General features: G+C 41.4%; 2 protein-coding genes across 2 annotated transcripts in view; one reads left to right on the top strand and one right to left on the bottom strand.

Moving 5' to 3' along the window:
* Positions 1 to 15,438: 15,438 nt before the first annotated feature.
* fbxo41 (F-box protein 41) lies at positions 15,439 to 44,984 on the top strand. Its single transcript, XM_076091948.1, has 13 exons — positions 15,439 to 15,987; positions 17,539 to 17,768; positions 32,413 to 32,620; positions 36,622 to 36,695; positions 38,709 to 39,091; positions 41,101 to 41,336; positions 41,466 to 41,581; positions 42,113 to 42,265; positions 42,418 to 42,513; positions 42,624 to 42,742; positions 43,105 to 43,263; positions 43,532 to 43,647; positions 44,922 to 44,984. The coding sequence occupies exons 1-13, from the start codon at positions 15,439 to 15,441 to the stop codon at positions 44,982 to 44,984; spliced, it is 2,502 nt and encodes an 833-aa protein (XP_075948063.1).
* Positions 44,985 to 65,456: 20,472 nt separating this feature from the next.
* smox (spermine oxidase) overlaps positions 65,457 to 72,089 on the bottom strand; it is a 14,697-nt gene continuing 8,064 nt past the window's right edge. The window contains exons 4-7 of the mRNA XM_076091298.1: positions 70,940 to 71,113; positions 68,889 to 69,633; positions 67,571 to 67,731; positions 65,457 to 65,986 (exon numbers count right to left, since the gene is read on the bottom strand). Coding sequence (XP_075947413.1) covers positions 65,834 to 65,986; positions 67,571 to 67,731; positions 68,889 to 69,633; positions 70,940 to 71,113 — 1,233 coding nt within the window. The 3' untranslated portion in view covers positions 65,457 to 65,833. The remainder of the gene's footprint in view (positions 65,987 to 67,570; positions 67,732 to 68,888; positions 69,634 to 70,939; positions 71,114 to 72,089) is intronic.

The raw sequence follows: 72,089 nt of genomic DNA, 5'->3' as shown, positions 1-72,089 counted from the left end.
CTTTCAGTTACTGTTCTAATGTTTAATCCTTGCAATTTACTGGTGCCCCCTGCTGTTCAAATCTTTAACTGCTTTCTCTCTGTTTTTTTGTTAATATATTGTTGTTGCTATATCATATACAGCTGTAGGTTATTTGAAGGGTGGGTTAGTCCAACACAACCTATTGAGTTGCATTGATTTTTAGATGAGACAGACATTTCTTTTGAGAATATAATAATCACTACTTATTAAGTAGGAAGGGATAAGTAGTGTCCCAAAATTGTTAAATTGAAGGTGGTCCTTTAAAATGGTTTTGTGTGATCATGTGAGGTTGCTTCTACAGGTTTGTACCCTCCATTGATTTCACATCTGATGTTGGCATCACTTAACAACACAAGTGTTAAATGACTAATGTTGAGAGTCACACACAATAATGAGAAAATAATGTTCCTGTGTCCTTTAAGTCTTCTTCTCCTTTTCACCCTTTCAAAAAAACATTGCAGCCGAAATAAAATAAACTCTGTGCAAAACCTTTTCTTTGTAAAAAAAAAAATCAAAAAAAAATCAGACATGTGTTGTGGTTGCTAAGCAAACAGTGACTAATAATATCTAGATGGAAGAGGTTTGCATTAGTGCAGCAAGCCAAAGCACAGCGTGTCTCAGTCTCTACCAATCTAAAACAATGAAGGTTCACCACACTGTAATTACCAGACAATGAGTTTGTCAGTCACTTCTCATAAATATGAATGAGGAGGGATGGATAAAGGTGTTTGGTCTAAATTTGCCACGGTTTTTGACGTGAGAACGAAAAAACGGCCTAGCATCATATTCATCCTATCAAATTCTCCTGAGGGAGAGAGTTTTTAAGCTTTTGTGTGTCAGTCTTTCCCTGTCATGACTGGATGAAAGCGGCATGTAGAGGGCGTAGAGGGGTAGAGATTGATGTAACAGGTTTGGATTTTTACTTTTTTTTTAAATTATGAAAGGGGTTATATATTTTTTTTTTTTTTAGAAACAGCTGTTAACTGAGATATGCAGGAACATCTCAAGGGTAAAGCAGGCAGTATGGCTATGAAACAGAAAGATACACCAGTGATTGGTTGTCGTCAAGTTGATTTGAATATTAATGGCAAATATGAAAAGCACCACTTATACTGCTGCATATTCGTCACTTAGCATATATGGAGAGTACTCTTAATGTCAAAGTAGGCTTGATCATAACCAGTATTCTATATTTACATTTCTAATTAACTATATAAAAGGTTATTTTGTCATCAAGAACTATAATCCTCAATTAATACTTATTTAATCACGGAGATAGATTGTGTGTATCTACCTCCTTGTTGTAAAGGATACATGGCTTTTGAACAGCTTATAGAGACAATGTTAGGCCCGACATAAGGTGGAATAAATCCCCATTGGCTGCTCAAAAATGACTATAAAGCACAGCTGAATGGGTCCATGCATTATCTGATATCGTTTTGATAACACCAGTGTAGTAAAAAGAGAGCTGTCTAACAATCCTTGCATCCTTAATCATGAATAATGAAGTTCTATTAAAAGTATTATTATTATGTGCAGGATTGACCTTGCATATTAGCTAAATAAAGATTATTAAGCTATTCAACAAGCCCCCTAAGCTGACATTAGTTAAGAAGATCATAAATGACAAGACTCACAAATGCTTTGGTTATTCACACGAATAAATAAATAATATTTTCTGCATCATACATATATTTTACTGAGGATTTTCAAAATGCCAAAGTTTTAATTCTACCGCAACAACAAAATAACAGATTTGCCTCTGTGTGTTTCCCGTGCATACACTTTGATATTTAAAAATAATCATTTTAGAGCAGCGTGCTGCCAACCGCACAAGTATAGTACTGTATTTATCACAGTAAGAAAAGCTTTAAAATATAATACTCTTTGGCCATAAAGAACACGCTGTATCTTTGATCTCCTGCAAGTTTTACTGAGAAAATTAGTGAGGAAAATGTTGACATTTGGCATGAATAATTTGTCAGGTGCAGGAGTAAGAATTACGGACCATTAATGACCTTAATGTTCTGTGTACTGAAGACAAAAAAGGTTTGGACTTTTTAATTGCTATTTCAAAATGAAACCAGGGTTTATACACGTCTATACATCACTGTGGAATAAGGAGGAAAAAGTATTTTATCATTTGGCATCCTGATGTAGACGCCATACCAAAATGGGTTGTTGTCTGTTGTACTTCATTGTATTTTTGTCACTTTATGTTGAGAACTGTCATGCTGAAATGTGTTGCAATGATAATGATGATTTATGGTGATTTTTACAATGATTTTTTTAGCTTTGGGTTTGTTCTGTATCATGATTTGTTGGTCACTTACAGCTAAATGTATGCCTGTTAACATACTGAATCTAAAAAAAGTGATTGCTAACAAACTGTTGTGTGTTTTAAAAGCCAGTACTTCATTCAAAATAAATCAGATTTTCCTCATTAGAGGGACGTGTGTGTTGCAAAGTAAACTTGATCACAATTTTCACTTGATACCATTTCAATTTATCACGTGTACCAAGCCGCGTTTATATATTTCAGTTGTTATATTCTGATGTGTACAATCACAGTATTGTCAAATGGCAGTCAGTACATGGTGTACTTCTTGTCTTTGACCAGTAAGGGGTGCTTGAGCTCCTAAATGGGATTTCTGGGGATACTGCAACTCTCACTGTCTGAATTATTTTTTTAAACGACAGTAAAATCAAACCTGACACTGTGCGTTCACTCTGAGGTATTCAGCATCATCTCGTTAAAGCTGAGAATTTTTACCAATGAAAAGGAGGATTTTGCATCTCCCGTTAATGTACATTAACTCAGACATTAACACATCATACAGAATCCAACAGTTGAGGTATAATTGCTTTCTTCATCCAATCACAACCTTTAGTAAGCTATTATCAGAAAGTGCTGCAAATGTTCACTCTCATGCCCCTGATTTGCTTCTCAAATAAGATATGCTTATCCAAATACTTTAAGAAACACATGTGTGACGGTTTGTTTAATAACAGGAACCCAATAGAACAAAATAGTCTCAGATTACATGAGATTTTGGATTTCACAATTTAAAAAAAATCTTGTTGGTTGATTCACATCAATTTAAATAATTGAAATGACCATCCAATTCTTCTGCATTCACCATATATTCAGGTTTTACATACAGCAACTTTTTTTAATCACTAGTACAGAAAACATCCAAAACATCAGCTGGAGAATAAAGCACTGGGAGCAGATTTGTAGTTTTGTGAACTTGTTTTTTATTTTATTCTCTTTTCTGTCACCACATAATAAGTTGGTGTCTGATGAGTTGCAAGAGTTATAACCCTCACATTAACACCTTGCAAAGCCCAGAGTGTTTTCAAGGACCCACAAAGAAATAAACAGCACGCAGCTGACACCATATCTGTGTGTTTTGCAGTTCTAATGAGCACAATGTTAGTTGGAAAAGTGACTGGAAAATAGATTTAATTTACGATAAAAGTTATTTATCTACAGCCGGTGACTGAAACATCTGTTAAATTATGTTGAATAAATAAAATAATACTTTTACATTTTAAATTGATGTACTCAATTCTTCTAGCATTTGTCTTCGTTTGGATGATTGACAGGATGATAAACAGGAAAAGCCATGACACATGGATGATGTTTCACAATCCCTCCCCCCTTTACTTGATGTCTATTGATCACAAAGCATCAGCTGGCAGGAACAGCTTGCAATTCTGAGCTAGATGCTGTTTGCCTGTCTGTCCCCTGTCTCAACAACCTCACAGGTACAGTACAGTATCCTCTCCTTAATCAGAAGATGGGAGGGATGTTTTCTTTTTTTTCTACGATTCATCTGTTCATGCATTCTCTCTCTCTCTCTCTCTCTCTCTCTCTCTCTCTCTCTCTCTCTCTCTCTCTCTCTCTCTCTCTCCCTCCTCCTCCCTCTGCCTCTCCTCCCTGGTCGTCCTCTGCGGGCCTGCTGCTCTCTGCTGCAGAGAGGGGCTGCGTGACGTCAGTCAAGGCTCGAGCGGTTCCTTGGTCGAAGTGGAAAGAAAAAATGGGGAGAAGATTGCGAGGTGAGTGAGACGCACATTTCTGTCATTTTCGTAACCCCCCTCTTCCGATCGCAATTTCGTCGGCGTGTGTTTTGTGTGTATGTTTTCAATTATCGCTTCATTGACTCCGCTGCTCCTGTGCAACACATTTACGCAACGAGTGCAGCTCCAGCGATTGAGCCAGTGCTGCTGAGAAAACAGGAGGTCGGGTACATGCCAGGCTGTCGCCCCTTTCCCCCGAGAGAGCACCGCTGTTGCCGTTAGCCAGACTCCAGGCCTGTTTGTGCGTTTAAGTCACTACGGTGGCGTTCATTGCTGCATGATGACAACCGGTGATGCCGCTCGTCCACACCCACATTGCTGCTTGTGATTGATCCATGTGCAGTGCAGATATGGATCAATGTGTTTTTTGTGTGTGTTTTTTTTTTAGCGCTGAATGAGCCAGTGTTTACTGTCACGTCGTTTAAAGCAGGTGTCAATCGGGAGCCTGAACCGACTGGGGACTTTGACCGGCCTGTTTGGCCTGGATGTGTGGGGTTTGTACCAGCCGTTGCTGTATTTAGAAATATTACAATGAGCTCTATTACAAGTTAAATATGTCTGCTTATGCAGTGCGCACACAGCTCTAACCTGTTCTTTTTTTAGTGTATGGATGCGGAATTATTTCCATAAACAATGTTGGCATAAAACACACGAATATATGATCTTCTTCATGTTCATGCAAATTTGAGGTGTTTAATTAATATTCATCAGCACACTTGGATTCAAGAGTCGAATGAAATCATGACTCAGCCATATTCAGACTCCAATAGTAATATTCCCACGGGGTGCCTCAAACTCTGGTGAGCAGCACACATGCTTGAAGTGACTGCTGGAGTTAGGGAAACTGTCATGTGACTACAGTGCACGAGAAACCTCGCTCAGAGTCAGTGGGCCGTGGCCTATATGCTGCTGTGTTTGTAGCAATAAGATGTGACGGAAAGTTGGAGTAGTCGAGGGTAAAAGCAGACAAAAAAACAAACATGTTTGGTGAGATTTTGTGTAGAGTGAGTAGGATTGACCTGTCTAAAGCTGTGTTGTGTATCTGCACTGCAGCAGTATACAACATGCACACAGTGATGTACCCCATGGCTTCTTTATTCACTTGTCCAAGACAGGTTCTGTGACAGCATACCTGCAGTTTCGAGCAGCCATGTAAATGTCACTGCAGACAGATGGTGTCCTAATGATCACATTTGAAGCAGACTGTGGAATGTTTTACCATTTATTGTGCAGTACTTAGCATTGAATATTCATAGTGGTGTGTGTGTGTGTGTTTGTGAGGTTATGTTACTTTGTGTATATGTGTTTTCGTTCAGTATGCATATGTGCACAGCTCACTACCCACGATTCCACAGCAGGAAGAAATCCTCAGTTGTTAGAAAACTTACAAACTTGTTAACGATAATGTGTTTGTGCTGTCTTTAGGACAGCGAACAAATGGTTAGTTTCATTTAATAAAAAATACATATATTTGAATATGAAACAGAGAAAAGCAGCAAATTCTCATAGTAGAGAACCAGATATGGTGAGTTTTTCCTTGAAATTGTAGTCTTTCTGTTGATCCATTTATAGTTTCAGCTCTAAAGAAAAATATAGAATATCACCACCTTATCCTTCAAAACAAAAGCAATCTCTCCTCTGACAAATGAAGACTTGTTCTCAGTTTTATGTCTAGTTTTAAACTTGTTATTTCATTTATATCCAATTTCATGCCCTAAGTGTCCATTCTCTTGTGATCAGACAGTTCTTCCCTTGAGCTAATCATTCAATTTAAGACTCACAGTATTCACTATAATATTATAACAAGAGTAACAATGTGTTTGTGCCCATGCACAGCTGGCTCAGGCATCTTCCGGGCCGCTCTGTTATTGTTGCAGCTGCCTGTAAAATGCTGTTCATCCAACCATCACTTAGAGATCAAGGATCAGGCTCATGATTCTGGCCTTGGGGCATTGGAACTTTTCTGACAGCTTGTGACGGCCGAAGACTGATTGCGGGAAAAATACTGACACAAATGTGTAAATTGCCCTCGTGCAATATTTACTAACTCTCCTTTATTGTAACACCTTTCAATAGTTACATATTCTTTATGATTGACACGCTATCAAATAGCATTAAATGCTCTCTCATTTGAAATGTCTCGTCCTTGTGAGACAGATGTAGGCCCAGTTGAAATAGGAAATGTTTAATCTGCACTGACTCTCTCACTCCTCTACCAGCAACTTGAATATCATGCCAACACAGGCTCAGGATTAATGAGTACGAGGGGATCTAATAGACGGACCAAATGCAGCCACAAATCACGGAGGCCATTTTCTGCATATTTTTCCACACATGTCCTCTACAGAAGCTACGTCCCCAGTCTTGTTTTGGCTAGCACAGGGGGCTTACCGTTCATACAGAAGAGGCTTGCTTGTGTTCTTTTAAGAGGATATGAGATACTGAGTATCTTATCCAGCTCTCAATAAGAAGTATCCTATCCAGCTCTGACTGGATACGATTTTGTAGCACTCCTCGATGGAGGTGACTAATGTGGAAGCATATGTGTGAGAGGGCTACCTGCATAGCCAGCAGTGGCTGTGATTAATGCCACTAAACGCTTGGTAAATACTCTGTATGACTTATTAATGGATCGTATTACCTGTTGACAAAACTGCAAGATCAATTCTGTTTTTAATATCCCTTCATTAACATCTAATCTCAATCCTTGTCTGTGGAAATAAGCAAGCTGAATACAAACAGAGCTACCTGAACCGCATACTGTAACTGTTCATGCTTGCTGGCATACATAGTGATCACAGAATAAACCAGTGCTGTTAGTGGGTTTAACAACATCCTGCTGGCATGCATTGTTGATGTATGTATACTGGAGGATAATTGTTTCTGCCTGGATCGATAGCAGACAGCGGTGAGCCGGGGAATGAGTCTGTCCATCTCTGTCCGAGCCTCGTGCTGATCTGAGCTCCCATAACGATGCTCATTCGGTGTCACTGCGGTGAGACGGCTGTGCAGCTTCAGCTTTGCTTTTGTGTTCAGTCTCATGTGGCAACTGAATGTTTATACTGCTTCAAATCTTCCAGTATCTCTTGCGTATCGATGAAGTAATGGCTAAATGACAGAAAGCTGCTAAACATTAGTCATCAATAACTTTCATTAACAGTTACGTTGTTTTCTTCTGGGAACCACATTGGAAATAGAGTGTGTGTGTGTGTGTGTGTGTGTGTGTGTGTGTGTGTGTGTGTGTGTGTGTGTGTGTGTGTGTGTGTGTGTGTGTGTGTGTGTGTGTGTGTGTGTGTGTGTGTGTGTGTGTGTGTGTGTGTGTGTGTGTGTGGGGTTATACTGTGGGAGGTCAGACAATTAATAATCATAAAATTAGTTTTACACTTTGAATAGAGGGAGTACTGGCTCCTGTTACAGAGCGAGCCTGTTACTTTAACACCCCCCCCCCCCCCCCCCCCCAAAAAAAAAAACAGTGAAGCTGTGGGCCAAACAGCTAAACAATATGTAGGAACTAGATATAAAGCTCCGTAAAGCAGAGGGGTTCTGCAGATTCAGTTGATCATTTTCTGTAGGTTCATCACTACGAGCGACCCCTTTCACATTGTCACATTGTCTTCATACCATCATTTGATATGTTTATTATTATGAAAATTGTCAATGCTGCTTTAGGTTACTTTGCTTTTCATTGGCTTCAAAGGGTTTAGGTCTGGCATTGCAGGTTACCATGTAGACACAAACTCCTTAATGTTGCTATAGGCTAGCGAGTTTCAACCTTTCTCAACTCGTCTTTCTACATTGAGTTTGTCCCCTAATTATGCTAAGCTAAGTTACACTGCTGCCAAATTGCCAGTAACGTTATGCGACTAAAAAACATAATGAAAGAATGCCAAACATAAGTGAAATATCTGGATTCTTTAGTACAATATGTTTTGCCATTGCAGTAGAAAATACATGAGGACAAACTGATTAGTGGCAAATGTATCACGATAAACTGCTTCAACTCCAACTAAAAGCAGGATTGATCTGCCTGTCTTCAAGGTATTTTCTTTTTTGAAATGTCCAAAAGCAGATGTTGCAAAAGAAGGGGAATGTCATGGTACTACTGTCACACGAGACGAAATGTTTTGGTCTGGGTGGCTCTCTGTTTAAAAAAAACAATGTGTGCTGAGTCCTTTTCAACATTAGGTTTGTGCTTTGCTGTCAGGTGAGGAGCCCCAGGTTGTGAGATTGTCCTGTCATGGGAGTCCCATGGCTTTTTGCCAGACTAACACACTATGACATGCGCATGTAGGAGCCTAGAAGGCATCTGGAGCTTTCACTAAACCTCTCATTCGGCGTCTAAAGGAGTCTATATATTGCAATGCAGCCTATTCCAGGGAACATGCCAAAGCTTTGGACGGTTCTCCTCCATGTCGGCTGTTGTCGCAACGCTTGCAGTCTTTGGTGCACATTATACATTGATGCTATCATACTGTATGCTGTGCAGAGGGCTGTATGTACTTGTATATTCCATTTTTATCATGGCTTTGACTGTGAAAATAATAATGTGGGAGTGGGAGGAGCACATTATAGACATGACAAATACCAGTTCCATTGTTGAAGTGTAGGCTGATGCTCGTGTCACACCTCTCATACAGTCTTGGCACCTACAGTGTTGTGTACAGTATAGCTTACTGCTAGTTTGAGTTCAGGGCCGCAGCATCTCTGGGTGAAGCTTTGCAGAGGAGTGGCATGACTGCTATGATACACCTTGACTCACTCAGCTCTCCACACCTCCAAGCAAAACAAATCTTTATCATAAAGCACTGGCACACAGGAGAGAGAGAGAGAGAGATGGAGCTCCAGAGCCTCCTGGCCTCAGAAGCTGGGCGCCATTTGATTTTAACTGGTGACTTTCATTATTTATGAATGAATTCAAACCAAGTTGTTCAGTTGGTGTTCATCCTTTTTCGAGCTGAACTTTTAACAGTCACGTCATTGGTGTAGCCTGAGGGCCGGCTGATGTTTTATGCACATGGTGCAGAGTTTAAGAATTCAGTTGCAATGACTGCAGCGTTAGGCCGCAGTGTCTTCACACAGTTAATGCAAGGAGTTTGAATTAAATCATATATTATTGGTACATTATTGTGCATCTATGCCGCTGGTCATGTCAGTTTATCGTGGTGTTGTTAACGCTTTAAAAAAAAAAATGTAACCACACAGTCAGACACCCACATTTATAGAGAATGCTTACACACTGAGATTTGGCAGAAAAAGCTCTGCTGTTTGAAGGAGCGCTCAAAGAATCCGAGCAGCTGCGAGGATTCTGCTGGGAGAACTGATTCCTTCTTAATAAACACACAAATGGACATTTAATCTATAGTTTAGTCAACAATACTAAAAATCTAGCACATAAGGAGGAGGTTGGGTCAGCTAATTCAGGCGTGACTTTAGTGCTGTGCCTGAACTACAGAAACTACAGAAACACGATGCCTCCTTTTAGAGTCATGTCATTAGTTCCTCTGGTCTCTTACATAAGTGACAGTGATGGGCTAGATCAGGTAATGCTAAAATAATCTTGAATATTTCCAGTATCTCCTTCCCTACAATAACTAGTGGTCTGTGAAAATTAGGCAAAACCATCTGTATTTACAATTATTTGCGAAACAAACAGACGCACAACACAAACCAAAGAGAAGCATTTAAAGTGAAATTTCAAGGTTGTTCGACCTACATATCCATTTTTTTAGCTTGTTTGTAGTGAGAAAAGCATTGGCATCAAAGTTAATTTGCCCACCCAGATTGAAAAGCCTGCTTAGATCTCATAAATCAAGCCTGCATCACAAAATGTCAAATGATAAAATACAGTATTCAAGAGCATATCACACAGGGAGATAGCCTGTAGATTACCTGTTTGACCAGAGGTGTTTTTTTTTTTGATAAGACAGATGCACGAGTAAAAAAGGCTTAAAAAAAGAGAGACCTTGGGTACCAGAGTCAGAGAGGGATCACCCACTGAGATGGTGGAACCTTTAGTGAATATTGGGGTGAAATAATAGAAAAATCTAGGAGCATGGGTCTGCAAAGCTTCTAGGATCAAACTTTGTTAGCCTCTGCTCTAAAGGAGGCCTAGATGAAATGCTGCCATGCTGGACAGAGTAGCAAAAGCAGGTATAATCTGGGTGTTTGAATGCAGAAGAGTCTTATTCCTCCCAATTAAAACAGCTTAAATACTGCTACTGTTAGCCAGTGGCCACATACCTGTAGTGATTAAAATTAAAAGAGGCTTTCATATAGGGAGTGAAATGAGTATAAATGTGTATCTGTAAAATATCTGATAAAAAAACATCCGATTCCGCTTGAGAGTAAATACCTCGACATTATTGTTTCCAGCTGTGTCACACCACTCTGACTCTGAAGGCTGATGCAGGACCTAAATATAAAAATCATATGAAGTACATTTGTAATACTATTAAGTATACGGAAGCCATATCAATCTATCATGTTTCAAAGCTATGATTGTGGGCTTATTTGTTTTTGATTAGGGCTGAGTGATGGATGCAATCAAATGGTAAATGGACTGCATTTATTGAGTGATTTTTGTACTACAGTGTTTAAAATGTGCCTCTCATTCACCCACGCACAACTACCATGCAAGCTGCTGGCCGAGCCCTCAGCAGCAATCAGGGATCAGTGTTTCTCTCATCTCCAGTATCAATATATACAACAATATAGAAAAAAACAACGAAAAATCACATACAAAAAAAATCTAAATTGGTACACTGATTGACCTCATTTTGTTACTTTCAATTTGCTTGGAATGTTTATTGAGGCAACATGATCTTTCTTTTTTTAAGTCATAGCATCACAATACGATTCCACAGTTAAAGGTACCTCATGGAGTTGTTTTCTTTTGTTTACAAAGTTTTACTCACTGAAATGCAGAATGTCTCCTTTAGGCCAAAGAAACAACAAACATTAGCAGAGATGATATTTGGTAATAACTTAATTCTTCTTTTCAACCTCAAAATGTTTACTTCCTAGCAGTCTTCTTCCTCCCGCCACGCTTCTTGGCATGTTCCTGCCTTCAACTGAGGGTCAGCGGAAAAGCATGATACTGTGCATGCACATATGCATCCTCGTGGACATGCATAAGATACTAACAAAACAGGCACCCAATCATAAAACACATTGCTCCGCACTGCTTCTAGTGGTGGAAAACTCCACAGAGCGCCTTTCATAAACATTAACATTGTATAATTACCCTACTCTTAAACAGCAAACATCTGTCAAACACTGTCTCCTGTTGGGAAGCTCACGTAATTTAAAATGTGCTCTCAGCCATTCATTTCTTCTTTACAATTTGTAAAGCTCTTGCAGCATCTACATACACCTCCCCATCACTATGAAACACTTTTGTTGTCTCTGTCTGTCTCAGTCTTGCAGATTTCTCTCACCCACACCTCTGCTCCTCTCTTGCTCTTTGTCATCACCTTTCTTGATTGTCTATTTGAGAATATCCAGCTGTGACTCCCTCTTGACTTTACACTCAGAAACCTGTATCTGTGCGATAGAAATGGATGTAAACAGCACGAAGAGCCTTTTAGTCCTGATACCATCCCAGTCACTCATGACCCTGTTGTAAGAAACCATGGTCAAATTGAAGCCCGTGTTCCGTTTCATGTAGGTCTATGTATGCGTTGACTCAGATGGCTTGTTTACCGTCTGAAGGCTACAGGATTGAGAGACAACGAAGATGAGATCGTTACTGTTTTCCAGCAAAGAGCCTTTAAAAAGTAGCTTTCCATTAAAAGCCTGTGCATTAGGGATGCCCAAGACTCAAGAAGTAAAACAAGCAATTAGGGTGATATCTTTGATGGCCTGTCATGTCAGTCAAGAATGTGGTCGGTAGCATTTGGATCTTTTCGAATGACTGTGTATTCCCATCAGCCCTTGACTTACAGTACATAAGTCAGAGACAACTAGACACAGTAGATGCACATTCAAAGTGCGTACAAGTGTTGTATTCAAGAACCACCTAAACTGACACCAAGTCAAACCCAAGACCAGACCAGTGCGAGTCCCACACTGCATGACACACATATGATAAAATGTGGAAAATGCAAAACATAGGCTCTCCTCAAATTGATCTAGAGGTTCCACATTCCATAAAAACAACATTTGTCTTTACCTTTGTTTTTTCGGAGCAAACAAATTCAAACAACCACGAGGGAGGAGCTGAGATCGACTCAACACTCTTTATTCAACTGTCATTTGACATGTTTTACCGTCCAACTAGCACGATACAATTTAGAACAGAATAAAGTTATTGGTTGCATTTGAAGCAGGATGTTTTTTTGGTCTTGAAATAGAATCAGAGTCCTCTTTGTCTGAGACCTAGACAAGGCCGAGTAAATATACGTTCGCTTCCATGATGAGACATAGTCTCGAGACCAAGACCAATCTTGAGCACCACAACAGTACATACGAGTTAAAAAGAAGAAAGATAAACCTAATAGTTTGCATCAATAGTAATAGTTGTTTTTTTATGCTCAAAACACTGTGCTACATAAAGTAGTACTATGCCACTCTGTGTGATATTTTGCAATAGCACCAGGTGGCTGCTCTGTAGAATCGTTATTACAGAGCCGTTCTGTGCATGTTTGTATCCCAAAATAGTGGCAGGACACAAAATGTGGCCTTAGGATTGTGGCAGATGCGCTTCTGATCAGTGCATGAGTGACAAAGAAGTACTGAGAGCTTCCTGTTTCCAACCCTACTGCGTTTACTTAAAGGACCTCTTGTATATCTGGTCGCACAGCTTGTCAGTTGGCAGTTAGAAGAACAGACCTCTCTATTTTGGATATATATGGGACAGCTGGTTTGGTAAGACAGATGGTGTTTGGTTGTCACGGATTCTTACAGAAAAATAGTAGATTGGTTGTGATGCTGTGCTTTGCCTCCCCTTTTGTTTGGTTGTTAAAAACCTGTTACTTAGGGCCGTCCTTCAATCAGATAATCGGCGGTTCGATCCCCGGCTCCGCTAGTCGCATGTCGATGTGTCCTTGAGTAAGACACTTAATGCCAAAAATGTCTCCCGTAGCTGTGCCTACGGCCTAATGTGATAGAATCTGAATTGTAAGTCGCTGTGGATAAAAGCGTCTGCTAAATGACTGTAATGTAAAGACATCACTTTTGACTAATCCCAGGCTATCTCCTCGAGTTCCCACGCATCAAAGAAGTGTTGTGTGAACACAGTTCACTGCAGTTTACCGGGTCCTCTGATGGTGAGGATCACTCAGAATGTGAACAGGAAGTATAGATTAAAAACACAAAATATCTGCTGCTGATGATCCTTCAACGTAAAACCACAGTAACCACTCATTTCATTGCAAATGGCTTTTTTTTTGTAATGTGGATTTTTTAGTTTTGATTAAAAGATGCTGTGCCTTCTTAGTCTTTGAGCTTTCCGAGTGCTTGTACACGACTAACGTGAAATCTCCTGGCTTTCTTTGGTGCGGGTGGAAATGAGGGAAGCCAAAGAGCGTCTACTATTAACTTATCATAATAAAACATTACAGGCAGACTTTTGGGATGTCTCAACTAAGCTCTATTGGCAGGGTGTGACATGTGGCTTCCAAACAGCTTCATATCCTTCCGTTTCCTGCCCGGTTAAATACCTCAGTTTGTAATTTTAAGCAGATGGGAATTCCTGCTATCTGCAGTGTAGTGACTGGGTCTGTAAAATCCTCCTCCGTTAATAATTGGGCACGGCTTGCCAGTACAACCCCCCCCCCCGTCCCAGCCTCACCAGACTTCTAATAACAGTCTTGGTGACTTCTGGGGATTTCCAGTGTTCAAGCCCTCTGTGAAGAACCGTCGATGCATCTGTGATTTGTGATTAGACCGCCAATGTCTGTGCCTGCTGCTTCTCTCATTAATAGCTGCAGTAGAACGTTGTAAGAGAGAGTCTGATCTGGTTCTTGATTGGTGTACAACACCTCGGTGGTGGTTCATGTTGAAAGATCTGCGCCCACTCTACGACATCGGCTGTACTTGATATGCAGACCATGCTGGCGGAAACCAGATCCGATCAGGATCTTTGTTTCATTGAGTTCGGCAGAGCTTTAAGTTTTCTCTTTTTGTTGTGCACTTAATTCACTCATCCTTTCTTCACTTTTTACTGGGGTATTATTCAAATATAAGGCAGCATTTAAGTCTTACAAGGAACTGCAAAGGCAATGGATAAAGAGGACACAACACAGATAACAGATCCCCTTGTAGAGAACTTAAAGCTGACCTCGTAGACTTCAGACTAGAAGATGATGTTGCCGCTAACAAGCACTCTCACTAATGTAGCCATTTCCTTTCCCCCACTCTTCTCCCAGTCTTCCTCCGAGTATTTCAGGTTCCAAAGTGCAGGGGTTTGCTTTTTAACCCTTCGTGAAATGCAGGTTTCATGTTTCTCAACCACTAAACGTAAAGATGAATGTTCCTAGATAGTTCAGACACAGCAGACTGTTACAGTGAAGAGCTCTCTAATCTTATTCCATTCCAATCAATCCAAATAAACAGTTAATCATTTATGGATGTACAATCGTACAAATAATCACATTTTACGACGTTACAAAGATGCGTCAGAATGCTAATATCATGCTCTTAACATTATGAAAGATTTCTCTTCACTGGTGGAATGGCAGTTGCATACAAATGACTAATGCTTCACTATGTATACATTTTGCACTTCCTCTGTTAAATAAAAGAAGAAAAGCTAAATATTGTCATCAACAGTTGTAGGATAAAAAAAAGTTATAGTAACAGAATTAACTGGGCTTTGTTGCTGGAGAATTCTGGATATATTTGTTGAAAAAGGATCTGGAGTTCACACGTTTCCCTGAGTATATTGTTTTGAAGAAAAGATAAGATGGAACTTTATTTATCCCGAGGAGAATTGTTGGCTAAGATTAGCTTTTGTGATCAACTTTCTGTCAGATATTTATTCAACCTGATTAAGTTATATTTGTTCAAATGATTTGTTATACCCAAATTCACAGTATAAAACACTTAAACTCACGTGTATTTTCTCCCTCTGTTTCTAGGACCACAGACAGGGGAACCATGACAGATGAAGTGAAAAGACCAGTTGAATCTTGCCACTATGTGTGGTCATGTGACTGAGCTGGGCTCCTCCATAGCACATGGGAAACACTTCCTCCTGCTGACTTGCCGATGCCGCCTTGCTGCCCTGTTTTCACCATGAGAGGATCTGTCAGGTGCTTGACCTCTGTGCCCTCATACTGGCGCTGCTGTTGTGCCGCGTGAGCGCCCCCTCTCCTCCGGCAGTTACTGCACGGAATGGCCTCTCTGGACCTGCCATACCGCTGTCCTCGCTGCGGGGAGCACAAGCGCTTCCGAAGCCTGTCGTCCTTACGTGCCCACCTGGAGTACAACCACACGTACGAGACCCTCTACGTCCTCTCCAAATCCAACAGTGTGTGTGACGCTGCTGCTCTGCTGCCGCTTGTGGCTGAGGGAGCTCTCCTCGCACCTACCAACAACAACGACCCATTTGAGCCACTGCGGCCTTCAGCTTTAAAGGAGCGGCGCTTCCCTTGTCGTGAGCTTCCTTGTGCGGATGACTTGAGTCTGACCCCGGCTAACTCCAACACTGCAGCCCGGTATATTCCCAATGTGGAATTTCCCCTGGGGGAGATTTTTATGAAGAAAGCCATGACATCCGCAGACCCAGGTCCTCATGGCAACGCCAGCACAGCTGTAGCAGTGGCAGCTAATGTAGCGGCTAGTGCAGTGGAGGCGGCCTACGAGGAGGGCCTGGCCAGGCTGAAGGCTCGGGCGTTTGAACGGCTGGAGCTGGATGAAAGGCTCGAGAAGCTGTCTGAAGAGGTCAATACGATCATTGTGGTTGTCAAGCTCTCAATATAAAAGAAAGAACAAATTTACATGATACATATATATACAGACATACCGCTCAACAGAAATAACAAGCCAAACAAACCAGCAAACAAAAACACGTGGCTAGTATGTTAGAGCTGGACACAAACTATTCATATAGTTATTGGTCAGTTACTATGTTCAAAATTCATTTTATTGGAGAAAGCTTAACATTGTTGTGTGGAATTAGATCATTTCTTACTTTAGCACCCCCTAGTGGTTGCATCAAACAACACATGCCAATTCATGACCCAAGGATCCAGCCATGGGACATTGAGAATAGTTTAAAATAAACACACATTTTCACAATTTTCTACATTAATTCTTTGATTTGAAAGATGTTGCACGATGAAACTAAAAATCTACACAATGTTGCTAAAAAACTAAATCTTTCTTGCACATGAGGGATTGGAGTGTTGTTGAGTAGCAGTGGGTTTAGTCTTCAGACTAATGTCTGGAAGTTGTATTGCCACAAAATAAAGTGTAGAGGGAAAGCCTATGTGTTGTGAACGATGGACATTACCTGCAATTCCTCAGATTTTATTTGTTTGTGTTTTCAACTCTCTTCCACTGAGGAACTTGAAATGGGTGGGTTGCTTAAACAGCACTCCAAGATCGTAACACTGTGTAACTTGCTCCGGGTTGCCATTTCGATGTCTGCAGGTGGGTTATTGCAAAGTCAAGAGCCCCTCCCTCTGTATTTAGGTTAGACATTAAACTAGTATCTCTCTATTCTCAGTCTGTTTTGAGAACCTTGAGCTCAGTAACAGAGAGAAAATGAAAGATCTTGTCACAGGCATGCACTGAGTCTGATCAGTTAAACTTAAAAATCGGTCACATTTATATTAGCAGCCAATGGGAAAAAACTAAAACGGGAATAACATGTTCTCTCACTAGCTGCATTGAAACAAGGAAGATTTTAACTGACGAAAAAGAGTATATAATGAATAGCATCAATCAAGGAAGGAAGAAGTTAAGCCTTTAATAACAGAGTCCAAGTTTTTAGCCAAAAGAAAAGCTCATTCTTCTCAGTGTCTCTAGGTTAGAAGAGGCTGCACCACAGTTTTGTCACGCTTACTCACACTCAAAACTTATCAAAGAAGATTTTCATACCCAGAAGTCACATTTTTGGATTTAAAAACAAGCTTTTTTTTATTATAATTCGAGCACATCTAGTACAGGTCAAGGCCAGTATAACAATTTATGATGGAGCTGAATTGGCTTGCAGATGTTTTTCAGTCAATAATGTCGAAATGTCGTAATAGTCATATTGCTGTTTATCTTCCAGTGACTGGTAGTAGACAATCTAGAGAACCCAATATATTCACTTAAGTTTTCTTTTTGATGATTTCATTGGGGCTTTGAGTAGTATTCTATCATCTTATTAAAGAAAAAAACCTAATTATTTAGTTAATGGCCTAACTTGCATAACTAGTTATGTCTCATACGGCGTTGTGATTATGGCGGGACACAAAGGCAGCTCAAGTGCCTCTTGTCTTGTAGGTGGAGCAGAAAATAGCGGCCCGCGTAGGTCGTCTTCAGTCAGAGCTGGAGAGGAAGAGCTCCGAGCTGGAGCGGGCCAAGCTGGAGAGCGAGCAGCTGAGCCAGGAGAAGCAAGACCTGGAGGACAAGGCCTCCGAGCTCTCTCGACAGGTGGACGTCTCTGTGGAAATGCTGGCCAACCTCAAACAGGACCTGGTGAACAAGGAGCAGGAGCTCAACCACAAACAACAGTATGTGATATATGTCTTCAGACTCATAGACACAGAAATACATTTCCCTTTGAGATGAAATGAATTGTTTAAGACATTTACTTCACTGGTTGCAGCTTTTAAAATGAATGAATATTTGCTGGTTTTGTCAGCTATGTTAGTAAATGGAATACCTTTGAGTTTTGGACCGTTGGTCGGATATAACAGACAATTTGAAGACGTAGCCTTAACTGTTGATGAAAATAATCCTTAGTTACAGCCCTAATTTTCATTGTGTGTAGAATAACATGCTGCTGTTTTGATGGAGGTGATGTCCGTTTGTTGGTCGATTGGTCTGTCCATCTCTCTTGTTGATACAAAGATCATAGTCCACTTGGCTTCTGGTGAAGTAGAAAGAAGTAAAACATGAACACCCTCGGCTACCACCTTCTTCACCCTTGACACCGATGGCTCCTAACATTCCCTTGCTCTTCCTTTCATTGAACACATTGTCATGCATGCAAACACTCACACACACACACTCCCTTCCTCTCCTTCACCTCTACCCATTTGTTGATGGTATAATTCTCAGTCGCATCCACCCAACCAGATGTGGTCGGCATCTGTCCTGCTGCTGTCTCCATACACCTGTGCCCTCCACACAAACGCAAGCTCTTTGCCTATATTTGCATCTATTTTCTTTGTTTCAGTGATCAACAGTTGTTCAGGTATCATTCAAGGCTCATATTCAAGCCATCTGGTATCTCTACTGTTTCTTTATCCGACAGGACAGCCAGCCTCGTCTTTCTATCTTCTTTCGGGTTTTTATCACCTCTTCGGTTTCTTTATCAGGCCTGAATGTCAACAGTAGGTCAGAGACTGAAAATCACCCTCAAGACGTCTAATCTCATCACAAACACGCAACTGCACATGCCACTGTGCACTGTGTATGTGTGTGTGTGTTTCTTTGTAACGGCGTCAATGAGGCACAAAGGGAATGTATATATCAATTTAAAGCTATTATTAAAGCTGGAGTAGACAACTTTGGGGAAACCAGCAAGAGTATGCTCGATTTTGAAAGCATCCAACAGAAAAATCCACAGCCCCTCCCGTCACGCCTCCCTCCAAATCCTCTGCCTCCAAACACATGAACTAGCACTGCCAGTCCACAATAGAGGGCTGGGGAACGAAGCGCAGCGTATTATTGTTATCGCTAACCATATTTAGCTACCTCATGTCTCATTCACATGTAAGAAAACAACATTATCCAACATTAACCACAGCTGTTAATGTCAATGAGTGCGTTTAGGTAGGTAGGTAGGTAGGCCATCCAATCATAACGTGCAGAATTAAAAAAAAATGGTATGGGTTAATTACAGGCCTGTGACAACAACAGATACCAGATTGTTTTCTTTTTTTTTTGTCAGAGAATTTGATGAATTGGTTGCTGTCGAGACGTAAAGAGAATTTCAACTAATATAACAAAAATGCTTCGAAAATAAATTGCTCACCCGAGCTTCAATAGTGAGGTAATAGTAATTATCTCTGCCAGGAAAATAACGTGATGGTTGTCCACTGACTTTAACCCCTTCCCAGCCGATGCCTCTTCTGGCGTTTTTGTTGTTATGTTCCAGTGTTCATTCAGTCTCTTCAGTCCAGATTCTGTGTTGCTTCACAGATGTAGTGTGTCTCACAATAATGTCTGACCAGCATCTCTAAAACCCTCAACATTTAACATTTTACATTTCCAATCACATAAATCAGAGAAAAGAGAACAGCTTTTATCAAGCAAACATGTTGAATGATGAACCAATCAACTTTATGACTAATTGTATTAGCACTAGAGTCGTCCATTGAGTTTCAGTGATTTGTGCACTATGCAGCCGGTCATCTTGGTCCCTGCAGGTCACGGCTAACTCACACAAGTGTCTTTGTGTCAGCATTATAGAGACAGCTAAACTGGTAATATTAGAATTTGAGTGGCTAATCTTGTGATAGAATGATACAAAACAACAAAACAGGGTTTCATCGGGTCAAATGAGCAGAAGACAAGCATGTTTTTCTTTGATTTAGTCCCGCCCCTCTGTCGGAAAGGGTGCAGTAACTGTGACCATGTCTCCCAAAACTGGTGGCATCAGACTGGGATAGTTCTACTCTTAAAATCCCTGCCTGGGCTGTATGACTGCCTCATAGTTATAACAGCAGCCCAGATTCTCTCTCTCTCTCTCTCTCACACACACACACACACACACACACACACACACACACACACACACACACACACACACAGACACACACACACACACACAGAGTTTTTCTGGGTCTGTCTCCCTGAGGAGAAACTGGCAGTCAAACAGTAAGCTCATTCAGACTCTAAAATACAGTCGGTCTGAGGTGGAAAAAGAGCATCACAGTCGGTGAATGTTCAGCAGGGTTGATGACTAAGCAGAAAGTTATAAGACACGTTATTGGCTAAAACATGGCTGCCCAACAACCTCATGCAAACAGCTGATTCTTTTAAAAACCTTTTGATATTCTCGAGTGACTTTGTGTAGTATGTGAAACTCCTTCAAGGAGATATGCATCATGCAGTACATCAGTGGTGTGCTAAAAATGCGAGTCACCTCACCGAGAGTTGCTATGCAACCATAGGAAACTCCCACGAAGTGGCTTCTGCTGCTAGCAGCGCTATGCATAAATATATGACACAACCTCATAATTTATTCTGCACTCAGAAACGCTGTAAATAATTATGAAAAGCATACAAAACGCCTCAGGTACATTTGTGCGAATCAGCTCGGTCCTTATTATAATGTACAGTTTAGTTTGTAGCCAAATTCATTCACAAACAACAATACGGACAAAAACGAACTGCATGCTCATACTGTAAGAGTCACTGAAAGCACATAATGATAAACATCACACCACACTGTAGCAGTCAAAGCTGAATGAATAACAGACTCCCTCAAGCATGCCTGGTAAATGGTTTGATAGCAGCTGGAATAAATGAGAGCATCTGTAATCAGCAGAAACTGGAGCCTGAAGAGAAATTTGAAATGGTGGGACTGTTATCTCCATCATCTCAGTGCGCTACACACCAAGAGTAGAAAAAAACGCCTAATTCTGTGTCTATCATAGAAATACAAAACGTTTATTTAGTTGCTGTGATATTCGCTAATCATTAATATGCCAAGTGTCGTGTTATTGTTCCAGTAGATCATTTGTAAGAGCTATTTCTAATTAACTTTGATCTTGAGTTTGTGATCCCTTTCATTCATGGAGATGATGGCTGGCCTCACTGTGCTCCTGCAGGAGGACATTATACTGTACGCAGCCAGATTATCAGACGCTGTTTTTTTAATTGTTTCTCTTCCCGGTTGAAAGGTTTGTATGAGATGTACAGGTGGTTTATACAGGCAATATGTAGACCTGTGCAATTTTTTCAATCCAATACTGGACCAAGTTAACGCTAAAACCATTTGTCGATTAGTCAGTCGACAAAAAATATTCAGCAGCTATTTTTAGTAGACATCAAAAATGACAAATGTTTCCGTGTTCCAGCTTCTCAGTTGTGATGATTGGAAAGAAATGTGAACACATCATTAAGGAGGCACACAACCGTTGGACAAGAGGCTATTTGTTCATCAGGATAGATGTTACAAAGTCACCCTAAAAAAAGATTAAAATTACAGAAGTACTGAGATTAAGTATAAGCGTTTTATATTACATAAAAGAAAGAGACTGAACCAAACCAAACACATTTAGTGAGAAAACAAATTGGCAAAGTAATAGACAATATAAATAATTGTAAATTGCAGCCCTACAAATACTTCCTTTGTGAAGCTTATTGTATTTGAAAGGTGATTATTTTGGAAATGTTTGTAGCTGTAGGTTTTGGCGTTGTGGTGTCAGATTTTGTTATACTTTGATTTGTATTGTACCCTCTTCATGTGATGTACAAACAGGGGAGGGACTAACTGTTGCAGTATTACAGTTTGTATTAGATTGTGCAGGTGTTCATGGTATTGAAGGAGAGAAGAGCAGTACAGAGACAACGCATGTCAGTTTTTCATATCATATTTAGCGCTCACACACACACACACATACAGTTGCTGCAGTAGTCCTCAGCCCTGAGGCTTGATTTATTCCTACAACCAGCTATGATAAAGTAAGTGTGCCCTGTGCCGCAAAAGAAAGACAAAGGCTCAAAAGGATCTACATGTAGCATGTAGGAGTCTGGCTATTGGCTGTCACTGTGCCTCCTTCAAAAAAACAAGCTCGGGCAGCAATCTATGCAAAGTGAAGCTGTCAGGGCAGAGACAGAACTCGCCTCATTAACGACAGCGTCTTAGAGAGAGGAGCATCGAGTGTTAGCACTGCAAGACCCTCTGCAGGCTCTCTAATGAAAATAAATCAGAGTCAGGACGTGATCTGCAATACATCTAAGAATGTGGACTTGAAAATGAGTTTGACACCTCCTAAGGGTCTGTGTTGTAATATGATATATTTAAAGCTCAGTGTATCTCAAAATATGTCAAAGCATAAGACAGTCGAGTAATATTTGTCCAAACCCTGTAGGAGCAGATGTCCTGTACGCTAGTAAATTGTTTGGATTACAGAAAAACATTGCAGCGCTGACGCCAAACACTTTCATGCTATGAAAACACTAATGCACAGGTTCGTTGTATGTTGTTTTTCATGTGAAATATGTTGAAATGTTCTATGATTATTACTTGACACATACTATCTGCATTGTTACATACTTACTTACACAGCTTTCACTAGGACTGGATGTCTGCAGTTAGATACATTAAGTCTGTGATGTAACCAAAGTACGTCCATAGGCACTGCATTCAGACCTCCAGCAGCAATATAAAGTGGAGTATAACAAGAAAGGGTTCTGATGATCCACTGAATGTTAGCCGTCAGATAGAACAGGATTCATGAGCGGAGGGCTGTTCATGTCCGTCATTAGATGGAAGAAACTGATGTGTGCGTCCTTGAGGCTGCATGAAAGGCTTTGAACACGAAGGAAAAGGGAAACGGGAGGGATGGTGCAGCCAGTCTCTCAGTGGACGCGTCTGTTTTCTTTCTCATTTAGTTAAGTCATGAAAGGTTAAAGTAACCAGTGCACTGTTGGCAGATGGACTGTTCTAGGAGTGTAAGATGTTTGGAAGATGTACTGACTGGGGTTTAGTCAGTATGTGTGTGGTTCTTCTGTCGAAAGCTGATATTGAGACAATGCTGTCATTATTTTGTCTCTCCTTTTTGAGCTGTCAAGCTGTCATAGAGCTGAATGAGTGCTGCCGCTGTGTTGAAAAGCCTGTATGATTTAAAAGTCTGCACTATAGATGACATCTTCAGCTGATTCATCGAGTTAATGGTCAGAAAATGAATGGGATATCGACTGATGAATAATTTGTCATTTTTCAAAGCAAAAAAATAATCTTCTTCCAGCATCTTACATGTAAAGATTTGCTGTTTTTCTCAGTTTTATATCATTGCAAACTGAGTATCTCTGAGTTTTGGACCAAATCAGCAATTTGAAGACGTCTCTTTGGGCTCTGGGACATTTTTCATAATTTGTAGTATTTATGACCCGTCTCTTAGACCACAACAACACACTCCATGACGTTTTGACAAAAGATATTTTATTGAATCAAATTTACCGAAATTCAACAAAATTAAATTAGAGGGGCAGGACAAAATATAAAAATAGACTAAAGCAACATGACCAAACCACGGGTGCCTGAAAGGAGAAGCAGAGAGCTGCAGCAGCAACACAGACTGCTCGTAACACCGGGCCCAGCTGTTCCCAGTAGGGATCCCCCGCCACCAGGTACCTGGAAAACTACTCGTTTTCATAGATATATCTATTTTCTTTCCACTTGCACTTCTGCAGAACGATTGCATCCACAGGTGCAAAACATCACCGTCATCATGCAAACAAGAATTTGAGGACAGATTCATTCTCTGTTTTTGAGAGTCTGACAGCTGAATTTCAGGTGGCCTTTTCTCCCATAATGATATAATCATCCTTTTCTGTCATTTCTGTCAATGCGCCACATCATCACCTTGCTGTTGCATCTCTGGGTGACTCAGCCCTGTGTGATTTGTAACAGGAGTTTCGATTTTGAGAGGACTGATTCGAGCCACAATAAAACTCTCCCGTGATTGATCGGAGCCAAGACGTGGATTAGTGGTTTCTTTGGAAACCAGACATGCTTTTTTCTTTCTTTTTTTCTTCTCTGAGAAGCTTTGAGGAAAGTACATTTCAGCCTGCATCTCTTTCATCATCCCTTCTCTCACCCTTTCGTCCTTGTCTGTCTCTCATCTTCTTCTCGTGTAGCCATACTCTCTACACATCTCCTCATGGTGACGTTCTCTTTGTGTGTTTTTGTGTAATGCATATATACGTGTGACATTATGACACGATAACACAATGTAGCCTATAATCTGTCTCTCCAAATCCAGGTGTCAAAACACAGTGAGACACGAGCAGCTGTCCTTTGTTAGGGCGAAGAAAGCTCGTATTCATGCAGCAGCCTCGTGTTCCTCATGCAGGTCCTTTCAGTCAATCATCTCTGCTCTTTAATATTAATGAGGCATCATTTTGAATTTATGGCCAGATATGATGAGATCTGTGAAAGGAGACTGACCAGTGATTGTTATTAACATTTAAATAAAATTCCTCAGAAGATTGTGCCTTATTAATCGTGCCTGTTATAGCTGGATGTCTTTGCCATACTATACTATTTGTTATGGCTGTTAAGTTGTAGGCAAATGAAGCATTGAAGGCTCAGAAAGTCATTATTTCTCTGGACATATGAAGTGGCATAGGACGTCTATTGAGGTCTTCAAAGCCCATTTTCATTTGTGTAATAAAAACAACTGTAGCTTAGATTGTTTTTTTGCAATCTCCCAGGGCCTGAATTTAACAAGACTTGAGCTTGAAGTGGCAAGAAGGCATCAGATTTTAAATGAATATCAGGCAAACAAGCCCCTTATGTATTCTAGTTGTCTCGTGGGGGAAAAGCAGCAGAGAGCAAGACCAGTGTTTGTTGTGTGGGTGCTAAAGGGGAATGTGTGGGAATACTAAAATGTCGCACTGTAACCTACTGCTGTGTGTTAGGATTTAGTGAGGCACATTGTTTGCATCAGAGCTTAGCTCTTGTACATAATGTTTAATTCAATACGGACAGATCAATCCAGAAGTGTGTAACGATATGAAGATAAGAGATAGGAGGGCGGGAGACGCAGGAGTAAAGCCAGCAGGTGGATGATGGAAACTCATGCACATCCTGGAGCTAATGATGATGACGGGGAGATGCAGGTTTGTGCAATAGTAGTTATTTAAGATGGATTTTCTCAATATTTGATTCATATATTTACATACCAGTTCCTGGCCATAAATCCTTTCTGTCATTGTTCATGAAATATTGCCTGTTAAGAAATTCTAATCACAGTGGAAGATTTTGTCACTTTACACAATTAAATGTACTTGAACTTTTGATCAGTGTGGTACATGTGGTAGGATTAATGGTGCAATTTAGCTCCTGCTGTAGATAAAAAAACACATAAGGATGACTTGCAAAATCCTGTAAGGCTAAGTTAACAAAGAGCCTCTATAGCTGAAAGTAGGGTACATTGTAGATTGGTTGCTTACTTCTGAGCTGTTCAGATATGAAATTTGAATACAAATCATATCTCTAAGGAGTTAATGGCTAAACACTGCTTCCTCTGTAGTTTATTCTCTACACTACATGAACCTGCATTAATCTTTGAATTGTAATACACCGATTAAACAAACAAGATACAGCATGTTAATTGGTAAATTCTGATTAATTGGTGAAGTATTTGTGGTGGATTTTGTTACCTTTGGCAAGGTAGCCAAGGCTAGCTGTTCCAATCTGTCTGCTTGCTACAGGTACATGTTTACAAATAAGTAAATAAGAGTGTTATCCATCTTCTCATCTAGTTCTCGGCAAGAAAACAACTTCGCATTGTTTTAGCCACAGCTGAGTCATTTCCTCTGAATCCCGCCCCAGACTTAACAACCTGCATGTTCATCACCCGGAAAAGATGGCGGTCTTCCTTTTCAGCTCCCCCCAAGCGCCCGGGTGAACACACAGGCATGTTTGTCACCTTGAGGCTTTCCTTCTGAGGTGTTGGAGTGAGTCACGCTTTGAGAGCGAGGCATGTGTGTACATCTGAGTCTTTGTGTTGAAATTAGGATTGACAACAGGAAGCAGCCACCTCCTGTGTTTGCTGCTTCCACATGACTGCAGATGTCTGTTTGCTGTGTGTTGCTTTAGCCTCTGCAGGGTTTTTCCTCACGGTCTTTGTGCTCAACCCCACCTCTTTATGTTTTTATCAACTTCAATCCTCATCTTTTGCTCGTCTCCCAGTATCCAGCGAAGATATATTTTTTTCCTTCTCACCCCCTCTGCCCACCCACCAACATCTTTCTCAGCCTTTCCATCAAATCTCCTGGTGCATCCGTGCATTTCTTCCTGACACAGAAGAAGAGAGGGAAAGGTTTTCCTGTGTTGCATATAACACATTCCTCCTCGTGGGATTGGTGCATCTGTCTCCAGTAACAACAAAAATTGGATATTTTGAATTATTAATTGAGACTAATTACAAATGCATTGCAATTTGGATGCCAAAACACGTTGTACGGTACATACGATCCTAACTCAGCTACTCTATTATTAGCAGCTGTGAGATAGCTATATGTCATTATACTGGAGGCTGAACTAAAAACAGTGCTCAGTCATTGTTGCATTCCGTTTATTAGCTTGAATAATGAGAGCAGAACTTTGGCTTCAGGCTGCTTAATCATACACCACATTAGGTACAGCTCCAATCACTGAATTAAAATAATGATACTTTGACTCATTAATTGTACGCCGTAATGAGATATTTTGAGTTGTAAGCAAATTCTCCAAATGAATCTGATTATTAATGAAAGCTGATCTTGTGTTTGTATTGCACAAAGCTATGCTGTTCTTATCAGTGCCAAGTTCAACTATCTAGGCGAGGCAGGTAAAGCACATTTCATACGTGAAGAAAATTCAAAGTGGTTTACATGTTGCATGATAAATAAACAGGAAATACATTGAAACACAAAATGCAAAGATAGAAAATCATTTCAAAGGAAATAAAAAAAGAGAAATGAATGCAAGAGAGGTAAAAATGTACAGTAAGTGTAAAGTGGAGGATGATGAGTGTTTAAAGCTGCACTCATAAATATGCTAATTTAAACAATAGATTGAATGTGTAATGTGAAAGGGATTGCTCTTAGTGATGAACCCACAGAGATTTATCACTCAACTCTGCAGCTTCCCTCAGCTCTCTGAATCATTTTTAGCATCTCGCAGTTCATTGTTTCATTTTCACTGTTTTGGTCCATCTCCCTGCTCTCACCAGCATCGTTTCCAGACACAGCAGGCAGCTGTTTTCAGCGATAAAGCTCTATACACTACCTGCACATCGTGAAACAGCAGATAGACACAGTAAGAGACTAGCAGGTGAAAATAGTGGTGCATAAAGGAGAGTGAATATTCACCACAATGTCAGAAAAATGCTTCTAAGTGAATTGTTGCTCTGTGCCTGCTGGATGTGTAAATATGCAACTCTTTGCTGTTAAGTAAGTTTATATGGTGATAATATTTCATTGTCTTGATCTCGCAAATTAATGTTGCTTAAAGGTTCAGTCACAGTGACGGAGCATAACATTTCTTACCAGAAGACCAGTAGACATACATATCTACATATGGTGTAGATCCACTTCACGGAGGAATGCTGCCATGTTTCTACAGTAGCCCGGAATGGACAAACCAAACACTGGTTCTAAACAGGGTCATTAGAGTTTTTGCGTCTGGAGATCTAAATGCTTGGTACTATAGACGGTATATAAGGAGTGGATGAAGTCACCCTGACATCACCCGTTGGTTGCTGTTTTGAAGCCTTGAGTTTGGCATTTTGGCCTTTACCATCTTGGTATTTTGCAACCAGAAATGACACGAAACAGTCGAGCTAATTAAAACAAAATGCCGAATGAGACATTTTAGGTGACCAAAAAGCTTACAATTACTTCTGATGAACTGAAAACACTGTGAAAGGGTTAAAGTTCTAAGACAAAAACAACTCCCAGACCGTACAACGTGGTGGTAGCGGCCTATCAATCACAAGGTAGCCACGCCCTAAAGCATACCCTGCTTTATGGTCTATTTTAGTCTAAATGGGACCATCATGAACATTGTGGTGTATCGAAGAAGACTTGAAACTAACGATTGAGACTTATGTTTACAATGTTTACTAAGGTATACAGTAAGTGATAAGTAAAGTCATTTTCTCATGGACTTCAGACTTCTTTTGCAACAACCAGAGGAGTCGCCCCCTGCAGGCAAGTTGAGAGAATGCAAATTGAAAGCATTTGTGCATTGGCTTCACGTTTCAGAGTCGGAGGTTGCCTCCTGCTTTTCACATGGGATAAGTTTCAGTTCAGTGCTAGATGCTGCCGACTCCTACACCCTGCACCTTTAAAGTACCATTAATTGATGCAAAGAAAAAAAAACAGGCCATAGATGGTTGTTTTATTGATTGTCGTTTGTGCCACCAATCATATGCAACCAAGGTGATGCCACATGGTGCAGCTCTATTTATTGTCAATTACAGTGGCGGGCCGTGCCTTTTATACCTGGGCCTTCTGTGCTGTGCTACTACAGTTGAACGGCTACGGTGCAGATACATGAATCCGTGCATGACGGGACGCTGCGTCATTAACGGACAATGCATAGTCAAATCAACGTAATTAACACAATGACAACAACAAAGTCATAAGAACCAGTCACATATATTCATATGACAACAAAGCATGACACATCAATCCAGCAACACTGCAGCGGATCCACGCATTCCACCACACAAGAGCACGAGCCATTCAAATATTATTCATAAAAACGACACGATAGACAAATGAACAGTAGTAACGTTACTGCAGATGTATAAAAAACAAACGCAGTTTGTCACTTCCCGAATGCTGTTCACTTAAAGACAAAGTCCATCCTCCTTTCATCCCACGGTTGTTCAGTACATCCGTGCGTTTTAGTTCCAGTAATAAGTCCTTCTCCATTCATGGACGCCAGTGAAGACAGTCGAGCCTCCCCAGTTGTATTTCTTGAATACGTTTGAATGCGTTTGAGGGCTGAAAATCTCCGCTCGACAGAGGCAGCAGATTTTGGGATTGTCACCGCCCAACATGTCACGCTAGCCCACTGACCAATCACGTACTTGTAGGCCGGCTAGCAGGCTCTGGCACATCAAAGAATACGCCCAACATGTCAAACTAAAGATCTGATTGGTTGAAGAATATGACAATCAACAATATCGTCCCCATTCACTTAAAGTGCACAGGGATTCACTTGTGAGTCTGCAGGCCTCGGGCCTCTCTTCTTACCTAGAGACACAGAGGTGAACTCTGATTGGATAAAAGCTCTACTTAAAACAAGCTGCACTGGAAGCAGAGCAACAGAGGAAGACAGTAGCTGTGCAATGAGAAAATAAGATAATGGAAAAATATTTTTATAAATTATAATACATGTCGTGTATTTAAGAAAAAGTATTAAATTATAAAATAGCTATAACTCTGTGATTCTGTTTAGGCCAGCAGAGAAGGCCTTGCAGGCCCTGACGGCCCACCACTGGTCAATTAAGATCGTGTTAGCTGCACTGTGGAGAAAGGAACCTTAGATAGCTTGGCTTTGGGACCTCAGTGGCTGCAGTTTGTTGGTGTGCAGTTCATTGATTGCCTGCAAGAAAAGTGAGTAATGAATGGTTTCTCTGTAAGGAAGAGAGTAGTTAATTAAGGTTAAAAGGGATGTTGTAAGCTTTTAATTGCTTCTAATTCATAGCAGTTTTGGTAGTAACCATTTTGGAAGTACTGTACACAATACATAAAGGAATTTAAGGGAAAGGATGTGGTAATTGCTGGTAATTATCATGATTCCACTGAACTACCGCAAAGAGCTGTGCAGGTGTTACTACTTGAGGCTTGGTGTGCATATGACCTTAATTTGGAGTTAAATATTATACCTTTGTTAATTAACTGTTATTAGTGTTACGACCCGCCACAAGCCCATTATGTGGTTGAAACCAGACCTTGCCTCCTCTCGGTATCTTCAGGTTGTCCCCTGTGAGATCTTAGTTGATACAATCTTTGTCATGTGTTGGCTGCATGTTGAGATCCCCTTTCCTTTTCCAGAAGCAGAGAGGAGAGTTTCTAGTTTGATGAAGATGAGGTAATTGGAAGAGCTTGTAGCCGAGACAGTTTATGTCTCACACAAACACACATTCTTTGTGTTTTCTCTGCCAATGTCCACAGTAGCAAAGAGAGTGTACAGTAATACAGTAGGCCTCTTGTGATCACTTCACAGCCAATTGCATATAGGGCCCAAGTAGATAAAAATCATGTAATCTCACATTATGGGCAATTACCAAGAGACTCACTCCAAACAGTATTGATCACAGAAGAGAAGTAATGGCCACTTAATTTTGATGTAATTTACTGATTCACTCACACATTTGATAGCACATGTGCTTTCATTTCTACCCTGCAGTCAAACACCTTGACTCATTTTGGAGTGATATTTTTTTTGCCATCTTTGCCTGAGGATAAGAAACGTTAACTGAGCCAGATGGCAAACTATTTTTATCAGAGAATGCCCCAAATTTTAAGAAGATTCACTGTGAGCACTGTTACTGTTTTTTTTTATGGATTCTGGGTTGTGTAATGGGCAGTAGTAATGGATGTTTGACATCCGTGGGATGTTAAAGTATCCATCCTGATGAGCAGCTTGCCTTATTTCATGAGCTTGAACCATTTTAAACATTTTTTGTCCCCATTTTCTGTCTGCAGTGATGGTCTGAACTTTTAAGTGATTCATTTGGCTTTGTCGAGGTCAGATGTCTGAATTGTCTTGTTAAGTTCGCCTGACTGCATTGCTTAGACAGTAAAGACGCATGCTGTTTATAAGGACACAAAGAAAGCTTCTGGGAATTGTAAAAGTCTCATATGGAGACAGGCATGAAAAGGAAAGTTCTGTAAGGGGGATGTGGGATATTGGGCCGAGTGGTTATTCAGATATAAAAAGGTTTCTCTGAATGTGAGAAGTAGTACATTACACAAACAATTATTATCAATAGATATACAAAAAATATTAAAGAACAATTAGGATAATTGATTAACTGTCAGTCTGTATCAAGCAAAAAAATTAAAATAAAAAAGTGATCGTTCCAGCTTCTCAAATGTGAGTAGCTGCTTTGTCTTGTTGTTTATTGTGTTGATCTTTGAGTTTTGAACTCTTGCTTGGACCAAACAAGTAACGTAAGACATCACCTTGGTCTCTGAGATAATGGTAGGCATTTTCCATGGGCATTTACTGAATAAATGATTCATGGATTAATCCAAAAATGAACAACAAACAAGGGGTCGCTCATAGTGAGGAACCTACAGAGAATTTGTGCCCAAATTTGCAGCTCCCCTCAGCTTTACTGAGATTTATAGTGAATTTCAGCTCATTGTTAGCTGTCTACCTTCACTCTGACTGCTCTCATAGAGTTGCTTTCAGCAAGCAAAGCTGTGATAAACCCAATGTACACTACCCGCTCAGCACCGAACGGCAGACAGACACAGTAAGCGACTAACTGGTGGACGTAGTAAAGTATATGTCAGCTAAAAAGACAGATATTTCCTTCAGGAGTTTGTAGAGACCAGAAACGGAGCTAAAAGGGGGGTGAATATTGGATTTAAATTTGCCATGTGGATACAAACACATACATGACACAACTTGTTTCTGCTGCCTCCAAGTGGCTAAAAATAATCAGTTAGTGCAGGTTGAAAGAATCAACAGAGTTGTATGAGGACAGAGGTGGCTTTGAATTTCCGTGTTTTTTCATCGTGTCACTGAGGTAGAACATGTTGCATTGACATTTTTTGGTTTAACTTGGACATACACCAAGTCAAGGCCAGTTCCCACTAATGCAGAGACTGCTCATACTGAACATTAGGGAATGCTTGTATAATTCATAATCCAAGCTTAAATGTATTGAGTTAATATAATCTGACAAACCACATCTGAACATTTAGGATCACCAGACCGTACGCATGGCCGTCATCATTTTTTCAGATGACACTGAACAAAATCACTGCAGGGAATGCTAGAAACATACAGTGTGCCTCCAGGCTGCAACCAACTACTAACACTGTCTGAACTCCTGGTTTGTTTGCCTCAGTATCTGAGTAACACACTGCCCCTTAAAATGACGGGAACTTGGCCCTGCTGTGCCTGCAGCGGTATAAATATACAGCTGCTCTCTCACCCTCTATTCCTCTTCTCTCCCTCTCCCTCCATGTGCGTTGGTATTGTGTATTTAACTCTGTCACCAAGCCTCATCGTGTGTAGTCTCAAAACGGACAGAACGGCATGTTTTGTGAATGTAAGAGAGATTTTTTTTTCGTTTTTTTAAAGTGTTTGCAGCAACCCTTTAAGCTGAACATGTACGTTGTTTTCACTACAAGCTATGTTCAGCAGATCTGTAATTTCCCCCTTGATGAGACAGAGCATAACCCCGAATTTAAAGAATGTCCCATTGATATTGCCCTTCCCCTCTCTGCCTTCAGGGAAGTCGCCCAGATTGACCAGTTCCTTCAGGAGACGGCGGCACGTGAAGCCAATGCCAAGGTGCGGCTGCAGCAGTTCATCGAGGAGCTGCTGGACCGAGCGGATCGCGCCGAAAAACAGCTGCAGATCATCAGCAGCTGTGGCACCACACCGAACGGCAGCCTGGGACGCTGCAGCCTCCAGGCCTCAAAGGGCAATGGACGCCAGGTGAGGAAATCATGCATTAACATGTGTCTTCTGCAAAATGCACCGTGAGATCAGATTTCAGATTAGACTTGACTGAATTGATGACATTCAAGACATTTCCTGTTTTAACACTCTCCAGGCAACAAATCATAATACAATATATGATTTACAAATAGATACTGATCACATTGAACTGCACAATAATACAGACAGCAATTTAAAAACGCGCTTTTCAAATCATATGAGCTGTTTTAGATTTAATTTTGTGGCACATTTGAATTGTTATAATAAATCAGACAACCTGACTTTTATTTCATAACACTGTGATTCTGTTATATGTATTTGTAATTTTTGTTTTGCCACCAACAACTCCCCACAATGCTACTCCCAGCTCTCTGACAGTCCTTGACAGAGCTGTTGGATAGTGCATTAGCATTGATTACATTGAGTAATGTCTCTGTAATGCACCACGGGTCGAACACATAATAGACTTTGAGATGACCGAGACGACAAGTCCATTCTTCTTTATAGTGCTGAAGTACAGTTACTGTCCAGGACTTTCCCATGTTTTCATACATCAGCAGGTGAAATTCAGTAAACTAAAATCACCTCAAAATCTACAAGAAGAGAGTGTGTTTGTAAATATTTTTTTGTAGATTGAACAAAGGCCACAATACAAAGAAATTGCATTACATCTCTTTATAAACCTGACTTTAGTTTGTGCACAAGACCTGTCATGTTAAAACAGTTAAGAACACCTAAGCAGAAGCACACTATTATATGTTGTTGCTTTACATGTAAGATTTCCCTTAGTTGGAACTAAGGGGCCTAACCCAAACAGCCCCAGACAAAAGGTACATTTGTACGTATCTACAGCATTTTGTTTTGTAATGTGTTGCTCATCCGTTATAGGATCGTAAAGTTTAGACTTATGGTTGTAACGGAGTGAAATTAGGGGCTCAAATCGCTGTCTGCTTTGCATTAAGCATCAGTAGAAATACTGAAGCTCTGCAGCAGACAACATGCTGACCAGAAAGCATTAAAAGCTTCCTCGTGCTCCGGAAACTTGACATCAGCCCTTTGCCCTCAGGCTCTCTACAGCGTCCATTGTGGCATTTCCCCCCTCTTCTTTTGTCTTATTACACGATGATGAAAATGTGAAAGCAGTTCTTAAAAATGTCACTTATTCAAATTATCCGACACCTCTTGAAAATGGGGCGACCTGTTTCATTGCACTGATCTGTTTGCTGCCATGGAAACCAGTTCTTGCTCTGGTTTGAGGTTTCAACATGATTTTGAATCAGAAGTAATGTTTCACATATCTGCCTGAGAGAAATGAGAGAACATTAACCTGTTGCAAAGACGTCTGAAAGAAGTTTAATGGCATTTTTCTAGCAACCGCGATTTAGTCGGATACATTTTAAAATGAAATGTACTTATTTTTTTCTCAACCATCCGACCTGTGATTGACCCAAAACACTGCTGCTTATATTTAGACGTCCTCTCTTTGGATTTAGACATCCGTTAGTTTACTGTGGGACTGTGAATAATCAAGGTGACAAGTACAAGTGTGGAGACACAGACTAGTTGGCACCTTGTTACTCTGTCAAGGGAAAGCCCGGAGATGTCACCCAACCACCCTCACAACCTCAGTCTCCGTCTCTCTGTCACGACATCAGCGAGGTCGCCCTTATCTCCTAGGAGACAGGTTTTTAGAGCCACAGAGGTATTTTAGGACTGACAGCGAGAGAAGCGATGGATGGCTTGTTTCCTGCTCACTCTCTCATTCTACTCAAGCTGAATCTAATGCTTTCTTCACAGGAAGTGGAAGGTGGCGATAGCTTTGATTTGATCGTAGTATTTTATAAGCTTCTGGGCATTTAACAGAGAGACAACAAAGAGGGAGAAATAGAGAACTACTCCAGTTTAAGACCAAACTTAGGTCACCAGATTGGAGTTTTAGCCTCTGCTGAATGGATTGGGTTCCATCCATTTCTGGGAGATTTGTCCCTGTTGTGCTTTCACTGCAAGCTGGCCAGGAATGAGAGCCACGGATGGTGTTTGGCTGTTTCCTCCATGGTCCATTTTCACTGGCACTAGGCCAGAAACAAGCTGTGTGAGTAGAAGCAGAGAAAAAGAGAGAGGGAGTGACAGTGTCTGTGTTTGTGCACATTATCCCTCTGTGGCACGTCGCCAGTCTGGTACGCACAGTTCCACAATACTTCACGCACACACAAAACACTACACACTACATACTTCAATGCACAGGCACAGGAGTGACTAGGAGGATTTTGCTCTCAGGCAAATAGAGAGAGTGAGAGTCAGGCTGCACACTCACCATCAAATACACTTAAATAAAGCTCACCTGCCTTCAGAGCCACAGCCAAATGTTTGTGTAATGGGAAAGAAGCAGAAGGTTTTTGTGTTGCTAGAGTAAGGATTGGTCAGTCAGTCAATCTGTCCATCCAATCATTTTGACAAGAGCAAAATGTCTGGACTACTACTGGCCAGATTGCCATGAAGGATTTTCATGGATATTCATGATCCCCAGTGGATGATTCCTAATGACTTTGGTGACCCCCTGTAGCATCACTATTTGGCAAAATAAAATCAATTTTATGTTTGGTATAACATTTATTGAGCAGATTCATGCTCCACAAAGGGTGAACCCTTTTACATTTTAGAAAGTCCACAGCCCTTCCTGTACCTCCACCTTAAGGACAATTTGTCAACTTTGGACACAAGATTGATATGTGGGGGAGGGGCCAGTTGAAAAGGATTTTGATGGAATTTGTTCTGGTCATTCATGGTCCTAAATGGTCCGTTTTTTTTGTTTTTTTAAATATTTTATTGCAGGACATACTTCCTAGAATGTTGATATATTTGATAAGGAAAAGATAATAATGGTATTAAAGTAGAATAAATTAAAAATGAAAGACAATAATTACAATAAAAAGAGAAAGAATAAAAACAAATCGTTACATTTCATAAAAGAAGAACAAAAGTAGGCTAGTATGATAGTGCGCAAACATATACACATGTATACACATGCACACATACACGTACAAAGTGGGAAAAATAACTCTTAAAACTCTCCAGGGCTGAATCATTCAATATTGTTTGATTGTGAGCATCATATTTTATCAATTTATTCCATTATTTCAAATATTTGTATTCTTGATTTCTGATTCTTTAGGTTATTTTTTTCCATTTCTAAAATGCTGTTTAATGGTGCTGTAGATCCAAACATTTAATTTTAAGAATGACTTGATGAAATGTACTCATTACGCTAATGCTCCACAGAAAATGAACCCATTCCGTTACTTCTTGAGCTTTTCTTTTGTGCCACCCTCAGGAGGAAATGATCACAATGATCTCAACAAGCTATCAAGCTGTCATCTACGACTGATCATCATTTATTCTTATTGTGTTCTTTTTGTGTTTGTCCTTTTGATGTTCTTGATTTTATCCTGATGCTGTCACTAGTCATTATAATGCACATGCTCAAATCTGTAAACTGAAGTGAGATCAAACTGTGCTACTGAACCATACAGAAAGTGTCTTTAATATAAAGATCACTTGTGCTGTTTATTTCAGTTTTGATTATTTGTCCGAGCTGAGCTGTAGAGAAGCTTCCCACGATAACAGCAGAAGGCTACTTTTGGATTTTATTTACTGCTTGATTTGATTGTCTTTGTAAAGCAGTCTTTATTTCTATTGCAGAGCTGACTAACTGTGGCAACTGCTTTAAAATGAAATACTGTTTCTCTCATGATAAAGTTTGAAGTGTATTGTTTTGTATTATATTTTAGAAATGCAAACACCTGTATATGTCATGAAACTTGTAATTTCCACACTTATCTGAAAGTTTATGGTACAGCCATAATATCAACGCTACCATCCGCTCTCCAGGAGCTTACTAAGGAATACACGTAAGCCAGGGGAATGTCTAAGGAAGCTTACGGCTGCTGTGTAATTATTACTGATGGCACTTTTCTTTCTGCCTGTTTGTGTCTCTCCAGAGAAACTCCAGCAACTCTGGGAGCACAAGAGGCATGTACCAAGTGTCGGACCGACGTTCGTCCCCCAGCACAGGGTAAGTCAGCACACTGCTCCTATTGCACATTTACACATGATTTGTCACCTCTGAAATGTAATGCATCCGAACACCGCTGTGCCATGAAGGGGTTTAATGGTACAACTGTAGACCCCCACTAGGAAACATTATATTTCTCAGGAAGACAATATCTCTGTCTATCAATCTGTCTGGATTGATAGTAGTAGTCTGGTAAAAAAGCAGGTCCAGCTGGAGATTGTGTGGCTCTTGGCTGACAATTGAATTTGGTGCACCTCCTCTTTCTTACCTTGTGAGAGCTGATGTAGTGAAACACAGCCTGTCAGTTGTGTAGAAATATAACAGAACCCCTGGAGCCGCAGAGCTTTTAACCACCATCGACTGTGCTCGCTGCCCCTGGCCTTCGGGGTATAACATGTCAGTCCTGTGTATAAATGTTTGCAAGTACGGCAGTTGCAGTTACAGTAACTCAGAAAAACAATGTAAACTGTGGAAGTGCCGTGGATACAACCTGTTTGACTTGTGGCTCTTTGTATGTTTTTTTGTTATTCCCAGATTAGTTGAAATAAAAAAAATACCGAACACAATTATTAGATAACTAGATGATGAATCTATTCTTCGATTGACAGAAAAAATATTTTTGCTAATATTCAATAACAATTGTTACGTTTTGTTATCAGCTTCCATTCAATTCCAAACAGCATATCTCATTTCTTCCAATGAATTTTGAGCCTTTTTATATTTTCTCTCGGATGCTAATTGGCATTCTGGATACACCCCCTGAAATCATTAATTAATCTAATCATGAGCTTCTCATGATTGGGATCATGCCATTACATCTTGCTATTGATTTAATGTTGACAAAACATTTAACCAGTTTTTATCAGGTTACTGCTTTACAACCAGCTCATTAAACTGTAATGAACCACAGTTGTGTCATTGACCCAGTTTAGATGGTTGAAACCATAAACACGCAGCTCTGTTTTGATTTTACATAATGTAAATTCACATTTGTTGCATGACATGCATCTCATCTTCTGTGCATCCTTTCCCCCCCGCAAGAGCTGATAAGGGCTACCTGCAGTATCGTCTGTGAATATCTTTCATTTCTATTGATTGAAAATTATGCATGCAGGAAGCTTCCACTCTTCGTATAATGCTGAGAGAAAGAGGAGGACGCACTGAGAAGGCAGAAATGGAAAAAAGAAGGAAAAAGTGTCCTACTTTTTGAGAGGCTGATGTTTGTAACTGCTCGTTACTTGTCTTTGCTGGTGGGTTATTTTAAGTATTGTAGCAAGTACGTATGTACAAAAGATGCCCTTATAGATCCTCTGAAAAGCAGCTGGTATTTGTGGTTTATTTTGGTTTCAGAATTGCTTCCAGTACTGTCAAATGAATTGATACCAATGATACAGTTTTCCTCAGTGGACCTTTAAGGGTGATACTCTGTGCTGAAGGAACTGAAGTCTCAGACACTAATAATCAGAGGGATCAAGTGAAACAGGTCACCAAAGGATTTAGAAAATATGTTTTACTTTTTCTAAATTAAAAATAGTACTAGCATACCACTTCAAACACCCACATTTGGCTTGTTGGTTAAAAGCAGAGCTGATGGTGCATCATGAATAGATGAAAGAAATACATCCACATTTTGTGAAATACACTGATTTGCTTTCTTGCCAATGGTGAGATGAGAAGATCAATACCACTCTCATTTGTTTGTTTAATATAATGTAGAGCTTGCAATTTTCTGTCCAATTCGGCCCGACCGCACCTGCTGGGTTCGGATTGGGTCGGGCTATAATATATAATGCCATCGGGCTCGGGCCCAAAACTGCTGCCGTGTTTCGGGCTCGGGTTGGGCTAAAGAGGTTCATGTAGGGTCAGGCCTGATTTTTTGGGGCCCTAATATGAAGCGATGGATGGCAGCCGGTTAGCTTGGTTTACAGCATTTCCATATTGATTATTACAGATTTTTTTTTTTTACTATTTGAGTATCCTATTTAAAATCCAGATTCTTCTCTTTTTCTGCAGAGCATCAGGGCGGATCAAGTCCGTCTCACAGGGCTCTGGAGGTTACGACAGTGACAGCGTGGAGATGCATCCCATGGAGGACTGTCCCGAGGCTCAGTACTATCACACGCAGTGCCGGCTGGGTGAGGGGGGTTACGAGCGCTCCCCAGGATGTGGAGGATCGAGGAACTGGGGTCTTCGTAAACAGGCTATCCAGAACTGGCAACGGCGACCTTACAGAAACAGCACCGAAGGCGAGGAAGGAGACGTGTCCGACGTGGGCTCCCGGACCACCGAGTCTGAGGTGGAGATGTGGGAACACGAGAGGAGAGCTGTGGCTGAAGTCCAGCAGTCTGCCCCTCCCTATCCTCACCATGGCAGGGCAGGATATCGCCCTAACACAGGTAGTAACTTCTCTCTGGGAAGTTCTTTATTTTTAGAAATATACACACTGTCAAACACTCTCCAATCAAACATCCAGACACATGGGAGCCAGGATTCATAGAACAAAGGCCTTAAAATGACTCCCATAAGAGCAGTAACTGATGGGGATCTAGATCAGGTTGAGATGCAGTCGCTGTAATGTTGCTGGAGCTGGGTCACTGACCAAAGCTCATTCTAACTGAGTGTGGATCAGCCATGAGCATATAATGTAAACATTGAGAAAAGAGGCCCCATATCGGCTGCAGTGTGTCGACTCAACAATGTAAACATTTCAAGAGAAATGACTTCAACTCTGAAGTAACTTTCTCAAACACCAGCATAAATGTTTTTGGAGTTAAAAAAAAAAAATTGCCGGCGCATTGATCAGAAAACTAAAAAAATGTATTTAATTTGTTCAACATTGCATAAAAAAAGAACAGCAGCTTCAAGCTAATACTAACCAACAAGGAAGGGAATGGTACATTTCATTTGAACAACTCAACACTATTTTATTTCCCACCACTAGATGAGTGAACCAAGTCATACATTGCTGTTGCTGATATACAATTTCTTTGTATGTTTGTGTCTTTGGTAGAACATTTTTGTATTGCCGAGAGTGCTATTTGCTTGTTGTACCATCTCAGTTCCTTCTCTCATACTAAGCTTCGCTTCTACAAGTGAGCCGCCAAGTCAGACGGCCAATCATGCTCATTTCTTCAGATCCACCACAGATTGTGCAGCTCTCTGTTAACTTCCCGCGCTGCCGAAATCCTTAAACTCATTGCTGCCCTCCATTTTCCTTCACCTGCTGTCGGGTTTCTTCTAAATATCAGTCGGACTGATGCAGTCTGGGAAAGAGTGAAACTGGGCCAAACCCAGAGCACCTATGACAAATTGGTAGAAACTGCCATGACTGCCCCATGAACTCAAAGGTTTTTTCTCACGTAACACTCAACATGTTACTGGCATTCCTCTGCTGTGACGTAGTTCTCCTTATTTGGAGAGTCTCTGCCAGGTTCTATCAGATGGTATGTATCTACAAGCACACCGTTTTCTCTCAGCATGTAACGCACAGCTTGGCTTTTTTAGTGCATTTGGCAGTCTTGAGCGTGGGTGGTGTGAGTGTGAGAGAGAAAGAAAGAAAGAAAGAGGAAGAGAGAGCGAGAGTGTAAGTATTGGTTCATAGCCCTGATGGTTTTGAGCAGACGCCTTCCAAGGCCAAAGATGAAATGAGTCATCTAGGAGCAATCTTGCTTGGAGGAATAAGACAGACTTGGATTGGGCACATGGTATTAGCCAATAGATAGCAATAGAGGCAGGAAAAAAATTATGTAATCTCATTGAGTGTCTTGTTGAAGGTTGGCGCCACCATGTGACAGAATGAATTTTAAACATTGTTCTGTTTATTTGTTCATTTCTGGTCTACAGTAATGAAAGTAAGCTATAGACCATCTCTCCAAGCTTGCAGTTCAGTTTATTCTGTCTTTTGTTTACGTGTACACACTCATATAATGGTAATCCTAATCAGGTCTATTTGTTCCAGTTGTTCAGTATCAAAATCAGCTGTTACAAAGTACTTGACAAAAAGCAAGAAAAGCTGAGATGTAGCAATATTCCTAAAATGGTAGAGACAAGATTGGATGGCTTTGCTTATATGGAATTCATAACTGAGGATGAAGTCAAACATCACCACTGGCTTTCTGATAGAACTGACATGTTTAGACAGTGGACCAAGTGAAGACTGGATTTGTCAGTGTAGATATTCGGGGACAATAATAAGGATTTGAACTTCGTGTTCAGCCTTTAATTTTGTATCAGAATATACTGAAACCTTAAAAATATGCTAACTTTCTACTTCCAAAGCCGTCCGGTATTTAATATTGTAATAAATCTTTGAAAATGTTGTCCAAATTCAACGCAGCAGTCTAACGGCCAAAACTTGTGCGGACCACCGCATTAAAGGGGGTTGAAAGCCTTTATCTTCCCACAGGTCGGTCTGATGGGGTCTACAAGCCATGCCGCCATGAAAAGAGCCCATCCAGATCCAACGAGGTGATCAGTCCAGAGATCCTGAAGATGCGCGCAGCTCTCTTCTGTATCTTCACCTACCTGGATACTAAAACCCTGCTGAGAGCTGCTGAGGTCTGCCGAGACTGGAAGTTTGTGGCTCGTCACCCAGCTGTGTGGACCAGAGTGCTGCTAGAGAACGCTCGCATTTCTTCCAAGGTGCATAGTGAACATGTACTGTGTGCAGACTCTAAGTCAGTAGCATTTATCAAAGCAATAGCATGTTGTGCATCATCTTTGCTGTGCATAATGAAGATCTTCACTGATCTACGAATATTCTTGCTTTAGTTCCTGAGCACGTTGTCTCAGTGGTGCACTCAGACGCACTCCCTCATCCTGCAAAACCTCAAACCAAGACAGCGGAGCAAGAAGGAAACCAAGGAGGAGTATGTTAAAAGCACACGGTAAGACACACATACATAGACACAGGAAATTACATCTGAACACAGTTTCCAAAAAAAACACTTTTGGGTTACTTATTACTGCATTGTGAATTATTTTTGCTTTGATAAGTTAATTGCTTTGCAAACTAATGAAATGAGTGACGTACTAAATGACTCCTTAAACAGTGATTGGTGAGAGGAGGCCAACAAGACAAAACATAAGTGATTGAGTGCTGATGTTTTTGTGCTGTTGGATTTCAATCTGCATGTAAAATATCACTTCTAATTTCCTGAAAGAAGACGGGAGTATAAGTTTAATTTGAGCAGGAGAAGTGAAGATGCTTATGTCTAAATGTTTTGTGTGAAGGTGACAGAGTGCCATTGCAGCTCGAATCTGCTCTGACGAAACAGACATGCTGCTTCCTGTGTCGCTGCAAACACTGGAGGAACATTTTGTTTTGTGGTATAAATGGTAGAAGTGCTGTTCTGAAGGACAGGAGAATTACTTCCTCTGTCTTTTTCTGTTGACCTTCCCTCATGTTCCCATCTAAGTGGCTGTCTGGAGGAAGGTCTGGAGGCGTTGTTAAAGGCCACAGGAAGCAACCTTCTGATACTGAAGATTTCACACTGCCCCAACCTGCTGACCGATCGCTCTCTTTGGCTGGCCAGCTGCTACTGCCGAGCTCTGCAGGCTGTAACCTACAGGTAGACCCAGGTCCCATCTCTGCACAAATATTACAGTTCAAACCTCAGTGACTTTGCTTGAATGAGACCAAAAGACTATACTCAGTATTGTGCTGTTGACATGTGTGTGATCGAAACACAATTTGTGTGACAATACACTTATTGTGTTCCAGAAGTGCCACAGATCCAGTTGGCCAGGAGGTAATCTGGGCCCTTGGAGCAGGTTGTAGAGACATCATCTCCCTACAGGTGGCGCCATTACATCCATGGTAATAGACAAAGAATTATACTTACTTTTGATTTATACCAAATACTCTATCTGTCCTGATATCAGTGCTTAATAAATGTATGACCATGGACTGTATTTTGTCTCTTTTAGTCAACAACCGGCTCGTTTCAGTAACCGATGCCTGCAGACGATTGGAAGATGCTGGCCACACCTCCGTGCTCTTGGTGTGGGCGGGGCTGGATGTGGCATTCAGGGGCTGGCCTCGCTTGGTAAATATGATTTATAGAACTACCATTCAGTTTGGAGTTTAATCACTTTCAGTGATTTTAGCTACAACACTTAATAATGGACTCAAACGTCCTCACTCTGCTTTTTAAATCACGACCACAATCTAACATACAGAAACAGAAAGGGGACAGAGATGATTAAACAATATTATTGTCATACCTGGATGTAAATGTATTCCTGTGTTCTTTATTTGCATTTTAAGCACTACTGGTTGAGACTTAAAACAAGCCTTTATGCACGACTGTAACCTTTGCTGTTTTCTATTATCTCGACACTCCCCTATCTCCTTATCTCTGTATTTCCTTACCTCCATTCACCCCCTTCAACCTCCCACCACCACCAGCGAGGAACTGCATGCGCCTCCAGGTGCTGGAGTTGGATCATGTGAGTGAAATCAACCAGGAGGTGGCAGCAGAGGTCTGCAGAGAGGGTTTGAAAGGTCTGGAGATGCTGGTGCTCACTTCCACACCAGTCACCCCCAAAGCCCTGCTCCACTTCAACAGTGAGTTTGAATACCACTGCACTGATTTACTGTCTAAGATCCTGTCGAGAATATGCAACTGTTAACTGTAATATTGCCGCTCTGATTTAGTAACTAATACTGAAATAATAATACATGAATAACTTAGAAAAAGAAAACTACAGTGTAATCATTAATGCTTTTCATAGATATAAGTACAACTATATTATGAGAACGCACTGTTGACCCTGAGAAAGAAAAGTAGCACCAAATAATGAATCCATCCTAAATCCTCCTTCCTCTCATGTAGGTGTTTGCCGCAACCTGAAGTCTGTCGTGGTTCAGATTGGTATAGAAGACTACTTCGAGGACCCCAACAGCCCTGAAGCTAGAAAACTGTTTGATGAGATGGTTAACAAGCTTCAGGTGACAGCACACATCACCCACTACTCACACACAGGAGCAGACTGTCCGTAGGGTAGTTCGGGAAGACTCCGAACGTCCGATCCATTCAATGTGCACCAGCAGGATCGGGTTTGGATCAGTATTTATTTTTCACTTTATGATGGCACTAGTTACTGTATGGTGCTCGGCCGTGGGCCAGCCAGGCCCTCGCAGCCGCAGACAGCACAGAGGGGAACGCTGCCTGTCAGACTATCTAATACTTTCAATATTGAGAGGTTATACGAGCGGCCCCTCCCAATAAGGACTGATCCTTGTTTTTGTTGAAATCTGACTCACCTGACGAACTGTGACTAGTGTTCCGACTCACCTAGGCTTGTCTGGCCTGTCTGGCCTGTCTGGTTTTGATTCACTACAGTGGTGACGTGCTGATACAAAGTGAGGTTTGCACGCACAAGTTTCCATGAGGGAAACCAACACCCATCATTTTGTAAGCACATGAACAAATTATATTTTGTGTGCATGTTTATGCTCCCAAAAGGAAGAAACGTTATTTTTCCCATACATTATTCTTTTCCTGTATAACCACTCTGCCATCCATCGAGTGCAGTGATGACTTAGAGGTCTGCACTCCGTTTCTTCTGAATTTGGTTTCCTTTTTCAGCCAACATGTCCTTAGAGTTTTGCAACACTGTATGCACATGACTAACAGCTCGGCCAATACTTGTTCAGAGGATAAAATGCATCTATGTTTATCACACTACACACTGTTTAAACCATGACTCAATCCTGGAAGTCCCAGTGATGATTGGTTGTAGATGCGCCAGTGCTAACTCACTCGAGCAGAGGCTTACTGTGAGAGGCTTGGGTCATGCTTATAGCTGACCACACACAAACAAGAGATAATCCCAGCTTTTATTTATGTTTTGTTTTTATGAGTCAGTTTACAGTGTGTTCCTCTTGGATATCACACTCAAGATGGCACGGTTGCTCACAGCAGTTAGGTAAGCTCTACAAAAGCTACAATTTATTTTTATCGCTCCCTCTTTAAGTTTGCTGTAAAAAGGAAGCCAGAGTTCTCCTCTCATGTTTAATCATCCATTTATTTAAGGGGAGTTAAAGGTGAAGCTTAAAGTCATCCTTAACCTGCTGCATCTCAATGTTTTACCGTTTTTAATAGCTTTCTGTAATTCTGCTAATGGTAGGAAACATAAAGGTATGAAGACAACAGGGGGGAAAGGAGGATTTTGGAAAAAATAAACGAGATTCTGATATCCTTTCCATCCTTTTTCTTTCAGGCCCTGAAAAAGAGACCCGGCTTCTCCAAAATCCTCCATGTGAAAGCAGACAGTCTCTGCTAACATCATTTGTGCAGATTCTTCAAGTCTTGGAGAGGCGCCATCTTGGCTCGGTCAATCAAAAAGACCCAGCTGTTTTGAGCCCGCTCCACGGGGTTGAAAAAGTCTGCAGCACCGACAGAAACAACAGAAGATCGCCATGATGAACCAGGACCGAGGCTCAATGTGCATACTCTCATAACTTAACACTATTCCAGTAAGGGGAAATCAATAACTCCTTCATGTTGGTCAGGAGGCTTCTTTGGACACACGATGGCACTATATATCACACGAAGGGCCTGTCCTAGAGCTTACAGACTCAAATAACACAACACAACTGTCAGATTTCTCTTGCGTAGTCGTCTCCTGCTTTCACCACAAAAAAAGGATTGTGTTGTCGCACAGAGCCAGATCCCTTTCTTGAAACGTCTGGAGCCGGGTGACAGCGCTGTATTAATGCTCGACACATACTCAAGACTACCTAAGAAGCGTACATACTTTCCACAGAAGTACATGCAATGGTGGCAGGAGTAAGAAATTGTAGAGAAATGAATTTTTCTCAAGAAATGTCGAGTACTCAAGGTTAAGAGTCTTGACACAGGAGCTTTATGTTTGCGTGCGTGTCGAAGATAGAATAAATGGTTTTCCATCCTGCCTGCCCGGCACTACGGCGTCTTCAAACTGGACGACTTTCAACACTTACTGCTTCCACCCAGGAGAGAAACATGCTGCACCAGCTCCAGGCACAGTGGAGAGAGCAAGGACAGCCTCACTGTAACACGCATACCTTGACAGTCTTCTTAGTTAATTGCATGGCAGCGATCCATCAGATCCATAATGCATTTCTCTCAAAAAACTGGTGCCATTTGTAACGGTGTCTGTCCTCATTCCAGTGAGTGTTTTCTCCAATGTGCCATTAATGAGGGAAGAGGGACCATGTACAGGGACCATGTACAGAAAGTGAATCTCTGGATTTGAGTGTAAGCAGCTCTTACTGAGCATAAGGGTGCTGAGTTTCATATGGAACATGGTCTCCAGGTGTATACAGGTGTTTCAGTGTTTATATATCATGTGACTTTCATACTTAACCATACTAAACAGTGCCATTCCTATTGGTAGTGCTCATCATGGCTGAGGCCCCCCCCCCCCTTGTTTATATTTTTCAACTGACACCATGTGGTGTCTCCAAGCACTTACACAGCCAACGGCCAGCTGGTGTGATTTGACACATTGTACTCTTTGCAGCAAGGAACAGGTATCACCTTTTACTAGTTTGCAGAACTCAAAACCAAGAGATCACGTCCTCGGTACCACCTTCAAATTAGGAATTTGATTTGGTGTGATTCACGGCTACAATTGAGTTTAGCCTACGGCACAGACATTCTCAAGAAGTACGAGTAGCAATACTGTGGTGACACTTAATGTACGCTCCTCTGTGCTGCAGGTAACTTAACACATCAAGATCAGTTTATTATTCACAAGGAATAATACTGTCTTCTGGCTCTGGAGGAGCTTTGTCAAGTCTGAGAAAATAATTCTTGGAACGTTATCAGGCTGTTCTCGGCTTTGAAACTACAAATGTATAGCACAGCAAGCGTCATTACAAGCTGGGGGGGGCGTGTAGTCTAAAGAAATGTGGAAAGATGCGTTTACAAATACGGTCCATAGAAAAGACTATTAATGGGAATTTCTTAAACTTGACCCATACTAGGGACCAAAAGTCAGGATTCTTCTGCCTCTGCTGCATTGATTTTCTCTTTTTCAGTCTCTTATGAGCCCCCAAACATGAAAGTGCAATACTGAATCACTGGAGCTCCTATTAGACATTTACAATCACTTTGCTTTCAAGGAAACATGCACATAGTTTTGAAACAGGTTGAAAAAATGATTCACACTTCTAGTAGAACATCATCTTGACCGTTTTTTTTTTTTTTTGCTTGCACACCTCATTTGTCTTTACAACACGTGTTAACCTTCATGGGCGGAGTGTGCATCAGAGCACGATGAACCGTTTCCGCGAAAGCCGAGCAGGCGTTTGTCACGGGGGGCTCTTTTTAAGGCACTGACGAGTAGAGCTGCGAGCTGCTGTTTCGGGGTCTCTGCTTTATTGTCAAACATGTTGATGGGGAATTGTGTAGCTGCATATTGTAGTCATGATGTTTCAGGTGAATGTGAGAGAACAGTTGTGGATGTTCATTTCTTCTTGTTCTGTACTACTTCAGTACTGCATATTATTGTCCTATACTGGTAATCATTCATTGGAGGGGCGTTCTTTTGTGGGAAAGGTGTAAAACACAATAGCGAAAACACAAAGCACTTGTTGATTTTAAGTTTTAGACAATCCTGCCTTCGCTATCAGCTACTCTGTACATACTGTTTGTAAAAAAAGAAAAGAAAAAAAGAGTGAAAACATTTGATGTTATATAATATTAAGGTCTTCATTCTGTAAGCATTTTCTCTCCCAAGTTGAATGAAAGATAAACATAGAGAATTATATTATGTATAACAGTAGTGTTGAAATTGCAGTTGTGTATTAGATACTTTATATTAAATGTGCATCAGAGTCATATAGAGATGGAAATTATTTAAGAAGAGGATAAAGATGATAATTCAGCTATTTATTTCTATAAAAAAAAGAGCGATGTGTATAATATTGGCATGTTTGTGTTCAAGCATCAATCATTAAGTTGCCTTCTTAACTGTTCTGCTACTGTGACAAGAAAATGATTAGATGTTTAAAGAGCTTTGATTGCCTGCAGGTTAATAATGTTTCTCTTTATTTGATCCAGTCTGTTGTTGCACTAGTGAGAAAAAAAAAAAGATATTTCAGATGTTTATTATAAAAGTGTTGTTTTTAATGTTCAGCTCTTTCTCAGTATTTGACAAAATATGATGCACTTTCTTTTCCTGAACACTTTTATCGACCCGTCAATCTTTGGTTTAGTCAGAAACGTGGCTGCTTTCTGTCAGCGGGATGCCTGGCGGCGTTTTCTGTTGCGGTATGAAACCCGAGTGTTCGCTTACCTGTTCGGTTTCATGGGAGGAAGATTTTGGAAATACGGCGATTACAGATGAGCTTCTATAACTGAACAGAACTGCACATTTAGCCTCTTTTCTCTTACTCCATCAAGTTAAACAGTGAAACTGATTCAACTACATTCAAGTGCTTTTTAGATTCATTGCCAATATGACCTTATGTTCACCCTTTGTATTTGTTGCCATCTTTGTTTTAGTTTTGCATTATAATGTAGACTTCACGCTCATACCAACAGTACGTTTGCTTTATTGTGAAAATGGACCTGCTGATGATGTAACGGAGCCTGCGTGCTCTGAAACTGCAGATTAGAGGTGCCAGGTACGCCAGAATCACGTTTTGGCCTTTGTACTCCAAATATAAAGCAGAATAATTTGTAATTTATTTATTGATTCAGAAGCTGAAGCATCACTTATAAACCAAGGTGCTTCCACATCCTCATGTTTATTTAAATCAAGTTTAAATCCTCCTGTTTTGCAGTTCTACGTATTATGCATCATAATGTGCAATTGAAAAACAGTGTCTGAGTGTTCGTGTACCTCTCTGTACATATTTTATGTATGAATGATTGTACTCTGCCCATTCATCTGAATAGTATTTTACACATTACCTCAACACTTATCTGGGCAATTAAGTGTGCAGTTTGTCTTTGTAGTTCTCTTCACTGACTGCCATCGACAGGTACGCCAACTGACCCATGAACTTCATCCATGTTGCTACAAATGACAAAATGGATTCTATCGCTGACAAAACTTTCCCAAAAGATGATCAGCCTTCTGCGATGACTGCAATAGAGGGAAATGTTTTACTACTCATTTTTACTCATTTGTTGCCATCAATAAAGTTGCTTTAAATTGTATTTGTTTGTACTTTCAGCTACTTTTTTACAATAGTCATTGATCACACCTTTGCTTTTCCACTGTGACACGCCAAAATGTCGGCTGCTAAAAAGGTCTATTTTTAACAGCTTCTCTGTAGCGTTCGTTACCTGTCACAATAGGAACTTTGTGTTGCAATTGCAACACGAACAAAAGCTGTTGTTGCAGCTTGTGGAAAATACTCTTTGCCTGTCTGTGCCAACAACAACATCCACAAGAATGATAACAGATACATTTCTGCAGATTTCCTGTGTCACTTCTTGGGTGTGTTTTTGTGACAAAGCGTTGTTTGTAGACCAAACATGCTAATGGTGGCTTCCTCCCATGAAAGATCTTGTAGACTTGTGTGTGTGATCCCTGTCGCCTGTTGGTAATGTTGTTTGAAAAACTACTTCAAGACTCCCGACTAAGACAGCAAGTTGTGTGGGGCATTGTTTCCAAAGCTTTTTCTCTGGGGACCCACTTTCTTTACTTTTGTTCCTCCCATCAGTTAAAGAAGCAGAATGTATGCTAGCCTTTAATATTAGATCCAATGTACAATTATCAGAACAATACGAACATTCAGGCCTTAATATTATTTTTGAGTATGGGTGCACCAAATTATTGCAAGCAAATTATTCACAAATAATGGAAAAATGTGTTATTTTATTATTATTAAAATGATATAATAAATGTAACCAATCTCTAAAAATGAATTACAATTTATACGATAATCAAATAATCAATAATGTACCTGTGTAAACAATCTTTTAACAATTAGTTCATTTTAAATGTATTCTAAATTATAAGATGTGACTTATAAACTATATGATGGAATTTGTATAAGTTGACCACTTGTTATTAATGTGATTGTAGATCGTTTGAGTGCAAATGACTCGTGGTAAACTCTCTGTAACTTTCTAAACGTACAAGGAGCTCCTAAAACACCATCAAGTCCTGATTTTAAAAAAGACTAGTTCCCTGTAATGAACCAGAACTAGTGAAACAACAGATCATTTTACCCTCTTCTGCAGCCTCATGTGTTCCCCTGCTGGACCCGGGACTCCTGCCAGAACTTTGTCCCCGTGTTTCCCTCTCTGCTTTTCAACCGTCTGAATGAAGGAGGAGGGTGAATACACTGCCCACGGAAAACAAGGTTTTACTTTTAATAAAGCCTTCTACACACAATAACAATGTACAGTAATAATGCACAGCCCATTTGATTGCATAACCTTTCTCATTAAAAAAAATACGTTTTTTTCACAGCTCCACTAATCAATATCTGTAAACAATGACACAAATGTTAAGATGTGATTTGAAAATGATGATACGACAGAAAGTCTGCCGCACTATAGAGATTTTTAAGCCTGTGAAGCTTATTGTTTTGGTTTTATAGCTCACAAAAACTACAAACCCATTTTCTGCAGCAGTTTCGGATAGATTCTTCTTAAATGTTCTGGTAATTAGATTAGATTATATTCCATTGCAGAGTGTCACTACAGTAGTGTTAATAGTAGACATTACATTCAAGGCCACAATAATTTTAATGCCAACCAGCAAATGCCAGACAAAGTTGGGCAACTACCTGGTCAAGAAGATGAACTAAGACCAAGGTCATTTTAGCAAAAGTTTGTGTCGACAAACACCAAGTATAAGAAGAGTAAATGTTCATCAGAAAGACCCAGAATGGATGCTAATGTTGCTCTGCAGTCGTTTGTTTAATATGTTCCCCGTAACAACTTTATACATCTGAACTGTGAGTTTTTCTCAAGTCAATTTTCCAAAAGAACATTTCCTAAATTACACACAGCGCGAAATAAACTTATTGATTGTTAATTCTGTCCTGGTCTTGAGAAACTCTCCGAAGCCATCTGTGCTAAACTGCCATGAAATGTAACATGAGCTCTGATTTGCTATGAGGTGGAATTGTTGGCTGGCTCGCCTGCATCTGTGCCCTTAAAGTGTCAGATTGAGACGAAGCTCCTGTTACATTTTACATTTTTTGCCACATCAAAGCTCCAGAGGGCACCTAAAAAAAGGGGACACCTTTATTAGCCTTTTGTATTGACTGTTTTTTATTTTAATTAAATAGTTTCCTTTAACAATGTCTGTGGAGATTCTCAATCAAGTCTCTAGAAGTCTTAACTTAGTACTATTAGAATATTTATGTATTTAGAAACACGCTTAATCTGATCTATGTAATACCCCTTGTTGGGAACGTAGAGGAGCGTGTTTGGTTATCAGCATCCAAGAAAAATGGTTAGTGTTTACGGTTAATGCAGGCGCACAGTGAAATGCCTAGTTCTGTGACTTACAATTTCTACTGTTGGACGTCAATCACTGCTCTGAGGTGCACAGTGAAATGCCTAGTTCTATGACTTACAATTTCTACTGTTGCTCTGAGGTATTAACTACTGCTTTTCAACTCAAAGGTAGAAAATGCTAATGTGGTTTCAGCACTTCTGGCCTGTGACAGCTGTGTGTAACTTTTCTTTGAGGGATTAAGAAAAACAAAACAAAGTGTTGGTTTTACAAATAAACGATCAAATCTACTAAACACAGCTGACTGTTAGTTTAGGAAATGTAACGAATGATCTAACCTGGAAATGAAAAGAAGTAACAAATTTCCGAAAGGAAATTAAAATTAAAAATTGAATTAAAATTAAGATTCAAATCAAAATTAAAACTAAATGAAAATAGGAAAATGTTTTGAATATCAAAAATCAAACTATTTTGGAAAATAATTTTCAGAAATTTGGATTATTCAAAAAAAAAATGATTAAACTTTCTAAGGAAAATTAATTATTCAAAAATGATTCAAAATGATTCGAAGGTATACTATGGATTAGTGTGCATACATACTGCAATAAAACTGGAATAACGTACCCTCACACGGGGCACCATTATGTTGGGAACGTAGAGGAGCGTGTTTGGTTATCAGCATCCAAGAAACTAAATTCTTGACATCAATAGAATTATTAATGTCAGTAACAATCATTAATGATTATTAATAATAACGGGGCACCACCCTGCGAACAGGGACCAATAACCAAACAATAAAACTAAGTCTCATAATTAGCGTTCACTCATAATGTCAATAGTCTGAGTACTATTACACATTCAGAGTGAAAGTGAAGGTTTAAGTTCGAGCACAGGCCACTACATCCAGTTATTATTACACACATATGCACAAGTAATCACAGGCGACTGCTCTTTAAAATATAACAGTTTATTAAATAAAATAATAAATGATCAAATCAAGTAATATCAAAATAAACAAACACTATCATACAATTATATGTCTAATACCTAAAGTCAAATGAATAAAGTGGGGTAAGGATATGTATATAGATATATGTACATGTGTGAGTGTGTGTGTGTGGAAACAAAGGGGTGGGGGGGCCTACTCAAACAGTGATGGTACGTAACTTAAAAAGGGGTGTGTGAGCCTACAAGCAAAGATGGCGGAGTCTATTGACCCGCGACAAGATAGCTGAGAGGTGGCTACGTGTAACCACGTGGGACGGCGCACAATGTGGGTTGGGACAATAGATTACGCGACCACGTGTCTGAGAGGTTCACCCAAAATCAGTGAATCTAACTGTGTGTGTGCGGGTTAGTAGGAAGAGAGGGAGAGAGAGAGAGAGAGAGAGAGAGAGAGAGAGAGAGAGAGAGAGGAGCTCTGAGCGCGGTGCTCAGCGCTGCAGTGAGAATGTGAGGAACAGCTGATCACTCGTAAACTCTGCGGTCGGATTCTGAACCGACCGGTCACGCTTGTACGGTGATAGTTGCGGTTCTAGATCTCACTCACAGAGCCGATTTAAAGAACAGAGAATAAAACCAAACAAAATAAAATAATCCCCAAAACAAAACACATCTTTATCACTGCGGTGAGATGCGAGTATTGCTCTCTTATCACCCCGAAACTCGGTCGGCGAGACGAGGCTTCGCCACCGTGGTTTTGGTCTTTGAAGTGATAAAATCACAACCTCCACATCCACTAGCAGCGACGGATCTAATGCAAACAGTTACGGCAGGAAATACACAATATAACGGGACTCCGTGGTCCGCGATGCTTGCGCAATAACACGTTACAACACGACAGTAACTTAACGTAACAAGACACAGGAATAACAACGACATAACGAATAGGCTAAATTAAGCTAATGCTATGCTAAGCTAAGCTAGGCCCAGATACCAGTAACTCTTACTTGTAGAAGCTTCATTCGGTAGGGTACGTTTCCCGTGGTGGGGATCACTCGGTCCTCAAGTAGCCGCTGGCTCTCGGTGGCGCGGCCTCGGGGCTGGCTGGCGCAGACTCGGCCTCCTCGCTGCAGAGAGGGGCTTTTTAACTTCGGCTGAGGGACGAGGTTTGGGTCGTCCTTCCCGGAAATCTTCGGCGAGGAAAGATTGTTACCTTCTGCCGGCGGTGTGTACACAAAAAGGGTGGGAGAACGGGGCATATGAGTTATCCGTTCTCGCACTACAGGATCCAAAACTCAAAATAAAACACAGTCTGTTCGACCAGCGAATGTTACATGTGACCTGATAGGATTTGATGAGGCCGCGGTTCCTCGTGGATCTTCTTGTCCCCTGGACGATTCCGGAGTGAAGAGGCCTTGTGGACCTCCTGACACCAGCGTGTGTCCGGGGTGAAGAGAGCCTTGTGGATCTCCTTACACCAGCGGTGTCTGGACGGAAGAGAGCGAATGGCGTTTCCTGCTCGCTTATAAACCAGGTCTCGAACAGTGGGGGGCCATTTCTTGGCCAATGAGGGGCCAGGATCAAGTTTTGGCTGTGCTGGGAGGTGTAGTCATTCATCTTGGAGTTTCCATCAGACGTTGTATGACAGGACGGAGCATGGGTGCTTCTAGACTAGGGCCAGATCCCAACATCCCCCCTTTGGTCTGAAGAGCGGGGTGATGGCCACGGTCTTTAGAGCAAACCAAGGGCTGGCACGTGCATCCATGTGGTGGGAAACACTGTCCAGGTATTCCTGAGAACCTGAAGAGGTTAGACAGTCCAAGTATTCCGGGAACCAAAAGCAGTGGTTAAAACGGTCAGTGTTCATAGAGTTCAGAGTTCATAGGGTTCAGAGTTCATTGGTATTCAGAGTTCATTGGTATCTGGGCTGATGACTAAGGTGGCAACTGGGCAGATGACTTTAACTACCTCTACCTACATCTACTATCATACACAATTCAAATCATAGGTGAGCAAAAACATTATTCCCAAATAATTCAATCGCTAATCATGATTTTGTGATAATCCTAGCATTGCGGTATAGTGTCAAAGTAACAACCCAAATAAAACAAAACAAAACACAAAGGAGAGAAGAGAAGAATAGTTAGAATAGAAGCAGATGAGGGGGGGAAACAGTGGTTACTGGTTCTACTCCTAGACGGGACTGGAGGGAATCCAGTCTGGTCTGTAGCTTCTGGATATATTTGTACATAATATGTGCGTTTATCTCTCTCTAATCGGTAGAATTAGAGCGAGTTCTATGTCTAAGTTTTAGGATCTATTGGAATTGCGCTGCCAAGACTATAGGCCAGAGGTACCTGTGAGGGTTGCATAACAGTAGTGGTAGCAGATTTACGGATTTTGTTAACACAGTCTAGGGTGACCAGCTAGGCTGGGGTTTAGAGCGGCTCAAGCTGTTGACAGATGAGCTGTTCTTTGATGAGGTCCTGCATTAAATCTGACTGCTACGGCATAGGTTATGTCTTCCTTGGTCACTTCTGGTAGAGTCTCTAAAGCATGCAGAGGGTTATTTATGAGAGTGGAGCGTAAGTTTACAGTCACAATGAAAGTTTTTCAGGTCTTGTAAATGTTCTGGTTGAAGTTGGATTTGTTAGCGGTTAGTGCATGCCTACAGGGCGAGTTGAAGCATGCAGTTAAACGTTAGTAGTCAATGGTAAGCCGGATTTTCTGGTTGGTTTCAACACTGGCTAGATTGGCGAGTTGCACTCCCTGCGAAGTGCATCTCTCTAAGTTTCTGTTGTCAGAGCCTTCCCCCCTCAAGCTGTTCAAGTGGCGAGGGTGCATACCACCACGTCACCGCCAGCACTCAGGGAAGCGTCGAGAACGGCTTCATTCTGTAGTGTGTCATGGCGGGTAATGATGACATTTCCCCCGCCCCTCCCCCCTAATTAGAGATGGAGACAGGTCCCCCGCGCAAATCAAGTTCAGTTCCCTAAAGCGGGGCAGGAGCTGGAAGAAAAACCTCGTGCACTAGGCATCTTCTGTCCCCTGCGGCACTGGCGACTTGACACGCCCGGGCGATGACTCGGCTGAAAGAAGGCGGTGGCTTCGTTGAACATTAGGTTCGTTTCTGACCTGGAATCGAGTAGAGCAAGTGTGTTATGGCCCCCCAGTATGACTGAAATATATATATACACAACGGGCATTGTCTTTGTGAACAAGGTCGCCCAAGAAGGTTAAAGAACAGGGGGGGGCGCGCAATTGGGAGTGGTCGTTTCAGGGAGTGTGCCGAGTTCTCTTCCCCACCCTACTAAGTAGACTTGAGCAGCAGAGGGGAAGGTCACTTGGCTTAGTCAGGTGGGCTGCGAGTCGGTGTCGGGTTTTCTGACGAGTGCGGTGGCATTACCTGATTTGGACCCTGAGACAGTCATCAATACTCGAGTAGCGAATATTTGGATCGAAGCGCTCTACGTCCTTCGTGCGGGACTCTATGTGATAGGTGCGCAGACCCTGCGCGCGGAGAGGGCCTAAACCGTCTGAATCGCCATAATTATTAAAATCAAGGGGAGGGTGATCTACCTCTCCCCACGTGGGAGAGGGCGTTCGTTCTAGGCGTACACTTGACATATGCGGAATGTCTCGCTCGCCTGTGGAAGTGGGCTCGGACCCACTTAGGTCACTCAGGACCTGGGAGTACTCCCCCTTCTCCTGTCATCAGAGAGGGAGAGTTTGAGGAGACCAGCAGCTGCATCCTGTGGTGCAGGGTTGTCTGGCTCCTGGTGAGCTTCTGCTCTTAACCTGTACGGTTTTTGACTGCCCATTTTACTTCTTTGTAAATGGCAACAGTGGTTAGAATTCCCTACTGTTAGTAAGAAAAATGGTTAGTGTTTACGGTTAATGCAGGCGCACAGTGAAATGCCTAGTTCTGTGACTTACAATTTCTACTGTTGGACGTCAATCACTGCTCTGAGGTGCACAGTGAAATGCCTAGTTCTATGACTTACAATTTCTACTGTTGCTCTGAGGTATTAACTACTGCTTTTCAACTCAAAGGTAGAAAATGCTAATGTGGTTTCAGCACTTCTGGCCTGTGACAGCTGTGTGTAACTTTTCTTTGAGGGATTAAGAAAAACAAAACAAAGTGTTGGTTTTACAAATAAACGATCAAATCTACTAAACACAGCTGACTGTTAGTTTAGGAAATGTAACGAATGATCTAACCTGGAAATGAAAAGAAGTAACAAATTTCCGAAAGGAAATTCAAATTGAAAATTGAATTAAAATTAAGATTAAAATCAAAATTAAAACTAAATGAAAATAGGAAAATGTTTTGAATATCAAAAATCAAACTATTTTGGAAAATAATTTTCAGAAATTTGGATTATTCAAAAAAAAATAATTAAACTTTCTAAGGAAAATTAATTATTCAAAAATTATTCAAAATGATTCGAAGGTATACTATGGATTAGTGTGCATACATACTGCAATAAAACTGGAATAACGTACCCTCACACGGGGCACCATTATGTTGGGAACGTAGAGGAGCGTGTTTGGTTATCAGCATCCAAGAAACTAAATTCTTGACATCAATAGAATTATTAATGTCAGTAACAATCATTAATGATTATTAATAATAACGGGGCACCACCCTGCGAACAGGGACCAATAACCAAACAATAAAACTAAGTCTCATAATTAGCGTTCACTCATAATGTCAATAGTCTGAGTACTATTACACATTCAGAGTGAAAGTGAAGGTTTAAGTTCGAGCACAGGCCACTACATCCAGTTATTATTACACACATATGCACAAGTAATCACAGGCGACTGCTCTTTAAAATATAACAGAGTTTATTAAATAAAATAATAAATGATCAAATCAAGTAATATCAAAATAAACAAACACTATCATACAATTATATGTCTAATACCTAAAGTCAAATGAATAAAGTGGGGTAAGGATATGTATATAGATATATGTACATGTGTGAGTGTGTGTGTGTGGAAACAAAGGGGTGGGGGGGCTACTCAAACAGTGATGGTACGTAACCTAAAAAGGGGCGTGTGAGCCTACAAGCAAAGATGGCGGAGTCTATTGACCCGCGACAAGATAGCTGAGAGGTGGCTACGTGTAACCACGTGGGACGGCGCACAATGTGGGTTGGGACAATAGATTACGCGACCACGTGTCTGAGAGGTTCACCCAAAATCAGTGAATCTAACTGTGTGTGTGCGGGTTAGTAGGAAGAGAGGGAGAGAGAGAGAGAGAGAGAGAGAGAGAGAGAGAGAGAGAGAGGAGCTCTGAGCGCGGTGCTCAGCGCTGCAGTGAGAATGTGAGGAACAGCTGATCACTCGTAAACTCTGCGGTCGGATTCTGAACCGACCGGTCACGCTTGTACGGTGATAGTTGCGGTTCTAGATCTCACTCACAGAGCCGATTTAAAGAACAGAGAATAAAACCAAACAAAATAAAATAATCCCCAAAACAAAACACATCTTTATCACTGCGGTGAGATGCGAGTATTGCTCTCTTATCACCCCGAAACTCGGTCGGCGAGACGAGGCTTCGCCACCGTGGTTTTGGTCTTTGAAGTGATAAAATCACAACCTCCACATCCACTAGCAGCGACGGATCTAATGCAAACAGTTACGGCAGGAAATACACAATATAACGGGACTCCGTGGTCCGCGATGCTTGCGCAATAACACGTTACAACACGACAGTAACTTAACGTAACAAGACACAGGAATAACAACGACATAACGAATAGGCTAAATTAAGCTAATGCTATGCTAAGCTAAGCTAGGCCCAGATACCAGTAACTCTTACTTGTAGAAGCTTCATTCGGTAGGGTACGTTTCCCGTGGTGGGGATCACTCGGTCCTCAAGTAGCCGCTGGCTCTCGGTGGCGCGGCCTCGGGGCTGGCTGGCGCAGACTCGGCCTCCTCGCTGCAGAGAGGGGCTTTTTAACTTCGGCTGAGGGACGAGGTTTGGGTCGTCCTTCCCGGAAATCTTCGGCGAGGAAAGATTGTTACCTTCTGCCGGCGGTGTGTACACAAAAAGGGTGGGAGAACGGGGCATATGAGTTATCCGTTCTCGCACTACAGGATCCAAAACTCAAAATAAAACACAGTCTGTTCGACCAGCGAATGTTACATGTGACCTGATAGGATTTGATGAGGCCGCGGTTCCTCGTGGATCTTCTTGTCCCCTGGACGATTCCGGAGTGAAGAGGCCTTGTGGACCTCCTGACACCAGCGTGTGTCCGGGGTGAAGAGAGCCTTGTGGATCTCCTTACACCAGCGGTGTCTGGACGGAAGAGAGCGAATGGCGTTTCCTGCTCGCTTATAAACCAGGTCTCGAACAGTGGGGGGCCATTTCTTGGCCAATGAGGGGCCAGGATCAAGTTTTGGCTGTGCTGGGAGGTGTAGTCATTCATCTTGGAGTTTCCATCAGACGTTGTATGACAGGACGGAGCATGGGTGCTTCTAGACTAGGGCCAGATCCCAACATCCCCCCTTTGGTCTGAAGAGCGGGGTGATGGCCACGGTCTTTAGAGCAAACCAAGGGCTGGCACGTGCATCCATGTGGTGGGAAACACTGTCCAGGTATTCCTGAGAACCTGAAGAGGTTAGACAGTCCAAGTATTCCGGGAACCAAAAGCAGTGGTTAAAACGGTCAGTGTTCATAGAGTTCAGAGTTCATAGGGTTCAGAGTTCATTGGTATTCAGAGTTCATTGGTATCTGGGCTGATGACTAAGGTGGCAACTGGGCAGATGACTTTAACTACCTCTACCTACATCTACTATCATACACAATTCAAATCATAGGTGAGCAAAAACATTATTCCCAAATAATTCAATCGCTAATCATGATTTTGTGATAATCCTAGCATTGCGGTATAGTGTCAAAGTAACAACCCAAATAAAACAAAACAAAACACAAAGGAGAGAAGAGAAGAATAGTTAGAATAGAAGCAGATGAGGGGGGGAAACAGTGGTTACTGGTTCTACTCCTAGACGGGACTGGAGGGAATCCAGTCTGGTCTGTAGCTTCTGGATATATTTGTACATAATATGTGCGTTTATCTCTCTCTAATCGGTAGAATTAGAGCGAGTTCTATGTCTAAGTTTTAGGATCTATTGGAATTGCGCTGCCAAGACTATAGGCCAGAGGTACCTGTGAGGGTTGCATAACAGTAGTGGTAGCAGATTTACGGATTTTGTTAACACAGTCTAGGGTGACCAGCTAGGCTGGGGTTTAGAGCGGCTCAAGCTGTTGACAGATGAGCTGTTCTTTGATGAGGTCCTGCATTAAATCTGACTGCTACGGCATAGGTTATGTCTTCCTTGGTCACTTCTGGTAGAGTCTCTAAAGCATGCAGAGGGTTATTTATGAGAGTGGAGCGTAAGTTTACAGTCACAATGAAAGTTTTTCAGGTCTTGTAAATGTTCTGGTTGAAGTTGGATTTGTTAGCGGTTAGTGCATGCCTACAGGGCGAGTTGAAGCATGCAGTTAAACGTTAGTAGTCAATGGTAAGCCGGATTTTCTGGTTGGTTTCAACACTGGCTAGATTGGCGAGTTGCACTCCCTGCGAAGTGCATCTCTCTAAGTTTCTGTTGTCAGAGCCTTCCCCCCTCAAGCTGTTCAAGTGGCGAGGGTGCATACCACCACGTCACCGCCAGCACTCAGGGAAGCGTCGAGAACGGCTTCATTCTGTAGTGTGTCATGGCGGGTAATGATGACATTTCCCCCGCCCCTCCCCCCTAATTAGAGATGGAGACAGGTCCCCCGCGCAAATCAAGTTCAGTTCCCTAAAGCGGGGCAGGAGCTGGAAGAAAAACCTCGTGCACTAGGCATCTTCTGTCCCCTGCGGCACTGGCGACTTGACACGCCCGGGCGATGACTCGGCTGAAAGAAGGCGGTGGCTTCGTTGAACATTAGGTTCGTTTCTGACCTGGAATCGAGTAGAGCAAGTGTGTTATGGCCCCCCAGTATGACTGAAATATATATATACACAACGGGCATTGTCTTTGTGAACAAGGTCGCCCAAGAAGGTTAAAGAACAGGGGGGGGCGCGCAATTGGGAGTGGTCGTTTCAGGGAGTGTGCCGAGTTCTCTTCCCCACCCTACTAAGTAGACTTGAGCAGCAGAGGGGAAGGTCACTTGGCTTAGTCAGGTGGGCTGCGAGTCGGTGTCGGGTTTTCTGACGAGTGCGGTGGCATTACCTGATTTGGACCCTGAGACAGTCATCAATACTCGAGTAGCGAATATTTGGATCGAAGCGCTCTACGTCCTTCGTGCGGGACTCTATGTGATAGGTGCGCAGACCCTGCGCGCGGAGAGGGCCTAAACCGTCTGAATCGCCATAATTATTAAAATCAAGGGGAGGGTGATCTACCTCTCCCCACGTGGGAGAGGGCGTTCGTTCTAGGCGTACACTTGACATATGCGGAATGTCTCGCTCGCCTGTGGAAGTGGGCTCGGACCCACTTAGGTCACTCAGGACCTGGGAGTACTCCCCCTTCTCCTGTCATCAGAGAGGGAGAGTTTGAGGAGACCAGCAGCTGCATCCTGTGGTGCAGGGTTGTCTGGCTCCTGGTGAGCTTCTGCTCTTAACCTGTACGGTTTTTGACTGCCCATTTTACTTCTTTGTAAATGGCAACAGTGGTTAGAATTCCCTACTGTTAGTAAGAAAAATGGTTAGTGTTTACGGTTAATGCAGGCGCACAGTGAAATGCCTAGTTCTGTGACTTACAATTTCTACTGTTGGACGTCAATCACTGCTCTGAGGTGCACAGTGAAATGCCTAGTTCTATGACTTACAATTTCTACTGTTGCTCTGAGGTATTAACTACTGCTTTTCAACTCAAAGGTAGAAAATGCTAATGTGGTTTCAGCACTTCTGGCCTGTGACAGCTGTGTGTAACTTTTCTTTGAGGGATTAAGAAAAACAAAACAAAGTGTTGGTTTTACAAATAAACGATCAAATCTACTAAACACAGCTGACTGTTAGTTTAGGAAATGTAACGAATGATCTAACCTGGAAATGAAAAGAAGTAACAAATTTCCGAAAGGAAATTCAAATTGAAAATTGAATTAAAATTAAGATTAAAATCAAAATTAAAACTAAATGAAAATAGGAAAATGTTTTGAATATCAAAAATCAAACTATTTTGGAAAATAATTTTCAGAAATTTGGATTATTCAAAAAAAAATAATTAAACTTTCTAAGGAAAATTAATTATTCAAAAATTATTCAAAATGATTCGAAGGTATACTATGGATTAGTGTGCATACATACTGCAATAAAACTGGAATAACGTACCCTCACACGGGGCACCATTATGTTGGGAACGTAGAGGAGCGTGTTTGGTTATCAGCATCCAAGAAACTAAATTCTTGACATCAATAGAATTATTAATGTCAGTAACAATCATTAATGATTATTAATAATAACGGGGCACCACCCTGCGAACAGGGACCAATAACCAAACAATAAAACTAAGTCTCATAATTAGCGTTCACTCATAATGTCAATAGTCTGAGTACTATTACACATTCAGAGTGAAAGTGAAGGTTTAAGTTCGAGCACAGGCCACTACATCCAGTTATTATTACACACATATGCACAAGTAATCACAGGCGACTGCTCTTTAAAATATAACAGAGTTTATTAAATAAAATAATAAATGATCAAATCAAGTAATATCAAAATAAACAAACACTATCATACAATTATATGTCTAATACCTAAAGTCAAATGAATAAAGTGGGGTAAGGATATGTATATAGATATATGTACATGTGTGAGTGTGTGTGTGTGGAAACAAAGGGGTGGGGGGGCTACTCAAACAGTGATGGTACGTAACCTAAAAAGGGGCGTGTGAGCCTACAAGCAAAGATGGCGGAGTCTATTGACCCGCGACAAGATAGCTGAGAGGTGGCTACGTGTAACCACGTGGGACGGCGCACAATGTGGGTTGGGACAATAGATTACGCGACCACGTGTCTGAGAGGTTCACCCAAAATCAGTGAATCTAACTGTGTGTGTGCGGGTTAGTAGGAAGAGAGGGAGAGAGAGAGAGAGAGAGAGAGAGAGAGAGAGAGAGAGAGAGAGAGAGAGAGAGAGAGAGGAGCTCTGAGCGCGGTGCTCAGCGCTGCAGTGAGAATGTGAGGAACAGCTGATCACTCGTAAACTCTGCGGTCGGATTCTGAACCGACCGGTCACGCTTATACGGTGATAGTTGCGGTTCTAGATCTCACTCACAGAGCCGATTTAAAGAACAGAGAATAAAACCAAACAAAATAAAATAATCCCCAAAACAAAACACATCTTTATCACTGCGGTGAGATGCGAGTATTGCTCTCTTATCACCCCGAAACTCGGTCGGCGAGACGAGGCTTCGCCACCGTGGTTTTGGTCTTTGAAGTGATAAAATCACAACCTCCACATCCACTAGCAGCGACGGATCTAATGCAAACAGTTACGGCAGGAAATACACAATATAACGGGACTCCGTGGTCCGCGATGCTTGCGCAATAACACGTTATAACACGACAGTAACTTAACGTAACAAGACACAGGAATAACAACGACATAACGAATAGGCTAAATTAAGCTAATGCTATGCTAAGCTAAGCTAGGCCCAGATACCAGTAACTCTTACTTGTAGAAGCTTCGTTCGGTAGGGTACGTTTCCCGTGGTGGGGATCACTCGGTCCTCAAGTAGCCGCTGGCTCTCGGTGGCGCGGCCTCAGGGCTGGCTGGCGCAGACTCGGCCTCCTCGCTGCAGAGAGGGGCTTTTTAACTTCGGCTGAGGGACGAGGTTTGGGTCGTCCTTCCCGGAAATCTTCGGCGAGGAAAGATTGTTACCTTCTGCCGGCGGTGTGTACACAAAAAGGGTGGGAGAACGGGGCATAGGAGTTATCCGTTCTCGCACTACGGGATCCAAAACTCAAAATAAAACACAGTCTGTTCGACCAGCGAATGTTACATGTGACCTGATAGGATTTGATGAGGCCGCGGTTCCTCGTGGATCTTCTTGTCCCCTGGACGAGTCCGGAGTGAAGAGGCCTTGTGGACCTCCTGACACCAGCGTGTGTCCGGGGTGAAGAGAGCCTTGTGGATCTCCTTACACCAGCGGTGTCTGGACGGAAGAGAGCGAATGGCGTTTCCTGCTCGCTTATAAACCAGGTCTCGAACAGTGGGGGGCCATTTCTTGGCCAATGAGGGGCCAGGATCAAGTTTTGGCTGTGCTGGGAGGTATAGTCATTCATCTTGGAGTTTCCATCAGACGTTGTATGACAGGACGGAGCATGGGTGCTTCTAGACTAGGGCCAGATCCCAACACCCTCATGTTTTATTCTCCAGTTAAATATACTATAATAGATGAATTGCTCAATAATCATTTTCAAAACTCTCGAGGTTCATCCATTTTAGCAGAATACTGATTCTCAAATCTTTTCAAGGTGAACAAAGAGAAGCAGTGTTCTCACATTTCCTTGCAAACCCACACAAGTGCTTTCACTTGTGGTTGATTAGACCTCTGCTGACGTTGAAGCTGGATAGAGTTGAGCAACATGATGCTACCAAGCTATACAGTGTGTACTACTCATCATAGTATAATGTTGAACAGTTAGTGTGCAACATTATCAGCATACTTTTATACCAACAGGAAATGATGCAATATGTGTGATGTTGACAATTTAACTTCACAACTAATAGCAAATGTTCTTCCTATAATTAAGACTTTTGTTTGTTTTCCAACTGTTATTAGCACACTGAAAAATGAGTGGTATTTAGTATGCACACTGTGGCTTGAGTTTTGATTGATTTTGTGACCTTTCAGATCTGAAACACTGCATACTCAAAACCTGCTTAGAGTCAGTATGTAGTGAAAACGGCTTTGTGTAAACAGGGTTCTTTTTTTTTGCCCCAAACATTTTAAAGACATTAGAGAGCCTGTTTTATATCACTGGTTGTCTATCAGTAGAAAAATAAACGGTATTGGCACCGTGTCTAAACATTGGCAGGGTACATTTGTTGGATGCATGTCATTCTCTCACTGGAACTTTGGGCTTTCTTTTCCTTCTCGTTCACCAAGTTACCATCTGATGCTCCTTGATATTTGTAGTTGGCATCAAGTCGGCGTCCAGAAGATGCATCAGCTCTGTTCTTGGCCCTTGTTTGGTTTTGAATCTAATTGGTCATTAGTCTAAACTTCAGCTGTTTCCAATTTTATTTCTACTTTTAATGATTTCATGTTCTTTCAAATAAAAGCTTCACAATAACTGTGAATGACAAAGGATGTGACTGGTGAAGCTCTAATAGTGTAAATACGCCTTTTGGGATGTTTTGGTGTTTGTAATGAAAACCATATTGCGACATTGCATGCTTTCCAGTGGTGAAAGAAAAAAGTACATTATTACATTTACTCAAATACTGTTTTGAGGTATTTTCTGCATTTTGTGCTACTTGTCCTCCACTAGGCTACATGCTTGATGAAATATTGCACTTTTTACTACATTATCTGATTGCTTGAGTTAATTTGTAGATTAACATTTTGCATAGTGCAACATTTAGTCTATTGAGTCCTACAAGTCGTATAAAAACAAGTACAAAAACTGTCATTGCATTGAGATAATTTCAACCTGGTTAAATAAATAAATCAATTTTTATGAATTTTCTAGAATGTCAACATTGTTCTTAATTTTAAAGCAGCTATCCCTTGTGTCTTGTTTCAAGATTCTCACACGAATTCTCAATTTCTTTTTACACTATTCTAGGAAAGAAATGCAGTATGATAATCATGTGAAATGGTTAAAATCAGCTCCACCGTGATCAGCTAAAGGTAAAGTGCTGATTACTGTACATGCTAATGCATACTGCAGGTGATAAAAAAAATAAACAGATCATTCTGCACAGGTTACTAATAGCTTTGATACTTCAATTACATTTTGCAGAACACTTGTGTATTTTTTACTTACACATACAGGACTTTTACTTGTAATAGAGTTTAATATAAATAAAGGATCTGAATACTTCTTCCACCACTGAGGGTTCCATGAGCTAACTAGTCTAAATTTGAGTTAACTTTCAAATGCTGTTATTTTAAACTGATGAATGGAGGACTGGGTCTGTTCTAACACCATCTGTCACCTTGGCACAGGATTATGGCTTTGGAGCCTTTTCTTTTATTTCCATGTGCGCTCGCTGTCTGCCTTGCTCTCCTAGATCTAAAGGGTGATGGTATGGAAACAGCTCTTGCCTGTGGTTATACTTTCCTGGAAAATATTCAGGAGGACAGAAGTGGATGAAGAGGAAATATCTGACGGCTACCAGTAGTGTGTTTAATATTTTGAATGAATTAAAGGAGACACAACTGGTCTTGTTAGATGACGATAGAACTTTTATTTTGTTAAAATCAATTTTAATTTAGCATTTCCTTTTATTTTTCAATTAACATAACATTACGTACAGAAGGCACTTACAAAAACAAGTTAAATTACAGATGCTGTTATTATAAACATTAAATTAATGATTAAAAAAAAATGTGATGACAGAATAAAGACAAGGAATAACAGCACCATTGGCAACCTGTGAACAGTACATCTCAAATAAAAATGTTGCATGATTTGAATCTAGTACAATAGAAACAATACTCATTAATGAAATAATGCCCGAGCTATGTTTTTTAAGTATAACTTAATCACCAAGATAAGATGCGTAAAACTCAACAGTAATGTTTTTCACTAGTCAGAGGTTTGTTTTATTTTACATATTAGGCTTTGTGGTTTCAGCTCTATGCAAGTCCTGGTACATCTCTATTAGACGAGTGGCCTCTCTCTGTCCTGACAGCAAAGCACCATGGGTAGTGGAATAGTATTTTCTGTGGGTTGCCTCTCCAGCGAACAGGACCTGTAGAGGCTGAGGTAAAGATAAAAGATTTGAGGGAAGAAAACCAGATTCAAAACAAGAGCCGTCAATGTCATCTTGACATTTCTTTTGGCCTCCTGCGCTGCACTATTTTTTATTTTCATCACTTGTTAGCGCTCTGCATGTAGGAGGCCGCAGTAACTTTCCTTAAGGCCTTCATGTTTCAGTTTGACAGGGTTGAAGGACTTCAGTGGAGGGGTCATACCATTCCTTCAACGGTGTCAAGTGAGCACACAAATCCTCCCCCCTAGCCCCTTTACCCCTTCACCCACAACACCTCAGGTTTCATGGTCTAGACTGCTGGCCAGGAAGCAGCCTTCCTAACCCTCCCTGACACTAGTTGTATTTTCTGCATGTGCAGCGATGTGACATGGTATGACACCATCGCATTAGCCATATGCTCTCAGAGGGCATGAGAGTGTAAACAGTGAAACTACTGTTGTAAGGGTAGTTACAGTGCATTTTTTTCGACAACATTCATAGTGCAATGACTATATTATTAAGTAATTATCTTATACAATATTTACAGTCTTCTATTTGACATGTCCCTTAGTTTCATACAATTCCCAACAAAGACACTGATATGTAACTTTGAATTCATAAGAATTTTGTTTTCAGAATTTCTATCTATTTATTTCCAATTAACTGGTATCATAACCTAGAGACTATATTTGTCAGTACACAGCAGGTCAGCTGAACATGCAACAAGCATACAATTTAACATATATGAAGTATAAAGCTTCCAGTAATATATAAATAATGAATCAATATTTAGTCGGGTTTAAATGGAGCACTTCCTCAAGGGAAATTACTCTGAACATCATCAGCCAGTTATAAACTTACCACGACTAGCTAAACTGTCACAGAACTTTGCCTTCATTTTCTCTAATTAGTAACAAATTGCATAATTCTTTCGAGAAAACCATATCAAATCATTAGGAAATGTATTATTAGAAAAGTCAAAACAAACACAGGACTTTCACCCAGGAGGCTGTTCATGTCCTGTGTGAAACCAAAAGTCAACGTTGACTTATTTTTCTGTAATTTTGTTACATGTCTGACATACTTTAGCAACGCCAGTTACGTAACAAACGTACATATTTGAACCCAAACCATGATCTTTTCCTAAACCTAACCAAGTACTTTTGTTGCCTTAACCTAACCAACTTTAGCTTTGTTGTTTGTAAGTAAGTAAACCTACTTTATAAGTTTATTTTGCATGTAACAAGTGGAAAGTGACAACCTGTCCCTGAGTCCAAAACTGATACTAGAGGGGCACCATAGCTTTAAGCATAAGGCTTCAAGTGTCAGTATTTGTCAAGTTGGGAGTGAGAATGTGTTGCCAAAACAAGTGAAAACTTTGTCCTTTTCAGCTTAATTGGAAATATTATCTCCGGCACTTGATACCACACAGTGTGGTAGACACAATTACAGAAGCATGCAACAAATTAATGCAATACCAACACTACTAAGTTTGGCTTAACAATAACTATAAAGGGCTACTGACTTGCTTTAAATGGCTGAGGTGTTTTTATTCCTCTGTCCACCCACTGTGTTGTCTTGAGGGTATCTTACCGGAGCCTTGGTGCTGTTGGCATAAGGCAGCGGCATGGCCAGCCTTTCAAAGTCCCCACCGCTGGATCCCACCCTGGTGAAGGAGTAGGAGCCTCGAATGAAGGGGTTACTGCCCCACGAGGAGCGCAGGACACGCCAGGGCTTAGGAATGTCGGGGTTCCCTGTGGACAAATGGACAGAGAGACTTTATGACAATCATGGACAGTCTGGTGTCTACAAAATCCAGTGCAATACAGAACCAAACCAGTTCAAATTAAGAATGTTACGGCTGTGAGTTGAGGCCTTTCACTGGGACGTCTAATCTGCCAACTTATCAAGTCGTGACCCTCTTTGAGGAGAAAGGCACCAGCGAGTCTATATGTAATTAAGCAACAGCTGAGGGGATTAAACCACGTTGACCTAAATGAGGAATGTGTGTGTGTGTGTGTGTGTGTAGCTTCTCTGTGTGATTTACCGTCTGCAATCTATTGGAAGTCCACTGACCGCATCATGAAGTGACAGTCACTGCTTCTGCACTCACACTGTGACCTGTTTCTGAGGCAATCCCTTATTTGAGAAATACTCTGACTCATTCTTACAGTATCGACACATCACTAATATGTTCCCAAACAATGAGTCAACCGAAAAACCATGTTATGAAACCTTTTACATTCCATGTTGCAATCTGTTCCACAAGAAGTGCTGTGTTTTTAGGTAACTAGTAGCTGCAACATTGGTTCAGAGAAAATGAAACATCCATGACATTTGTGTCACAAGAAAAAGGATGTACTGATCAAATGTAAGTTGAAGTAAAGCCTTGTTCCCCTTATCCAACCTCATGATCAACCCTTCAGCTCAGTGTTGCTCATGTGGTGGTAACACTTGACACAGCATCATCCGATACCTGAGTCATCCAGCTGTATTATCTGACAACCTTTTGTCATGAAAAAATGCTACTTACATCACAGACAAAGCTTATATAATTTCCTTTGTATGAAACGCAACGACCAAACCCAACTGTTTGTTTGAGTCACTGAGTTCAGTCTCAGCCTGCCCAGGCTATTATGCTCATTTTACAGTATTGAAGATAAACTTAGAGGGTTGGAAGACGGAAGTTGATCTTGTCTGTTTTCTGTCATAAAAATCTACAGAAGTCAGAATTATAAAGAAGGTGAATATTTTGATCATTTCTGTGGGAAGATAAGGATTACATAAAGGAGGAGTAACATATCTGAAAGTGGGAATAAAATAGACACAAAGAAAGTATTCTTGTGTAGATATCAAGCTTCTATGGTGTAACATTGGCCCACAATACACTGCTCTGTTTCCTTGTTTGTACCTGTAAAGCGCCTCAGGAGCTCAGTGCAAGTCTCGGCCACTGTTTCGTCATCGCAGCGCTCCATGTACAGCGCCTCCTGCCCGCAGATCCAGCCGCTCAGCATGTAGCCATAGCGCTCGGGCGGGTAGAGGACGTCAAAGCTGCAGATCTTCTTGTACCACAGCTCCTCGGGGTAGGCCAGCTGTTCGAGCTGAGCCTCATCCTCCCACACGAACTGGATGCTGTTGCACTCGGGACTCCAGAAGGGCTCTTCAAACTCCAAGAATATCTTATCGGTGGTGCTGATGCCCAGCTTCTCGATGGCGAGCACTTTGTCCTCAGGCAGAGAGGGGGAGAACATGGCCTCGTGGTTCTGCTTCAGGACGCCCAGAGAGGCTGTGACGATCACATGGTCAGCTGTGATCCACTCCTCGTCCTCACACTCCACGTAAATGGGATGACCCAGGATCAGAGGGTCCTCGCGAGGTTGGCAGCCGTGGTTGTTGTCATTGTGGTTGTTGTCTTGGTGGGTGTCGCTGCTCTTGGCGATCACCTCCTGATGCTGGGCTGAGTAGTTCCAGTGGATGCTGCGGACCGGTTTGCTAAGGCAGACGGTGCGAGAGGGGATGTCTTGGGCCAGGAGCTCCACAACCTTCATGAAACCTTCAGGAATGACATAATGTGCACCAGGGATCTCTGTCCACTCGCCAAACTCACTCAGAGACACCTCATCCATACTGGGAGAGCTGCTTTCACAACTCTCCACCTGAAACAGGAGAAATATCAACACAGAGAATGTATGGAGTGAGCAGTCAGATCACACTGATGTTCTTCCGGGCGATCCTAGAGAGTATCATTAGATACAGAATTACGGCATGATTTGGCAACCTAACAGTGCAACTTGCAAGCCTGCACAAAACGGCAATGAAGGTAATAGTGAAGAAAAACGACAGAGCGTGTACGAGCAGGCAGTCATGAAACAAAAATCTCTGGAGACTTACAACATCCCCTCTTCTGAATATGAACCTCTGCCATCAGGGAGAAGAATCCGTGTGCCAAAGTGCAACTCAAACCGCTTGAAACTATTGTTCGCTCCAGCCTCCATCAAGCTGCTGAACTCTAATGCTAAATCTTAGTGTAATTGGACAACGTTCTGATCACTTTAGTAAACACGCGGCTCATTTAATAGTGAGCTAGCATAGTAGCGGTTAGCTGGTGGCCAATGGGCCGCAACCGCCTGTCTCTTCTCTGCTGCTGTTCACAGCATGCTCTGGTTCCTGTGTCTTTGTGTGTGGGCGGTAGCGTATAGAGGAGCACTCAAAGGAATGTAGCACTGATGTAGCACCCACATGAAAATATTAAATGGCTGTTTACATCAAACGCCAGAGAGGCAACATTTCATTTAAGGTGTTTTCATGCAGACAATAACCTCGGGGAGCTGCAGTTTTAGTTCTCTGATGTTTTTTCTGCCCGACAAAAAAACAAAACAAAACATAACCTCCAATGTGAAAGGAAAAATTGTGTTTGGCTCCCTCACACAATTACTTAATTTTCTTCACTGTATGCATGGGGTGAGTGCTATCATTTAGTGCCGAATGATTAGTTAATTCGCAGATCAAGAGAAAATGTATACATTTTCATCGTATGCCTCTTTTCCACTGCATGTTTATGGCTCTACCCGACCTAATTCTACTTGCTCTTTTATGGTTTTCTGTTGAAAAAAGTTGTGGTTAGTACCTGATACCTGGTACTTATTTAGTTATCGCCTCTGTCGAGGTTCCGATCGAGCTGAGCCGATACTAAAAAGTTGAGTTAGAGAGAGAGACCGAGAAACAAACATTAGCTTCTTGCATATTCTCAAATGTGACAATGTACTGCTTTTCTCTGTTTAATATAATTGAAAATGTATGTTTGTATACCAACTATCATGTTCCACATTTCTTGAAGATTCATAATTGCAAGGCTCTCTCACACTCTCTCACTCTCTCACACACACACGCACACACACACACACACACACACACACACACACACACACACACACACACACACACACACACACACACACACACCTTGAGGTACTGCTGAAGCATGGACAGTTTGAGCTTCTTGGTGCTCTCAGAATCATCAGGATCCAACATGATCTTCTTGCGCACCACGCCCCGCGTAAAGATGCCAACGCTGTTCTGGCTCTCAGCGCAGACAGGCTTCCCATTCTGGAAGAACTCCTGAGTCAGCTCGTACACCTAGAGAGGAGTGAGTTGCAGAGTAATCAGGAGGAAGACAATAAGAAAGTATGTCAAAGTAAAGCAGACAGAAGAAAAATAAAGCAGCTTAGTTCCGCTCAGATTAGATCAGTTCAGTGTTTGATTGTTTTATGTGGTGAAGTGCAGCATTATGGAGAAACCCACAAGAAAATACAAGAAGAGACTTGTTGATACGCTGACAGGATGCTACACAGAGGTGATAATTCACCATTTCCTGGAAACTAAAACACCACCAGTGAAATTCAAACATTTACAGTATGAACGGGGACTGTGTTTACTTTAAGTTAATGAAGTTAAAACTTAAAGACTTTAACTAAAACCTGCAGAACAAGTACTGTACGTGCGTCATTTATTGTTTGGTATTTTATAGATGTCAAGGTGCCCTTGCTCCGACCACACCTAATTGGCAACAAGCTTTACTTTGTGTGTCCTATAGCTCGTGAATACAGCGCTTGCGTTTGTCTGAATATAGATGATGCTTTCACAAGCTGCAGTGCGCAAGAGGCAATGGCAGACAAGTGTTGTGATCGTCAGGTCAGGTGATCTGCGGTGAACCTGAAGCATGGTCTCATTTTTTCTCTCTTTTCATTACGCCAGCTATTGAAAAGACATCCTGGAGACTTTAGAAGCCTTGTCAAGTCAACTTTATTCATATACCCCAAAATAGCATGTTTGTTTCGAACAGCTTTACAATATGGACAACAGACACAGAACGCATGATGAGATGACTATGCAGGGCTGAAATTAGGATGCTGAAACTGCCACTGTGTCTGTAAAGGTGTGAACTTCCATAAAGAAGATTTAGCACAAGGAGTGTTAAAGAGTGGGTGGGTCATTTTGGACCTGCGATCACACAGTAAAAAGACATGTACCAAAGGTTAATGAAGATGAAATCCCCTCTGTGTGTTGTCTACCTTCTCTCTGTAACTGCTCCTCTAGAGGTGACCTACTCCTT

The sequence above is a fragment of the Anarhichas minor genome, unplaced genomic scaffold, assembly GCF_050575085.1.
Source record: "Anarhichas minor isolate MPS153535 unplaced genomic scaffold, ASM5057508v1 ptg000014l, whole genome shotgun sequence".
Taxonomy (NCBI): domain Eukaryota; kingdom Metazoa; phylum Chordata; class Actinopteri; order Perciformes; family Anarhichadidae; genus Anarhichas; species Anarhichas minor.
This window is presented reverse-complemented; position numbering and strand designations above follow the sequence as displayed.

What these genes read in the sequence shown, in the direction of transcription:
- fbxo41 (XM_076091948.1), top strand. Translation starts at nt 15,439, where the DNA reads ATGGCCTCTCTGGACCTGCCATACCGCTGTCCTCGCTGCGGGGAGCAC. An exon ending in GAGTATGTTAAAAGCACACG is followed by an intron (nt 41,582 to 42,112) that starts GTAAGACACACA and finishes TTCCCATCTAAG; the next exon opens with TGGCTGTCTGGAGGAAGGTC. An exon ending in GTGGCGCCATTACATCCATG is followed by an intron (nt 42,514 to 42,623) that starts GTAATAGACAAA and finishes TGTCTCTTTTAG; the next exon opens with TCAACAACCGGCTCGTTTCA.